The sequence below is a fragment of the Salvia hispanica genome, chromosome 4, assembly GCF_029641045.1.
Source record: "Salvia hispanica isolate PSC_SH4W2 chromosome 4, Shi_PSC_v1, whole genome shotgun sequence".
In the NCBI taxonomy this organism is placed as follows: domain Eukaryota; kingdom Viridiplantae; phylum Streptophyta; class Magnoliopsida; order Lamiales; family Lamiaceae; genus Salvia; species Salvia hispanica.
The window spans coordinates 23,248,669-23,320,757 of NC_142695.1; the positions used below are offsets into that span (position 1 = coordinate 23,248,669).

Below are 72,089 nucleotides of genomic sequence, written 5' to 3' on the forward strand. Positions count from 1 at the left end.
AAAATGTGCATAGTATGAAGTATTTCATGGTTAGAGTGAAGTGTTTGTGATGAAGGGACTGGCAGCGGAAGCGCACACATAAATCAATTACGGATAATTCAGATCTATTTAGCGGATTATTTAGACAAATTCTATTCGCGTAATTATCACATGTATCATGCTCATAACTCAAATAATAACATACTTTAAATTAATTGAAACCTAAAACATGCTTTTCTAAGGTTCAGCCATTATACCTTGATGATTCTCCAAAGAATCGAAGATGGCTAGCGCCTTCTCCACGTGAAGATCTTTTAGTACAAAACCACGGATCTTCTGACTGGTTCCCGAACTGTGAACTGATATCAGGGTGGGCTGATCTCACCAGTGCACTAGGACTTAAATAGAGAAGACAGAAATCCTTCCCACGGAGGAGAAAAATTCGACCTCTACTAGGAGCAGGGGGGCCGAAAATTTGAGAGTAAAAACAAGTGTATTTTTTGTCTCATTTATTCTCCTATTTATAATAAGTCACATATTGGGCCCAGACAGAGATCTATGGAAGGCTTTGGATATGGGCTCCTCCAATTAGCTTTTTACTAATTAAATTAAACTCAATTTAATATAAGCTTAAAATTGGAATATTACGAGCAGCCACTACAGAAGTAATACTGCACTCCCCATCCAAATCCGAAATTACAAGTACTTCGGGTTTCCAATACTTTATATTTATTTCCCGCGCTTAAGATAGAAACATCCATTAATTAATCATTGTCTGCTATGGACTTAATTAATTAATATCTTATTTATTCCAAGAGAGGACTCAGCAAGAAAATCTTATTTATTATTCATAAAGTAATTAAACTCCAACTAGCTAGGTTCCGAATAATAAAACCTTATTTCAAGCTTCTCTTGAGGATGTTATCAAACGAGACTCACCTCGCGCACGATTCAACATAATAGCAATCCTAGCACCGCTAGATATTAATCACCACTACCCAATATACCAGGCTTATTGGGTTGCGAAAAACCCGCACCATTTGGTAAGTCAAAGTAGTGCATAATCAATACCATATGCTCAATGCTAACGTACATTGATTGAGAAATAATTTACGAGACCTCGTCTTTCAGTAGATAGCATAAAGACTGTCTCGCTGTTAGATCCATTCAGTGCTATACCACACCAATGTCATCTTATTTCAGTAAGGCTTAGAAATAATCGGACTGACATTTCAACCTTTCACGATAGGTAGTCTAAGCCTATCTAGGTTGTGAAATTATTCTTTTTCTTTGTTTAGAACTGACCGTGTTACCTTAAAGTGAACGACGCCCACAACCGGTCTACTAAAACAAAAACTTAGACTTTGTTAAGTTACTTATACATTTAAATATGCAATAAACATCCATTAAATGTAAAACATAACAACATTATGACAAAAATAATCTGTTTATTCATTTGGAAAATAAAATAAGAGTTTTAACAGTATTCAATCACTCGAAAGGTGATTTCTAGTATACAAACTCTAACATGTGATGCATGCTTATAGTGATCTGTTTTTTCATCTCAGTGAAGTAAAACGTGCTTAGAGTGAAGTATTCCATGCTTAGAGTGAAGTGTTTGTGTTCCTTGCTTATAGTGCACTATTTGTTCATTTCAGTGAAGTAAAACGTGCTTAGAGTTAAGTATTTCATGGTTAGAGTGAAGTGTTTGTGATGCATGCTTATAGTGCTCTATTTTTTAATCTCAGTGAACTAAAATGTGCATAGTATGAAGTATTTCATGGTTAGAGTAAAGTGTTTGTGATGCATGCTTATAGTGATCTGTTTTTTTCATCTCAGTGAAGTAAAACGTGCTTAGAGTGAAGTATTTCATGCTTAGAGTGAAGTGTTTGTGTTCCTTGCTTATAGTGCACTATTTGTTCATTTCAGTGAAGTAAAACGTGCTTAGAGTTAAGTATTTCATGGTTAGAGTGAAGTGTTTGTGATCCATGCTTATATTGCTCTATTGTTTCATCTCAGTGAACTAAAATGTGCATAGAGTGAAGTATTTCATAATTAGAGTGAAGTGTTTGTGATGCATGCTTTTAGTGATTTATTTTTTCGTCTCAGTGAAGTAAAACATGGCTAGAGTGAAGTATTCAGTGGTTAGAGTGTATAGAGCTTAAAGTGAACTAATAAATGTTAAGAGTGAAGTGTTTTACCTTTGCAGTGAACCAGTTTATGCTTAGAGTGAAGTATACGATATATGTCTTATAGTATTTTGTGTTTTCTGATTTCAGTGAAGTGTATATACCTTAGAGTGAAGTATATGATGATTGTTTCTATGGTGAGCGGGAACAAGATTGGAAATATATTTCCTAAAAGAAGCAGCAAGGGAATACTCCAAAGGCTAAGAGCAAAGAATTGCAGCGCATTAATGTTGTTGGAAGCAAACCATGATTCATTGAATAAGTTGGCGACAACATCAAAACATTATCAAGAATGTAGCAACAACATGAATACAGATGTGGAAAAATGATTGTAAACTACAAGCGTTCATCACCATTTGTATGAAACTGATATGGTTCATAATATGTGTCATTTAGTTCAATATAAAACTCATCCGTTTCAATAAAATTCAATATTATGTTAGACTATTTACTTCACTGCAGAGCATAATTCACTGTAAAGTTATTATACTTCACTATAAATATATAATAGTTCACTATATGCACAATATACTTCACTGTAGTGAAAAAATAGTAAACTATAGGGCATGTTCAATTTACTTCACTATATGCACAATATACTTCACTAAAAATTAAAAAAACAGTATACTATAAGACATGCACAATATACTTCACTTTATACTCAATATACTTCACTATATGCACAATATACTTCACTTTATGTTCAATCTATTTAGTTCACATATGAATACTTGTTAATTATCAAACAAAATATAGTTCACAACTTAAAATTGTGATCTAATAAGTTTTGGTATGAAGTGAACAACTATAGTAGTGAACTAAAACAAGTATGCAGTGAACTGCATGTATGTAAGAAGTGAACTAAAAACAAGTTTGCAACAAAATAAACTCACTTAACATGTTGTTTATAGTGAAGTAAATGTGATGCTTGATATTTCAGTGAATAATATTGTTTATAGTGTACCGATTTTCATTCCAGTGAAGTATAATGAAAGTATAGTGATGTATATAGTGCATATAGTGAAGTAAATATGATGTTTGATATTTGAGTGAAGAATATTTTTTATAGTGCATTGTTTTATCATTTCAGTGACGTATATTAAGTATATAGTGATGTATATTGTGCACATAGTGAAGTATATTCTGCATGCCTTATAGTGTAGTACTATTTTTTTCATTTCACTGAAGCATATTGATCATATAGTGATGCTATGATGTTTATAGTGAAGTAAATATTGTTTGTAGTGAAGTAAATATGATGTTTGATATTTTAGTGAAATAAAGTGAACTAATTTTTTCTTAAAGTACAACATCTTCGATCATCACATAATTCAATTCATGAGATGGTGAAATCAACTCTTGTGATGAAATATTGAATTAGGAAATCATGAAGTCAACAATTGACAATGGTGAAACCATCTTTTGCAATGATATACAGATATAGTAGATCGTGAAATCAACAAGTGAGATGAAGAAATCAGCTCTTGCGGTGAAGATTTCGCAATTGACAATGGAGATTGCTGAGCGTGAGCATAAACGATGAAGATTGCAACAAATCAGCATCTGTCTTGCTATATCTTGTTGAAGCATTGAAATTAGTCGAGGAAGAGGGGGTTATATTGTTGTTGCAACGCAGCGCCACGTCGACGGCGTCGGAGACCTCTTAGTGGCTGGCGGTGATGGATGTGAGGGATAAGAAGTTGTAGGAGGCGGAAGAGGAGCAAGAGAAGGCAAGGGCGCGGGCATGGAGGTCTGCCGGTGCTGTGAGCGGTGGCGGAGCAGAAGAGGGCATCGCCGAGTTTGATTTTGTGTGAGCACTTTTGCGTGAGATTGTGTGGTTCTACCATAAAATTTGGTTTCCAATAATGCCCTTATTCTATCTTTGTCAATTAAATAGGAAAGATTTGTTTCCTTTATTATTAGCCTTTGGATTGACATATTGTGTGGCTGAGATTTATTCTCTAGTTATTTCTTTAAAATTAGTTAAACATTGATCACATCTCTCTCTCTCTCTCTATATATATATAGAGTTGTGATCAATGTCGAACCAATTTTAAAGACCGAACTAGAGACCAAATTTGGGCCATTAGATCTAGTTTTTTTGATGAGATGTGCTGCTGTGAAAATTTTTTCGGCTTCATTACAAGCCCATTTTACTTCATTATATAGGTTTATTACTTCATTCTGTACTTCAAATGCTTCTACACATCCTTCATTCCAATAATTTATTACATTATTTCATGTGTTTATTAAACCATATTAGCGTCATGGCGTTGGTGATAGATATTGTAGAGAGAAAGAACGGCACGCGACGGCGAAACCACATTTACGTACTGGAATGAAGTAAAAACCTACTGGAATGGAGTACAAACCTACTATAATGAAGTAATAACCTACTAGAATGAAGTAATATATTCTGGAACGAAGTTAAATCTTTGTAACATGTTAGTATGACTTATTTACCTTCAGATGAATTAAAATAGGCTCGTGATGAAGGCGAAAATAATTTATAAATTTCTGTATCTTATCCATAAAAAACTAGATCTAAAAGCCCTAATTTGGTAGGGTTCGGTGGTTCGGTCTTTAAGAGTGGATTTGTGGATAATGGAACTCTATATATATATATATATATATATATATATTAATATATACTCCTACTATTTTTTTCGGTTTTTCGGTTTTTTTTTAAATTTCGGTTTTTTCGGTTTTCAATTTTTCGGTTTTCAGTTTTTCGGTTCGGTTCGGTTTCAATTTTAGCCTAAATTCAATTTTTCGGGTTTCGAAAAATCGAAGCGAAACCCGAATGCACACCCCTAGTTAATAATTACATAGGGACATCGACCTGAACGTGATGGATATTATATGACCACTTAAATATAAAGTCACACTTACTTTTGCTTATTTTGGTAATATGACACTCGTTTCATAAAAATGATAGTAATAAATACTTCCTTCGTCCCATATTAAGACTTCTCTGTATTATTCTCTCTCTTACTTTACCATTTTTTCATTTTAACTATTTATGATTTTTATAAAACAAGTGCAGAAAAGTCAACGGGACTGCTAAAGTGGGACAGAGGGAGTATTTCATTAACTAATTCCCTTTACATTTTATTATAAAACTAGTAATTACTCCCTCCGTCCGCGAATAGGAGTCCCATTTTTCCATTTTAGTCCGTCCGCGAATAGGAGTCCCGGTTCACTTTTACCATAAATGGTAATAGCGTCCCACCTTCACCTAACTCATTCCACTCACATTTCATTTAAAACTAATATATACAAGTGAGACACATATTCCACTAACTTTTTTCCACCCACTTTTCTTAACATTTCTTAAAATCCGTGTTGCCAAGGAATGAGACTCCTAATGGCAGATTGAGGGAGTATTAAAGGTAAGATCCACATTCTACTATTTTTTAGAGCATCCACAATGGATGCCCTAGTGGAAGCCCTAGTGAGAGCCCTAGAGGTTGCCACTTCAGCATGCCCTATCTTTCTGCAATGGTGGAGCCCTAGTGCATGCCCTATCTCTTATCCACTTTTCATTTCAATTTTAAATCATCATTTTTTAATTTTGTTTTTAATTACTATAAAATACCAAAATATATTATTTTAAACACCACAAATGCACAAAAAAAAAAAAAAAAAAAAAAATATACATTACTTAATTGAAAAGTGGAACTACATCATACTTAGATAAAAAAAACTACATTAAAACTAAAATACTAAAAAAAAGAAAAAAACAAACTAGTCATCTAAATTCAACCTCTGCGCCAAATTCTTGATCATATTCTTAGTCCTCTGTCGGGCTTCCGAATCGGTTTCTTGACGAAGGCTGTTTTGGGCGTCAAGTATAAACCTATACTCAACCACCTCGCGATAACCTCCGAACTCCTCGATCGCCCTGTCCATGAGCTGAACAGATGGAGGAGGCGCAGCCTGCGGGGGGCCGCTGATCCAGACGCGCCCGCCTTCGCCTTCCTTTTGGCCTAGGCTTTGGCAACCTTGGTACCAATGGGACGTCTAAAAGTAGACGCAGGCGTGCCGGAACTCCCTTCCGGCTCAGCGTTCAGATCCACAGGAGATGGGCCGCTGCTCGTGTAATCGCCAGCGGCGGTGTTCTTCGTCCGCTTCGGAGCCGAGGATCCAACCGGTATCCCTCCGGTGAACTTCCCCTGGTCCTTCATGATCAGCCAAACATTGTACAGCTTGAACTGCCCGACATCCTCTATGCTCTCACCGCTAGCCCTTCCGTCCCTGTTCCTGTTGTAGATATAGCAGAAGTTGTTGATGTGGACCTTGATCCGATCCCAACACTTGCGCAGCTGAACCTTGGTCCGCTTGAACGCCCACTTCGGTTTCACCTCGTTGTAGCGTTCCTCAATGCGATCCCACATCCTGGCCGAAGTCTGGTTGTTGGAGGATATCGAATCCTCCGATACATCGACCCAACAATGAGCCACCTTCAGGTACTCATCCAACTCGTAGCCAGTACGCCCTGTTGCGTACTCCTCGTTTGGCTCGTCGTGTGGGAGTGGGACTGGGACCGATGGCGCCTTTTCTTTCCGTGCCATCTTCTTCCTCCCTTTCTTCGGCGGCGGCCGCACAGGGGCAGGAGGTTGCCCACAACTAGGCTCCATATCCTCAACCCGATACTCCTCAATGCCGAAGAACGGATCGAACTCAGAGTCGGAGACGAAAGTGGATTCTACAGATCCGGGAGTCTCAACCCGGTAGTCTTCGTGGCCGGGCCACCGGGCGCCGCCGCCGCCGCCGCCGCCGCCTCCTCCAAACATCGGTATATCGTCGTCGACATTATTCGGGCTTGGGTATTGACTCAGATCCATTGTTGAAAGTGTGGATATTTAGAGAATATAGAAGAGAAAGTGAAAGGTTTGGTGAAAAGTGAAGAAAATGGAGTATTTATAGTGGTTTAAATTAGGGTTAAATAATTAAAAAAAAAAAAAAAAAAACCGAAAAAATCGGGCTCGTGCTCGGGCGCGCCTCTGCAATGGGCGCCCGATCTCACGCCCAATCGATCGGGCGGGCGATCGGTCGCGACCGAACTCTCGGTCGCGTTCGGGCGTGACCGACGCCTGCAATGGATGCCCGACCACTCCCGAGCTCGGCCGATCGGACGCGCGATCGGGCATCCATTGAGGATGCTCTTACAATTCACTTTCTACTATTACATTTTACTCCCTCAGCTCAAGAAAATAGTCTCATTTTGCCATTTTGAGTTTTCTACAAAAAATAGTCTCATTTCTATATATAGAAACTCTCTCTCTCTCTCATACCTTACCCACTTTTTCTCACCTCTCTCATACTTTACCTACTTTTTCTCCATATATCTCTTACTTTATCTGCTTTTTCTCATTCACTCTTACTTTATCAAATTTATCCGTCCACAAATGGGTCTATATTTTATGGACGGGGGAGTATAAAATTTGTGTCGAGTCAAAGTGTAACGTTTAATATTGCACGCAGTGAGTATTTAATTGATTGAGAAATTTCAACCGACATTTGATTGATTTGTAAAAAGTACTACTTCCGTTATATAATAAGAGTCCACTTTTGTCATTTTAGTCCGACCCACAATAAAAGTCCATTTTTATTTTTACTATAAACTGTAAGTTTTCCACTAACTTATTCCACTCATATTTATTATAAAATTAATAAATAAAAGTGGGACTCTTACTCCACTAACTTTTTCATCTCACTTTTTTATTACATTTCTCAAAATTCATGCCGAGTTAAATGTGGACTCCTATTAAATGGACTCAAATGTGGTAGTAACCAATTACTCCATAAATTATGCAAGAGATTTTGTAAAAAGTAAAACTAATCACTCCATAATAATGTAAGAGAAGGACAAGGAGATATGAATATATTTATAGATTAAAAAAACTTGGTCTGACATGCAATGGCCAATGGCCACTCACTTGTTGTTGAACACTCGTGTTTATCCCGAAGAGTAGGATAGACTGATGATATAGAAAGATAACTCACACTCAAATTATATCCAATTGCAAACGTCACTGCTTACATCATCACATTTCGTCCACGATAGACAATAGCTTATTGACGTACTCCCGTATTATTAAATATGAAACGTTTGTTTTTTAGCATAAAATTTTATATAATATTATTTTGTTAACTAATATAAAGAGAATAAAGTGAGAAAGAAAAATAAAATAGAGATAATAGTATTTATATTTTAGGAAATATTTTATTCTAAATGGAACAACTCTGAAAGAAATACATTATATTAAAAAGGGAGAGTACTTGTTCAATCAAGCTTTTGCTACCTAGATCCAAATGTTTCAAAGACAATGACATAGCACCACGATTAAGACAAACTTCATCAATTGATGCGTTACAGCCACTTACTTGATTTCACGTATAAATAGGGTAAGTCACACACACACATATATATCTTCATCCACATTTACACTATCATATATCAAGCATGGAAACAAGCTGGATATACATCATCTTGCTTCTTATCATTGCTATCAAATATTTCACCAAACAAAAAGGAAAAATCCCACCTAGCCCTAACCTCACACTCCCTCTTGTAGGGCACCTCCACCTCCTCAAGTTCCCTCTCCACCGCACCTATCACAACCTCTCTTTAAAGCTCGGCCCCATCTTCTCCCTCCGCTTCGGCAACCGGCTCATGGTGGTGGTCTCCTCCCCGGCCACTGTTGAGGAGTGTTTCACGAAAAATGACATCGTTCTCGCCAACCGGCCCCAGTTCATCTCGGGCAAGTACATTGGCTACAACTTCAGCTCCGTCGTCCTCGCCCCCTACGGCGACTATTGGCGCAACCTCCGCCGCCTCACCACGGTCGAGATCTTCTCCACCGCCCGCCTCAACGTGTTCCAGTCCATCCGAGCCGATGAGGTCCGCCTCATGCTCCAGAGCCTTGCGCGCCGAGGCTCCTGCGTCGTTGAGATCAGGTGACATGGAACATGTAACTTTTATGTGGCACACAACTTTTTGAAGTCGTAGATGATATATTTAGAAATAAAAAATAGGTCTATAGTTAAATAAAAAAGCGTCTTGACCGTTATTTTCAGACTTTTTATTTTAAAATTGTGTGATATATTTAGAAACAAAAATAGATCCAAAATTGAATAAAAAAGGCGTCCTTAACTCTTTTATAATCACCCCCCAAAACTCCTAAATATTAAAAATTTAACTCAAAACTCATGAATATTTAAAATGATGGATAAAACGCGCCTTTTATATAGTTATAGATTTCGTGTATTGTGTATTAATGTCAGACAGCTGCTGTCGGTGCTGACGTTCAACAACATCATGAGGATGGTGGCGGGGAAGCGGTATTTCGGGGTGGAGGGGGCGGAGGATGACGAGGAGGCGAGGGAGTTCCGGGAGCTTCTGAAGGAGGTTTTCAAGTACGGAGGGGTTGCGAACCCGGGGGATTTCTTGCCGCTGTTGAGATGGATTGATTACATGGATTTTGAGAAGAATTTGAGTAGGATTATGACAAAGCTGGATGCATTTCTGCAGAGATTGATTGAGGAGCATAGAAGCAAGAATGGCGGAAACACCATGATTGACCACATGCTTTCTTTGCAGGAGTCGGAGCCTCAAAACTATACTCATGGAGTCATCAAGTCAATCATACTGGTAACTTCTTTACTTTAAATCAACGTGGCAAGAAAACTTTCACAAAAATCTGATATTTCACATAATCTCTAAAAATGGTCTTATAAATCACCAGTTTTTTAAATTGTGCGGATTTTCCATAGTAAAGTTTCCAACATAAACTTTACCTAGGTAGAATGCCAAAAACCTACGTGTAATAATCAGAGCTATATTCTATCTTGTGAGGAAGATGAGACTGATGATGATATAAACATTCGAGAAGTAGCGTCTGGCAAGCTACATATGCAAAATTTATGCTGGAAACTTTGTTGTGGAAAATCCGCATAATTTATGAGTATTTTTTTGACCAATTTCCCTTTTAGGTGATGCTTCTTGCTGGGACGGACACATCATCAGTAACGATAGAGTGGGCAATGTCTGCTCTCCTAAACAACCCCGACAAAACAGAGAAGGCGAGAGAAGAGATCGATAGAGTAATCGGAAGCGACCGTCTCCTCACCGAGTCAGACTTGCCGAAGCTCCCGTACCTCCAAAACATCATCAATGAGACGTTCCGTTTGTACCCAGCCGCGCCGCTGCTAGTGCCACACGAGGCCGCAGCTGACTGCAAGATCGCCGGCTACGACATCCCGCGTGGCACGATCCTGCAGGTGAACGCATGGGCTATTCACAGGGACCCGCGCGTCTGGGACGACCCCAAGAGCTTCAAACCCGAGCGGTTTGAGGCTGCGGATCCGAGGGCCCCGCAGCTGCTCCCGTTCGGGATGGGGCGGCGGTCGTGCCCCGGGAATGTGTTGGCCCAGCGGATCGTGGGGCTGACGCTGGGATGCCTTGTGCAGTGCTTTTATTGGGAGAGAGTTGATGAGGGATTGGTTGATATGAGGGAAGGGAAAGTAGGGGTGTCGATATCAAAACAAGTGCCTTTGGAAGCTAAGTGTAGAGCACGCCCATTGCTTGGACGCGTTCTTGCGCTATAGGAGTGATCATTTTGTCCCTTTGTCTATGTGCTCTTTGGTGGTTAACAAATAAATGGATGACAGAGTTGAATATTTGTTGCTATTCGAAAATTGTCTCTAGCTCCATAATCCTCTCCCTTTCTCTGGTGGAATTCTTCTATCCGGACGATTTGCATTATTATTTTTAGATGAAGAACATAAGAATAAAGTATTTTTACTTCATATCAATTTCATTTGGTCCTCATCGTGTGAACGTAACTCGTAGGATTTCACATGTAACTAATAGACATCATTAGTAATTGTAAATATTTCCACTTGTACATGATTCATGGTCACATATTTTTTCTCATTTTCAATCATTCACAAATATTAATTACAGTATCTTTTTTTTTTTTTTTTTAAGTTTAGTAGCTCTTTGATGAAGTGAACCAAATTCTTCAAAACGGTATTCCAACTTTCTTTTCTCTATCATGCATACTATATTATTTTTGCCTTAAAACTCATGTCTTTCATCCAACTGAGGATACGGAATTTTAATAATGTAGAGTCTACACCACTATTAATATTGGAGTAAAAGCCAAGGTGGTCCAAAATATTATCTTTTAAATTATTGAGTCCCGAACAAATAAAAACGAAACAAATTTGATCCATTTTTTACGGAACTATTTATTTTTAACAGCGAAACACTAATTAAATGACATTTGACTAGATTAAGAAATGGAGCTTGATTCGTTTATATTCCCTCTGCCCCACTTTAGGAGCCTATGCGCCTGTTATAGCGCTAGCCCCAAAATCTGTGACAACTTATTTCACCATTGTGTGGTTTTCGATCATTTGCTCTTACATTTTTTCAAACCCTTGTCTTGGGCCTCACCGAACTTGGTCGTGGTGTTGAGCAACAACCTCAGCAACGATGCATTCACCGGATGTTGACGTCGGGCTGCGACGCTGCGAGTGATGGCTTGGTCGCCTTTGCCTTCCCCTTCCTCTTGCCCTCTTTTTTGGCCAATGGGGCGACCTTCAAGTTGAAGGCATTGTCCTCGCCCCAATTAAATAATAATAATAAAATTTAGGTCCGGTGGGCACTATTGCCCATTTCTACCGCGTCGCGGAGACCGCCGAGCCCAAGAACGTCGGCTGCGGCACCTTCTCAACGCACTCCTCTGGCCCCAAATACTGCCGCACGTGACCGGTCTGTTTTCGGGTCCCTATTGTGAATACTCTTATAGGAAAACACAACAAGACCAACATAAAAAATAGAAAAATGAATAACAAAAGTGGGAAAACGAAAAAAGTGAAATAACAAGATTGTAGGACCACCCAACAAACGCTAGATTAAAGCATATGGGACTGAATTTCATTCAAACTTTTTGAGCTAAAAGCATGCTACTTTAGATTGTCTTATTATAAATAATTTCTTTAGAAAATAGAAAAATTTTATTTTCTTTTATTTATTTATTTTGTTCTCTTCTAAGTTTTAAGTTACTTTATTTTTTACTTTCTATGTTTTATAATTAACTAACTAAATATCATTTTCTTCGATCTTATTACTATCTATAATCACTTGTTATAAAAGAAATTTAATAACTGTACTATTCTATTCAGCTAGATTCTATATTCACATTTTTTTTATTATTTATAATCATAATTTCTAATAAATCAATTTATAAGTAAAAAATTAGAAATTAATAGTTAAATAATTACATAGGGGCATCGACATGAACGTGATGGATATTATATTATTATATGACCACTTAAATATAAAGTCACTTATGCTTAAATATGGCATATTTCCTATTACCTCGTCCGCTAATTAAGTCACTCATTTTTACTACTTTTGATAATAAACCTATACTCCCTCTACCTCACTTTAACAATTCTGTTGACTTTTTTGCACTCATTTTATAAAAATGATATTTTCTCTGTCCCAACTAAGTTGAGACATATTCAATTTTAGGATGTCCCAACTAAGTTGAGTCATTTCCTTTATTAACAAAATCCAAAACATTTAATTACTCTTACTTTATTCCCTCCGTCCCATGTTAGTAGTGTAGTTGACTTTTATATACTTGTTTATAAAAATGATACTCCCTCCGTCCCGCTTTAGGAGTTCCGGTTGAGTTGAGCACATGTTTTAAGAAAAAAAAGTTTGAATGTGTAATAAATAAATATTGTAGTGGATGTTGGGACTCACTTTTAATTGAGTGTCAAATAAATATATGTTGTACTAGATGTTGGGACCCACTTTTAACACTTTTTTATTAGTTGTAGTGGACGTTGGAACCCACTTTTAACACTTTCTAAGCATTTTTTATTAATTTATCTCAACTGGGACTCCTAAAGCGGGACACTCAAAATTGATCAACCGGGACTCCTAAAATAGTACGGAGGAAGTAATAAATAGTTAAAGTGGAGAAATGATAAAATAAGAGAGAGAATATTATAGAAAAATCTTCTCCACAGGACTACTAAAACCAAAAGGAATATTTCATTGACTCATCCCTATACATTTTATTATAAAATTAATTATTAAAAGTAGAATCTACTATTTTTTTAGAATTCACTTTCTTCTATTATATTTTAATTATATAATTTGTGTCAAAAGTCAAAGTTTAACGTTTTATATTGGACGAAGTGAGTATTTAATAGATTGAGAAATTTCAACCGATATTTGAGTGATTTTGTGAAAAGTAGTACTCCCTTCGTCCTAAGATAAGTGATTTATATTCTTTTTTGGTGTGTCCCACTATAAGTGATCTATTTCTATTTTTAGCAAAAAAGTCATCTCTCTTACTTTATTCTCCATCTACTTTATTCTCTCTTCTCTCCTCTACTTTTCCCTCTCTCATACTTTACTCTCTCCACTTTAACTTATTTAAATACCATTCTTTAAATCTCGTGCCCAAAAGAAGTAGGTCACTTATCTTGGGACGGAGGGAGTAACTAATTACTCCATAAATTATACTCCCTCCGTTCCCTAAAATTCGTCACCATTGGATCCGGCACGAGTTTTAAGAAATGTAATAGAAATTGAGTTGAAAAAGTTAGTGGCAAATGAGTCATACTTTTGTATTAGTTTTAAAATAAAATGTGAGGGGGAATGAGTTAGTGGAATGTGTGGTCTATTATAAAAAATGGTAAAAGTGAAATGTGACAAATTTTTAGGGACGGACGAAAAAGGAAATAAGTGAGCATCTCCAATGGTCGGCTAGCGACCGGCTAGCCGATTCGTCGCACTGGCCGATCGGCTAGCCGAACCATTGGAGTCGGCCAGCGCTAAATCGGCCAAAATATCGGCGTCCGCTGGCCGATCGACCGGCGCTAGCCGATGCGCTGGCCGCCATTGTAGCGTGCCGATCGGCCAGCGCTGATTTTCAATTTTTATTTTTTTTTAAAACCTATATAAATGCGATTTTCTCTCTCTCTAAATTTCTGTACAAGAGCAACATCTAACGATGGACAACAACAACTAGGCCCAATACAAAATTAAGAACTAAAACAGAAATATGTCATACCGTCGGGCCGGGGGCCTCTCCGTGCCCCCGGACCCCCATGGCAAGGGGGCGTCGCCCCCCTTGACCCCCTGACTCGCTGACCGGGCAGCGAGTAGCGGCAAACTATAACAGATTCAAGGCATACTAACATTTTTTTATGTATTTTTTTAATAAATTAGTGAGGAGTAGAGTGGGGCAGTGGCTCGTGTGTGGAAGTCCGGATTTTTTTTTATTATGTAATTTTTTTTTATTTTTAGTTAATGTACTTTTTTTTATTTAAATAAAATTAACGAATTTTTCCCGTATATATGTCGTAAATTTAATTCCGTATTGTGATTTTAATTCCGTAAATGTAGTATTTTTTGAATTATTTTTATTGCGGCTGGCCTATGACTGGCCTAAATCTGATGTGGCAGGTGGATTTTTAGTGCTGCTGATGTGGCAGGGGAGAAACTGCTGGCCGATTTCTGGCCGAAGTACCATTGGAGTCTGGAGATGCTCTAAGAGATTTTGTAAAAAATAAAACCAACCACTCCACTGCAGCAGCCAGCAAGATCTGCTCCACCTGCTGGCTAAACCAATCACTCCATAATTATGTTAGAGAAGGAAAAGGAGATATGGATATATTTATAGATAAAAAAATCTTGGTCTGACATGCAATGGCCAATGGCCACTCACTTGTTGTTGAAGAATCCGGATAGACGGATGATATAGATAACTCAATCTCAAATTATATCCAATTGCACAGGTCATTGCTTAAATCATCACATTTCGTCCAAGTGAGATAGTAGTAGTAGATTGTTAAGGGGGTAAGAGCATCCACAATGGATGCCCGACCGCGCGCCCGATCGGCCGAGATAGTAGTAGTAGATTGTTAAGGGGGTAAGAGCATTCACAATGGATGCCCGATCGCGCGCCCGATCGGCCGAGATCGGGCTCGGGCGCGGTCGGGCATCCATTGCAGCCCTCGGTTGCGCCCGAGCGCGACCGATAGTTCGGTCGCGCTCGATCCCGAGCCCGATCGATCGGGCGCCCATTGCAGAAGCGCGCCCGAGCCCGATCTAAAAAAAAAAATTATAAAAAAATTAATTTTTAATTATAAAAACCGATTTTTAATTCTAAAAAAACCAATTTTTAAATTAAAAAATTATTTTTTAACTTGAAATAAAAAAATTATAATTTCACAACGATCCGTACCGTGAATTAGTGAGCAAGTTTTGCATTACTTGAGTAAACCTTTTATAGATAGGTTTTCAACTCTAACTTTCATTGTGACTTCGATGTGGGACAAATGATAGTTTTATAGATAGGTTTTCAACTCCAAATTTCTTTGTGATTTCGATGTGGGACAATTAGTTTTACACTTAAAAGAGAGTTTTTTTTTGCTTTATGTAAAAATTTGTTTGATTTCATTACATAATCTAGGTTAGCCTAATGGTAAATGTATCTTGTTAAATTATAGAGTTTGTGTGTTCAAGCCCCAAACTCAACATATTTTTTTTTATTACACTTTTCTCATTTTATTTGATTAATGTAAGTGTTTTATTTAAATTTATTGTGTTCTATAAATAATATATTTATATTTTATTATTTTTTATTTGATTAAAATTAAATATGAAATTTACAAATTCTTTTTTTAAAATTAAGTAATGTATGATTTTCATTTAATTTAGTATTTAATTTTTTTATTTATAAAATGTGTTAAAATATAAAAAAAAAATTATTAAAATTGAAATGAGAAATGGATAAGAGATAGGGCATCCACTAGAGCTCTACCAAAAGATAGGGCATGCTGATGTGGCAACCACTAGGGCTCTCTCACTGGAGCTTCCACTAGGGCATCCACTGTGGCTCCAGATGTTTCAAAAGACAATGACGTGACACCACGACTAGGACAAAATTCATCAATTGATTACGTATAAATAGGAATAGTCACACACACACATTTTACTCTATTTCTTAATCCACATTTACACTATCATATCAAGCATGGAAACAAGCTGGATATCTATCCTCTTGCTTCTTTTCATTGCTATCAAATATTTAACCAAACAAAAAGGAAAAATCCCACCTAGCCCTAACCTCACACTCCCTCTTGTAGGGCACCTCCACCTCCTCAAGTTCCCTCTCCACCGCACCTATCACAACCTCTCTTTAAAGCTCGGCCCCATCTTCTCCCTCCGCTTCGGCAACCGGCTCATCGTGGTCGTCTCCTCCCCGGCCACCGTCGAGGACTGCTTCACGAAAAACGACATCGTTCTCGCCAACCGGCCCCGGTTCATCTCGGCCAAGTACGTTGGCTACAACTACACCTCCGTCACCTTCGCCCCGTACGGCGACTACTGGCGCAACCTCCGCCGCCTCACCACGGTCGAGATCTTCTCCACCGCCCGCCTCAACGCGTTCCAGTCCATCCGAGCCGATGAGGTCCAGTTCATGCTCAAAAGTCTCGTGCGCCAAGGCTCTTCCATCGTCGAGATTAGGTGATGTGGAACAAGTATTTTATGTGGCACATAACTTTTTGAAGCGGATGATATATTTAGAAACAAAAAATTGGTCCATAATTGAATAAAAAAGCATCCTTAACCGTTATTTTTCAGGCATTTTAATTCAAATTTTGTGTGATATAGATATATTTAGAAACAGAAAATAGGTCCGTAATTGAATAAAAAGCACCATTAACCCTTTTATAATCATCACCCAATCTCCTAAATATTAAAAATTTAACCCAAAACTCAATATTTAAAATGCTGGCCAAAACTCGCCTTTTATAAGTTATAGATTTTGTGTGTTGTGTATTTATTGTCAGACCACTGCTGTCGGCGCTGACGTTCAACAACATCATGAGGATGGTGGCGGGGAAGTGGTATTTCGGGGTGGAGGGGGTGGAGGACGACGAGGAGGCGAGGGAGTTCCGGGAGGTTCTGAAGGAGGTTTTCAAGTACGGAGGGGTGGCGAACCCGGGGGATTTCCTGCCGCTGCTGAGATGGATTGATTATATGGATGTTGAGAAGAATCTGAGTAGGATTATGACAAAGCTCGATGCGTTTCTGCAGAGATTGATTGAGGAACACAAAAGCAACAATGGCGGAAACACCATGGTTGACCACATGCTTTCTTTGCAGGAGTCGGAGCCTCAAAACTATACTCATTCAGTCATCAAGTCAACCATGCTGGTAACTTCTTTATTTCAAATCAACGTGGCAAGAAAAATCATGAACTTTCACAAAAATCTGACATTTCCCATAACCTTTAAAAATGGTCTTAAAAATCATCAATTTTTCGAATCGTGTGAATTTTCCACACTAAAGTTTCCGGCCTAGGTGGAATGCTAAAAAACCTAGGAAGAACATTTCATCTTGTGAGGAAGATGATGAGACTGATGATAACATCGATGTTCTAAAATTAGTGACCGGCAATGCAAAATTTATGCTAGAAACTTTATTGTGAGAAATGCGCGCAATTCATGGTTTTTCTTGACCAATTTCCCTTTTAGGTGATGCTTCTTGCTGGGACAGACACATCATCAATAACGATAGAGTGGGCAATGTCTGCTCTCCTAAACCACCCCGACAAGATGAAGAAGGCAAGAGAAGAGATCGATAGAGTGATTGGAAGCGATCGTCTCCTCAACGAGTCAGACTTGCCGAAGCTCCCGTACCTCCAAAACATCATCAACGAGACGTTCCGTTTGTACCCAGCCGCGCCGCTGCTATTGCCACACGAGGCCGCAGCCGACTGCAAGATTGCGGGCTACGACATCCCGCGTGGCACGATCGTGCAGGTGAACGCGTGGGCTATTCACAGGGACCCACGTGTATGGGACGAGCCCGAGAGGTTCAGACCTGAGCGGTTTGAGGCTGCGGAGCCGAGGGCCCCGCAGCTGCTCCCGTTCGGGATGGGGCGGCGGTCGTGCCCCGGGAATGTGTTGGCCCTGCGGATGGTGGGGCTGACACTGGGGTGCCTTGTGCAGTGCTTTTATTGGGAGAGAGTTGAGGAAGGATTGATTGATATGAGAGAAGCGAAAGTAGGGGTGACGATATCAAAACAAGTGCCTTTGGAAGCAAAGTGTAGAGCACGCCCATTGCTTGGACGTGTTCTTGCGCTATAGGATTGAGGGATCTTATCTTTTTATCCATTTGGCCATGTGCTTTTAGGTGGTTAATAAATGAAATTACTGTACTCTGCTTTGGATTGTTTGGAATGTACTCATGTCCATAATCCTATCTGGACGATATGCATGGTGCGTGTAGATTTGCATTATTATTTTTCTTTAGTATTGTTATGGAAGATGAGTCCCACCTCGTTAAAGAGAAAAAAGTTTCTAAAATAGAAAAGTGCATATTTTTATGGATCGAACTAAAAAGGAAAGAGTGTATATTCTTGTAGGACAGAAGGAACGTTACTTTTTTAGATGAAGAACAAGATAAAATATTTTTACTTCATATCAATTCCGCTTCTGGAATAGGAATTCTGCCTGCAGCCGAAGAGGGAGAGCTACACGAGCAAGGCGGTTTTCGAGTGCCTGGTGGCTGTTAAACTGGAATTATTATTTACAAAATACTAATCTAGTTAAGTGTCATTTAATTGGCGTTGACTGTTAAAATTAATTCCGTAAAAAATGGACCAAATGGACCAATTACCAAACAATGATGAATTTGAAAAACAAACCTGTTAGGACCGGAAATAGTTTAAACCAAACAATGTGATTTAAAAAGCAAACCTCTTAGGACTGGAAATAGTAAAAACCAAACAATGATGAATTTAAAAAACAAACCTCTTAGGACCGGAAATAAACCAAACAATGATGAATTTAAAAAACATATCTCTTAGGATCGGAAATGGTAAAAACTAAACTTCGTGAAATATAAAAAAAAGTGAGTTGAATATATTTATGGAATATGAGTCGCACTTTATATGTTACACTCCCTCTGTCCCATTTTAAGTAGAGTATTTCTAATTTGGCATATGATTTTATATAATGTTGTTTTGTGAGTAAAGTGGAGAGAATAAAGTAAGAGATATGGAAAAAGTAAAGAGAGATATAATTCTATTTTTAGAAATGTGTCATTTACGGTGGGACAGAGGGAGTAATAAAATGTAAGTGAAATGATTAAGTGCAATGTGAGACCTACTTATCATTTATGGTAAAAAAAAATGAAAGTGAACAATTAATGGGGGCATACGAAAATGGCAAATTAAAGTAGATAATTAATGGGGGATGGAGAGAATATTCTTTTAAGTTTGAATTTTGTATAAGTGATGGGGGTAAATCAATACTCTCTCTGTCCGCGAATATGAGTCCTGTTTTTTTATTTTAGTTCGTCTATGAATAGGAGTCTCGGCTCATTTTTACTATAAATGGTAATAGGATCTCACATTCCACTAACTGATTCTACTCACATTTCATTTAAAACTAATGTATATAAGTGAAACTCATTTTCCACTAACTTTTTCCACTCATTTTTCTTAATATTTCTTAAAACTCGTTTCGCCAAGAAATGTGACTCCTAAGAGCATCCACAATGGATGCCCTGGTGGGCGCCCTAGTGGTTGCCACATCAGCACGCCCCTTCTTTCTGCAATGGTTGCGCCCTAGTGCGAGCCCTATCAATTATTCACTTTTCATTTAATTTTTAATGTCATTATTTTTTTTATATTTTCACATATTATAAATGGAAAAATTAAATACTAAATTAAATGAGAAGCATGCATTACTTAATTTTTCAAAATTTTTTTATAAATTTTATATTTAATTTTAATCAAATAAAAAATAGCAAAATATAAATACACTATTATAGAACACAATAAATTTAAATAAAACACTTACATTAATCGAATAAAATGAGAAAAGTATAATAAAAGGTTAAAATAAAAGTAATATGTTGAGTTTGGGGCTTGAACACACAACCTCTATAATTTTCCAAGATACATTTAACATTATGCTAAACATAGATTGTGTATTGAAATCAAATAAATTTTTATATAAAGCAACAAAAAACTCTCTTTTAAGTGTAAAACTAATTTTCCCACATCGAAATCACAAATAAACTTGGAGTTGAAAACATATCTATAAAACTATCATTTGTCCCACATCGAAGTCACAATGAAAGTTGGAGTTGAAAATCTATCTATAAAAGGTTTACTCAAGTCTCAAGCAATGCAAAACTTGCTCATTTAGTTCTTTCACTAATTCATGGATGCGTCTTTTAGTATGAATCATTCTGAAATTATAGTTTTTATTTCAAGTTAAAAATTGATTTTTTAGAATTAAAAATCAATTTTTATAATTAGAAATTGATTTTTTTATAATTTTTTTTTTCGAGATCCGGCTCGGGCGTCGGGCTGCAATGGATGCCCGATCTCATGCCCGATGGATTGGGCGAGAGATTGTTCGCGACCGAAAGATCGGTCGTCGTCGGGCACGACCGACGTCTGCAATGGATGCCCGACGACGCCCGAGCCCGATCTCGGACGATCGTGAGATCGGGCATCCATTGTGGATGCTCTAAGGTTGTCTCCGGCGGCGCCCCTCCCATTCGCCCCTCCCACGCGCCCTTCCCATGCCACATCAGCACTAGCCCCTCCCATTCCACTGCCACATCACTAGCCCTTCCCACTGCACTAGCCCTTCCCACTCGCCCCTCCCACTCGCCCTTCCCACTGCACTAGCCCTTCCCACTCGCCCCTCCCACTCGCCCTTCCCACAATTAAATTAATTCACAATTAAAATTTAAATTCACGAAAATAAAATGTAAATTCACGGAAATAAAATTCGACACGAATACGAACGGGAAATACGAAAATTACATTAAATTACATAATTTAAAAAAATTACATAATTTAAAAAAAAACATAGTAAATAAAATTTAAAAAAAAAAACAAAAATGTCGGACGTCCGAGTTGGGACGGGCGACCTTCGCCACAGTGGCGCCCGTCCCACTCGCCCGTCGACGGGAGGGGCGAGCTCTTCGCAGGGGCAGTCGGGACGGGCGTCGGCGCCCTTCCCGCACACTATGGCGCCCGTCGGGTCGCCCGTCCCCGACGGGCGAACGGGAAGGGCGCCATAGGAGACAACCTAATAGCAGATGAAGGGAGTATTTGATACTTCATCCTTCCCAATCAAGATGTCCACCTTATATTTTTAGTTTGTCCAACTCATAATGTCAACTTTCTATATTTAGAAACAAATTTAGAAACAAATCATTCTCTCCTCTCTCCTCATTAAAATATTTAATCACATTTTCCACTCTACTTTATCAAATACAATTGCTCCATTTAAAATCTCGCGCCATTCAAAAATGCGTACATCTTGAATGGAATAAAGGTAGTATGATATTTTACACAAAAATAAATTTAAACTTGACGTACACGGTTGAAAATACTCTAGAAATTTGATACTTTTATTGTATAATCATTATTTCCTTAATTGATTTCATAAAATTAATTTCTTTCATATTGAGAAGAGAGGTTCCTTGGACGTCACACCAAGTTTCCAATGTCGCATGCCATTCACGATTCAACGCCAACGATCTCATCACGAAAATTCAAAACGTTGAAAATTCCCTTACCTTGACGATGTTTCCACCCCTTGGCGGCGCAATTGCGTGACCAAACATTACACAAACTCCATAGCATCAATGTAGTATAAATACAACATTTGAAATCACAATAACAAGATAAGTGACATATCAATCATGGAACCAACCTTGCTCTACATTCTCATCTCCCTCCCATTTCTCCTCATTTCTCTAAAACTCTACAATTCAAGAAAAAAACTCCCACCAACTCCATTCCCCACACTTCCCCTACTAGGCCATCTCCCCCTCCTCAAATTCCCCCTCCACCGCACCTTCCTAACCCTCTCCCGAAAACTCGGCCCCGTCTTCTCCCTCCGCCTCGGCACCCGTCTCATGGTGGTCGTCTCCTCCCCGGCCGCGGCCGAGGAATGCTTCACAACAAACGACATCACCCTCGCCAACCGCCCCCGCTTCATCATCGGCAAATACATCGGCTACAACTACACCTCCCTCGTCGGCGCCCCCTACGGTGACTACTGGCGCAACCTCCGCCGCCTCACGGCCACCGAGATCTTCTCCTCCGCGCGCCTCAACGCGTTCCAATCGATCAGAGGCAACGAAGTCAGGCTCATGCTGGAGAAGCTGAGCAGGAAGTCGGGGGAGGGGCGCGTTGAGATCAGGGAGGCTCTGTCTGAGATGGCATTCAATAACATCATGCGGATGGTGGCCGGAAAGAGGTATTTCGGGGTGGACGAGGACGGCGAGGAGGCGGAGGAGTTCAGGGGGCTTATCAAGGAGGTTTTTGGCTACGGCGGTGTGTCGAACTTGGCGGATTTTTTTCCGGTTTTGAGATGGTTTGATTATAAAGGGGTGGAGAGGAATCTGGCTAGGATTTCTGCTAGGATGGATGCCTCTCTTCAAGCGTTGGTTGATGAGCAGAGACGACATGGCGATGGAAACACCATGATTAGTCACCTCCTTGCTATGCAGGATTCGGATCCAGAATATTATACAGAAGAAATCATCAAATGTATTATTGTGGTAAGTATACAAAATGACAATACTCTGTTTATCATATTTAAATTACTAGTATCAAATTTATTAAATTTTGGGTGGTATAGACAAAATTACTATGTCATTTTCAAAATATAACACTTGTTATAGCCATTTAAATTATAATCTATTTTTATAAAAAAAATCCGGAGTAGTAGTTAGTTTATCAGGGATGTGATAAGTTGCTAACTACTTGCTAATTGCTAACTATATCAACAGCCTATGCTATACAAATTAAATTTGTATGTCAAATAAATTTTGTGTGTCAATTAAATTTTGTTGACATACAAATGTTTTCGTGTTGACATGTAGAATAAATGTCAACACAAACATATAAATACTTTCGTTGGTATCTATAACATATGTTGTTGACATAGATAACAATTAGCAATTTAAGATAGTTAGGAACCTAACGGAGTCCAATAATATTATTTCTCTTTTAATTTGACCTTATACGATATTCAATTTTTAGATCTGCAATTGCTTTTTGGGTTAAAATTTTTTGTTATATCATCCATCTTTTGGTCATGATATGAATACTATCTTAACCTTTTGGATTTGGTGCAAATTACAATTGCGTCCCAATCAAAAAAATTCAAAGATCACGTCATATTTTGTTACCGAAAACAAAGATTGGTTTAACAATCAGGATTTTGTTATAGTAGTTCTTAATTTAGGTAATGAACTCTTAATGTGGAAATGACAGATGATGCTGCTTGTGGGGACAGACACATCATCCGTAACGGTAGAGTGGGCAATGTCTGCGCTACTAAACCACCCGGACAAGATGAAGAAGGCAAGAGAAGAGATCGATAGAGTAATCGGAAATGATCGTCTCCTCCAAGAGTCGGATTTACATAACCTCCCTTATCTCCAAAACATTATATCCGAAACATTGCGGTTGTTTCCGGCCGCACCGTTGCTCGTACCCCACGAGGCATCATCAGACTGCAAGATCGCGGGGTACGACGTGCCACGTGGCGCGATCGTGATGGTCAACGCATGGGCCATCCATCGGGACCCATCCGTTTGGGATGACCCGGAGAAGTTCAAGCCAGAGCGGTTCGAAGGCGGGGGAATCGGGGCCCCGAACTTGCTGGCGTTTGGGATGGGCCGGAGGGCGTGCCCGGGTAGCGGGCTGGCCCACCGGGTCGTGGGTTTGGCGTTGGGGAGTTTGATACAATGCTTTGAATGGGAGAGGGTTGATGAAAGGTTGGTGGATTTGAGTGAAGGGAAAGGAGCAAGTATGCCTAAGAATATACCTTTTGAGGCAAAATGTAGAGTTAGTGATGTGGGTCGAAGAGTTATTACTGTTTAAGAGTGAGTTGTTTTTGTAGTTTGGAATGGGACACATTGTTTTTCATTCATTATTTGAATTTCAGAATCACAAATCATGATTTATTTTGTTTCTCCTTAGTTATTATATCTGGTCGACATAGTTTTTAATTTATGTTTTGCTTCATACTCCCTTTTATCTCACAAAAATATGTATTTTTGGTTGGGTTTGAGTTTAATATACGATTGGTAAATAAAAATGAGGTAAAAAAGAAAAAATTTACTTCCTCCGTCCCATAGAAAATAGACCGTGTTTCCTTTTTCCGTCTCCATACAAATAGTCCATATATGTTTATCACAACTTTTTTCTCCTTCTCTTTTTCTTTATCATTTATGGTAGGGGTGTCGAAACGGGTACCCGCGGATACCCAAACCCGATTTTATGGGTACCCGTACCCGAAAACTTCAATATTATACTACCCAATCCCGACCCGTATAGTTAAACGGGTAACCCCATACCCGCATCGAGTATCCCAAACCCGCAGTTGCGGGTACCCAAACCCGCACACATAATTTGAATTGTGTATTATATTATTCAACGGTATTATGCTTTTAGTTTTCGCTTATCATCAATGCTAGTCATCTAATACAATAATTTTATGTACATGTTTGAAATTCTAGAATGAATTTTTGGATTGTTGCTAGTTGCTACACTACGATTTTAGATTTGTATTTTTTTTACTTTATTGTATTTGCATAATTTCCAACTATTAATTACGCAAAAATATGGTGATTTCTCATCTCTTAAATATAATATGATTATGTATGAAATATAATGGAAATTCAAATTTCAAATAAGCAAATATGATAGAAACATCAAGCATGCCTAAATTAAATCACCATTCAAAAGTCTAATATAAAATAAAAAATAATTCACTTTCATCAAAAGTCTAAATATATATAACTTCAACTAAAAGTCTATATATTTTAAATCTTTAATATAAAGTCACTAAACTAATAAAAGTTTCACTTTCACCAATCTTGCAATCCTTCATTTGGCAGCGGATAAACAATCGGAAATAAAGTATATCATCGGGGAGTATATATGGATTTGAAACTAATTAACTAAAATAAAATATTTGAAACCCCTATAAATAAAATAATTCACTTTCATCAAAAGTCTAAATATATATTACTTCAACTAAAAGTCTATATATTTTAAATCTTTAATATAAAGACACTAAACTAATAAAAGTTTCACTTTCACCAATCTTGCAATCCTTCATTTGGCAGCGGATAAATAATTGGAAATAAAGTGTATCATCGGGGAGTATATATAGATTTGAAACTAATTAACTAAAATAAAATATTTGAAACCCCTATAAATAATGGGTATTATCGGGTTCGGGTATACCCATACCCGCAAAAATTTAAAACAAACTACCCGATCCCGCCAAGTTTCCCATTGTCGTCGGGTAGCGGGTCGGGCTGAGGGTTTCCCAATACCCGCTACCCGTTTCGACACCCCTAATTTATGGGCCCCATTAGAGATGTCAACTGGGCCGGGCCGGCCCAGCCCAGCCCAGGCCCGGTGTGGCCCAGAGATATTTAAGCCTAGCCCGGCCCAGGCCCATGTCGGACCGGGCCTGGGTTTTGGTATATAGAATGAGCCCAGCCCAAGCCCGGGCCCAGCTGGTAAGTGGACTGGGCCGGGCCTAGTTTGCTAAATAATTGAATGGATAAATCTATACATATATAAAAGGCGAGTTTTGGGCCGTTTTTGAATATTTGTGAATTTTGAGTATAAATTTAAATATTTGTAAATATAGGGTGTGAAATTAAATATTTAAATAGCCGCTAATAAAATATGGAATAACGGCTGAAATATAAATGACTCCAATATTGAAACCGTTACATTCATATGAATTGAAACGGTTACATTCAAATGAACAAACTAATCAATTACAATATTATTATATTGATAGAACATACGAAATTATAAAGTTGATTACACTGTTAGTCAATAAACATTAATATGATGGTCAAATGATTAATTCAAAAAATTAACCACTAATCAATTACAATATCATAATCAATTGCATAAAAGTAACGGTCATCCTCTCTTATTTGTTCATCTACACTATAAATATGTAGTATGTGCAAGATTATAATCACTTCTTCATTGTCTTATTTTATTTGTTGAAAGCATGGAATTCATCTTCCTTGATAATCTACAACCTAGCAATACTTCGTCACTCATTCGAGTATGATGTCGTGTGTCTATGAATTCATTAAACGTGGAGACAAAACCAATATAATATCCTTAGAATGTATTTTCCATGACAGGATGGTATGAGTGTCACTTCTTACCTTATTACGGCTTGTCTTGCGGAAAGAGGTTTTTTCTCGACCAAACTTATAGTTCGGTTTATTTTATAATTTTCATTGTAATTTCCATTTCATTTATTGTTGTTTTTTTTCTGTGATTACAATAGTTAGAGTACCGCGTGTATAGGGGTGGGTCGATACGATATATCGTATCGAAAACGTTGTATCGTGTATCGTATCGAAAATATCGATATGAAAGAATTTCATATCGTTATCGTATCGAAAGTTTCGATATATCGAATTTCGATATATCGAACTTTCGATATAAAAAAATTTCATATCGTTATCGTATCGATATTTCGATATATCGTATCGAAATTCGATATATCGTTAAATATCGATATATATCGAAAATAAAATATCGATATATCGAAAATTTTCGATATATATCGTATTTTCGATATAAAACGATATATCGCGATATAAGGAAATTCATATCGTTATCGTATCGAAAACTTACGATACGATATCGTATCGTATCGAAAATTATGATATATCGAAAATTCGATAATTTTTTGATATTTTTCAATACGATACGAGCGATATATCATTTTTTTGATATTTTTCCCCAGCCCTACGCGTGTATATGGTTCGAGAATTTTATCCTAATATTTTTTACAATTCTTAGAGATGGAAGAATTGTAACATCCTTAACTCGAAACATGTATAATATTTATCTTCTTCTTAACACAATTTATTACATTTGTATATTTATATTGTCACTGACGCTATAATTATATTAAGTGGTGTCACAGAAAATAATATTTTACTAATAATATTATTGTTGAAATTAGGATTTGACACTTAATTAGTCTAGGATACAACTGATTTTATATTAAAATATAATTATCTTATCTATAGGTGATCATGCTGAGTAAAATAGTATATTATACTATTAAGAACTATATTTTTACAAAAAGAAATTTTGCAGTATTTAAAATTATAAAGTAGTATAAAAAATAGTAGATCGAGTATATATGTTTCATGTTCCAACAAACCATGTTTAAAAGTGCAATAAATAAAGATAAACGTTATAAACGTTCAAAAGAGTTATCATTATTCATTAATATAATAGTGTTAATTCAACCAATTAATATAATGTTTTTTTGTGTAGTTTATCATTTGAATTTTTTTATGGTCATAATTTTGACATTTTCAATATTATGAGTTATCAATTTATTATTTAGTTAAAAGTGTGATTTACATTATTTTTAGTATAGAAATAGGAAGGATTGTTTTTCAAAAGTGTCAACAATTGATATAGTCTCTTCATCGTTGTCCAAATAATTGTGTTTGTTTTTACTCCATTTCAAATATGTTTAATTTTATGTGTTTATGTATAAAATGAATTGAGGAGCATATATTTGTTGAATTGTTATTATATAGTAGTACAATTATTATTTTTTTATTTTTAAATATTATTTAGTTATATTATTTCTTATTTGAGATAAAATATTCCGTCGTGTATCGCACGTGGATTAAAACTAGTAGAATTTATACTCCATTCTGTAGAACTATGAAATCACGAGGGAGGAAGCAGCGACGTGATGTAGGGGAAAAGTTGACTTGATATTTCTCTTATTTCTATTTGTAATAAAAAACAATTATGGAACTAGATATGTTATGGGGTAATATAATTATGGAATCAATCAACTAATTACATTACACGCATAAATTAGTTTTACCCTATAATCCCACTATTCCCACAAAAATAGGAGTTACACATTATAGACTATTATTATGGAACTATTTTAAATAGTAGTAAATCAATTATAACTACTACTATAAATATGCAAATCAACTAAGCATTTATCTACCATTATGTTGTAATTGGAAATTAAATTTGTTATACTTTTAGGTTATGTAACTGAATTAATTGATTGTTTTTGCATAATATTATTAGTAAAATCTATGATTATCTTTAAAATATACAAATATACAATAACATGCAATCTTGTAATAAATTAATAGAAAGGATATGAATATGTAGAGATAATATCTAATTTTTTACCCATATGCATGTACACGTAAGATAATAAGGCATAATACATATTCATACTCCATATATTACATACATATAATCGGAACTAATCTCTACAATTATGCAAATCAAGTGGTAATTAATTCTAAGATATACTATTTTTAAAAGGAAAAAGTAGTTAACAATTAATCTATATAACCATGGAAATCAAATTTGATACTATAAATTTTGATTTAGATTGATTAGTTAATTTATTTAATAATAAATAAATAAAGAATATTTATATTGATATGAAAAAAACAAATATATTCAAAGAATTAAGAATATATAGTATAATATTCAGATGCTGCTGGGCCTGAACCTGGGCCGGGCTTTGAGTGGGCCTGGGGCGGTCCTGGGTTTGTAAAAAGGCCCAATTGGAGCCCGTTTAACATACTAAGCTCAGCCCAAGCCCGCTTCATTTCATTGGTGGGCCGGGCCTGGGCTGGGTCGGCTCGGCCCGTTTGACATCTCTAGGCTCCACTATCCACTATACAATTTCGAATACTTTTTCTAATTCTCTCTTACTTAATGACCTATTTCTATGGGATGGAGGGAGTAATTAAAATATTATTAATAGAGTTTAGGTCCGACTTCAATAGAAAGAAGAGAATTTACAAAATTAGAGAGTGCATACTCTTATGAGATGATTAAAAAGGAAAAAGTGCATACTTATGTGTGAAAGATAGAGTATTATATAATTCAGACAAAACCTTATGACTCATCTTATCGGATTATTAGGTAAAATGTAGTTTAACATATTATGGGTTGTGTCACAAATTTTCAATGTCATGCTTTTAAAAATTTTAATTTATGAAGAATGTTTCGTTTGAATTATCTTTAGATAAGATCGTTTGACGATTGTATGAGTGATGAAATTTTTTATTTTATGAAATTAATATAGAGTATATGATTGATTACGATTGTATAGTGATAAAAAATTTTATTTTATGAAATTAATATATATATATATATATATATATATATATATGATTGATTTATGTTCTGTGTACACGATCGTGATATATGAACTTTCCTTAAACTGCTTCCCATTAAATGAATATAAAATTGTATGATTGAAAATAGATTAATTAATTCTTATGATAGATTGATTAATGAACATTCACTGCTCAAGTTTATAAGGGGCTTCGTCGTGATATGGGCTATAATCACAAGCCTGCCTCACCAAGGCCGTGTGCTGGTTCTGGGGCCGGGCCTTGGATTTGGATCTTGATCCTTTGACATGAACATTAGCTATGTTGGGGCCCAGATTAAGGATCTTTTTTACTACCGTTTATTGGGGCTATGGCCCAACAACTCATTTGAGTCATATACACATAAAGGGTTGTTGAATCTCGTTGTGTTTATTTTATATATTTGTGTTTGATTGAGAGCCATTTACACGTCCAGGAAGACTAGAGAAAACGTACATATCATAAGATTTACCTTATTAGCTATATGTATTAAGGAAAGATTCACCATCTTTTATGAATTCTTTTTAACATTTCTCCTCAATGAGATCATCTTTTTTTTAACTTGTCCAATAGTTCAAGAAAGTTCACTGATACTATTTAAATCAAACACATGTCATGACATGATTATCATAACAGAAAATGGACCGACTTTGATGAAAATGAAATATTTTAGTGTACTCGAGCCTTTTTAAGGTAAAACCTTGAGGTAGATCAATGTTGGCTTCACAAATATGTTTTTATGAAATATTATTTCGGCATGTGTCCACCGAGTATATCAAGTACTCAACCTTACATTTGTTTTAAAAATGCGCAGGTAGAGCAGCGACAGACGTGGTGGGTGTTGAGTGGAGCCTCTAAAGTCTACTCATTATTATTTTGAGGAAAGCGTTGTTTCTTCGTATATGACATCATTATTCCCCGTAACTTGCTTTCGCTTAAGACAATATTTCCGTTTAATCTTATGTTTCATTGACATAGATTACTCAATTATTAGTACTTTTTGAATAATACTCTGACTATAATATGTCGTTTCTTATTTCGATAGTTGTTTGAGTATATTATTTCTTTATTTTTTCTTTTTTTCTCCGCTTCTTTAATCCTCCACTAGTCGCGGTTGTAACAAATCACAAACTCTTTTAGTAATAATGGAGCAAACAATTGATGGAATTTTTTCCAACAACTTTGGATCAATCAAATAAACATAACCAAGAACATCTATATGCAAGTTTATAGCCAAAGCCCATGGTTAAATTTTGAGGTATATTTTCTTTTTTGATAATTTAATAACAAGCCCGTGAGTTTCTCCTGGATGTAATATGATTCTTGTTGATTCAAGAAACATATGTTGCCCAATACGTGTTTTTTAAAATATTTCAACAATTCCAATAATAGTTTAACAAGAAATTATAGAACAATAAAAATGATGGTAAAGTACGTTACAATTTATATTAATGAAACAAGGAAGAGAATCCAAAAGCTACTTTTACTGCCACAAAACCTAATAGCGCCATTAAACTATTAAGTTAAGAATAAAATACAGTATATGGTTTGAATTTAAAGCTATGTTTTAAAAAGACCATAGTCTCGTAGATTCTCTAAAAATGTGTAACTTGCATATAAAGTTTTAATTTTAGTCTACAAGTACGACTTTCGCCGTTTGAGAGTTCTCACTTAAAAAATGATATGGTGATCATGTGTATTGCCACTACACCGTGTGACGCATGTGATAAACTCTAGAGAAAAATTAATCGACTTTTGTTGTGCAAGTTGTGACGCATGTGATGAGCTACATATTATTGAAATTGCGATTTACCGACATTAGAAGAAAAGGGAAAACAGAAATTAGAGTCATATCCATCCAAAAAAATACCACTAGCACGTAAATCATATTGTAAACCCAATTTTTCAACTCCTGATTGGTGGCGTTCTTCTAAAATTAAAATCAAATACGAATGCTAAATATAGAACAGTATATATGACTTACAAGAAATATAACGCACCCCATTGCAAGTAATTACAAATATTGGTCTCAACTTTATATTTAAACATTGATCCATTTGAAAAGTCCGCGCATGATTTTGTCCGCCGATTTTTCTACCATGATTAGTCTTCTCATACGAGCCTAGTACGTATGCATGCCTTGTAGCGGTGTTAATGACCAGTTCAAATGGTACATTAAAATTTAAAATGAACTGGTAAATTAATTCTAATGATATTTTAAAGTTAAGTTCATTTTAAATTTATGAGTAAAATATACTCATAAAAGTTCAAATTATTTTTTAAAATTTTTTGAGTAAAAAAGTTTAGTAGATAGAGAATATTCTTTTGAGTTTGGCGTAAATGATTGAAGTAAAATCACTAATTCATTCGTCCATAAAATAATGTCAACATTTCTATTTTGGTTCGTCCACAAAATAATGTCCACATTTTTTTTGGCAAATAAACCTCACTTTCCACTAATTCATTACACTCACGTTCTATTATAAAACTAATACATAAAGTATGACTCATATTCCATCAACTTTTGCAACTCACTTTCCTTCACATTTTTAAAATTCACACAAGTCAAAATAAGACTTTAAATCATGTGAACGAAGAGAGTAACTAGACCGGTGTAACTATACTATATTGATTCAAGTTTCGCCCGTTGAAACTTGTATTGATAGCAAAACTAGAGCACGTGTCTTGTTCCGATTCAATCTTGCATCATTTGTATTTGATCCTAATCTATTTATCAATTATATACTATTTCCTCCGTTCCATAGTTGTGGAGTTATTTTTCTATTCGGTATATTTCACAATAGACGAGTCATTTTCTTTTCTAATAAAAGTCAATACATTTCTTTCTTATTTACTTTACTATTTCTTACTTTATTCTCTCTTCCTTTACTTAACTCATTTAACTTAACTTTTTCTTAAATCGCATGCCGTAAAGAAACGCCTCTATTAGGAAATACTTTGGTTCAAAATTTACAGTTGTTATTAAGGCAAGACCACAATCATTTAACTAGAGTATTATCTTATCTTTAAACTAATCAAACTAAATTTATTGTTTATACTAAGACGAAATTATCACTCGTTCTTCCACCGTAATAAATATGTTGAATTTTCATGTATTATTAGATCTCTGTCCATGCATTTGAATGAATTAACTAATAATCATACAAATATTACTCCACTAGCAATTTTTTACGTAAAAGTATTGTTTTGTCATTGATTACATAAAAGTATTGTTTTAATTAATCGGTTTAATTGATTAAGTGCTTTAATAAATTATGGGGAAAAGCTAAGCTAAGCTTAATAATTGTAAAGTGCTCATATTTTTCCTTACATTTCATAACCACCAATCCACCATGAAGCTTTTCATCCTTATCTTGTTTGGAATCCAGAATCAAAATTCTTCTTAATTAGTCAATTATTTTGCATTACAAGCCCATCCCATATCTAATAAATGGGGGAAGTTAGAAGCTAAGTAAATATTATCCATTTCCAATTAGTTAGAGGCATTTTAAAAGTAATCCAAAAATAAATCTATATAGGCTTGACTCTATCTAAAGTATACAATATCGAACTAATATGCAGTTGATGATTTTTTAACCAGTGATATTAGAACCGCAGTGGCTTGGGTTAGGCCCAGGATGACTCAAGTTAGAGTTTAGCCCGTAATGTCTCGATGTGTCAACTGTGTTCCCGATGAATTTTCGGTTTCAGGAGAGGTTTGTTGAAATACAAACCCATATATATGAACGAAGTTGAAAACTATATACTATAAGTGTTATCCAACTCCAATTATTTTGCGGCTCAAGATGACTCAAGTTAGTGTTTCGTCCAAGATGACTCAAGTTAGAGTAAGGCCTATAATGTCTAAATGTGTCGATGTATTGCCATGTGGTCTCGGTTTGAGAGAGGTTTGTTGTGTTACAAACTCATATCGGATGAGTGAGAAAAAGTTGGAAGCTATATAAAATGTTGTTCAACTCAATTACTTTGAGGTGGAGTGATCCAAAAGCAAATTCGTGCGGGCTTGGGCTTGGCTAAGCTCAAAGCAGACAATATGAAACTAATGTAAAGCCGACGATCCTAACATCACCCAATATGTGTCCCACTTTGATCGGACATTGATTTTAAGAAATTTAATAGAAAGTGAGTTGAAAAAGTTAGTGAATTGTGGATTTTACCTTTATACTCTACCCATCCCATAAAAGCAGTCTCCTCATTTCATTTTCGTTCGTCCCAAAAAATTAGTCCCTTTGTATATATATTTGGTAAGTTTTTTTTTCTTATGAGGTAAACTCATAATAAATTATACTTTTTCTTTTTATTTTTCTTAAGTTTTGCCAATTTCGTATTAAAACTCGTGTTATCACCAACGTCTTGTTTTCTTTGGTTACATGGAGTATATTAGTACTTCATAATAAAATGGGAATAAAATGAGTTAGTGAAATATAGGGAATGATATAGAACAAAATAAGATTCAAATTAAACTATTTTTTCTCTTCTGCTCTATCTTCCCATTAGAGTTTTACTCATTTTTTTCAACATAATTAAATATACTAATATCTCTTAGTTTATTCAATTACTTGCTACCTCCGTTCCATAGTAATGGAGGCGTTTTTTTTCGACACGAAGATTAAGAAAAAAAATTGTGTTAGGTGAGTCAAGTAAAAGGGTGAATAAAGTGGAAAATGAAAAAAGTAGAGAGATAAAGAGAAAAAAAAGTAAAAAAAAGTAAAGAAGGTGTGGAAAAATGTGTTGACTTTTACTAAAAAGGGAAATGACTATATTACTATGGAACATATCAAAATGCCAAAATGACTCTATTACTATGGATCGGAGTAAATATATTATTTTTTCTGCTTTATTCTTTCACTGTTTATATAATTTATTCTTCTTATTACTTGTTCTCGGAAAAATGTCTCTACTCTCTAACACTAATAAAATAGGGGAAGGATATGTTTCTGGCTATTTACATATTGCAAGTATATATTTGTCCTTCAATTTGACTAAGAATAAACAAGGGGAAAACGTCATACAAAAAAAAAAAAAAAAAAAAAAATCAAAGTAAGGAGTAGTTAAAACAATAAGTAGCATATATACATGAATGAATGCAACTCCAAATACAGTCCAATCAGAAAATGGAATTACCTCTTATCTTCTCCATAACTCTCACTATTCTACTATCAATCTTTGTCATCTACAAACGCCCCCGCCACCGCCACCGCCTCCCGCCGAGCCCCGGCGTGGCTCTCCCAATCATCGGCCACCTCCACCTCCTCAAACAACCCCTCCACCGCACTTTCCACCGCCTCTCCCAATCCACCGGCCCCATCTTCTCCCTCAAGCTCGGCTTCCACCGCGCCGTCGTCGTATCCTCCCCGTCCCTCGTCGACGAATGCTTCACCAAAAACGACGTCGCTTTGGCCAACCGCCCGATCATCATTATCGACAAGTACATCGGCTACAACCACAGCACCATGTCCGGCGCCCCCTACGGCGAGCTCTGGCGCAGCCTCCGCCGCATCGCCGCCCAGGAGATCCTCTCCGGCGGCCGGCTCACCGCGTTTTCCGAAATCCGGCATGATGAGGTGAAATCGATGCTGCTGAGCCTCGTCGAGAAACATACACTTCAACAAAAAAAATCGTTAAGGTCATTTTTTAATTTAATTAAGGACGCTTAATTTGCGTTTCTGTATAACACCAGTCCTTCAAAAACGTCCTTATTGTTGGTATTCCAATTAAAATCAGAGAAAGAAAAAAAAAAAAAAAAACTAAGTTAAATTTTCCTTAATTTAGGAATACTTTAAATTATTGTTATTTTTGAAAATTTTCCAGTGCAAGTAATTGCGCTTATGTCCTTAAAGTAATTGCAAGTAAAAGAGAAGTTTTTTGCAGCGAGAAAGAGAGTCGAGGGTTTTCGGAGGTGGAGCTGAGGCCGATGCTGTCGAAGCTGACGTTTAACAACATGATGACAATGCTGGCGGCGAAGAGGCTGGATGAGGAGAGCGAGGAGGGGCGGAGGTTGCGGCGGATAATCAACGAGGTTTTCGAGATGGCGCAGGCTTCGAATCCGCAGGATTTCTTGCCGTTTCTGCAGTGGATTGACTACGGTGGTTTCACCAAGAAAGTGGCGGCGCTGGCGGAGGAGATGGATGAGTTGTTTCAGGAGCTGGTGGATGAGCACCGCCGCGAGAAGAGGAATAGTATGATCGGACATTTGTTGGAGCTGCAACGATCCGATCTCACTATCAAAGGACTTCTCATGGTAACACTTCTTGGTCAACTCTGTTTTCTTTCTTTATTTTTTTTTTCATGAAATATCTATAAAATAATTAAAATAAAAAGATGTGCTTATATATCCTTTTCAGGAGAAAAAATTGCCTAGTCTAGACATACCATATGGCAATGTGATGTGGTAGGCCCCACCAATATTATTTTGCCAAATGGAAAAATATGGCATACATGGCCAAATGATAATAATGGCATAATATATTGTTTTGAGGTAATTTTTACCATTCCCCATATATTGATTATATACAAGCATACACACACAATGTATATACGCAAGCTCCATCTTTTTTACTTTTAGTCAAGTAAATACGTTTGTTTTTTACTATTTTTATAGTTATTAGATTATATCATTTTTTAAGTTTCATATTCATTATTTTATAATTGTATTTTATAGTTAAGTAGTTATAATAGACTACATAATTATGTCTATTAAAGTTTTATGTTCTTAATTTTATAGTTGGTGTTAAAAAATATAATCTCATTTTAATTGCATAAAGTATGATTATAATCCTTAATTGAATACAGTAATATAGTAGTATTTTAATTTCTTGAAATTCATATTGAATTTTATACTACTACATATTTTGTTAATTGTATAAAATCCATCAGATCATCTTATTATTATTATTATCTTAATTAGTAGTAATATTTTAACATAACACATAATCATTATATAGTTAATGTGTAGTGATAAAATAAAAAAGAACATTAAAATAGTAAATCTATCGTGTACAATGTTAACAAATTTTAAATCATGTATACATCAAAAAAATGAAAAATAATTCTATTAAGTAAATAAATTGAATTTATGTATATATCTCAATATAAAAGAGAATCAATCTAAACTAATAAATTGGTTGTGCAACATTATAATACCATTCATTTTAGTATACACGGTAAAATGAAAATGCATATTATTTGGATAGTTTCCATAATAAATGAGAATGCATATTATTTGGGATAGTTTCCATAATAAATGAGAATGCATTTTTCTTTCCAAAATTTTTATGTTTCCAGCTAGAAATAGAGGCCTTATATATTTCCATTTGGTAAAATAATATTGGTGTGACATACCACATCACATTGTCATGTGGTATACATAGACTATGGAATTTTTTCTCCTTTTTCAGACCCAACCCATTTCATCATGCATTAATGTAAGAGTTGTAAATTGTAGTAATAAATAATATGAGATCTAACGTGAAAAATTGAAAATTCGAATCAAACTTCGTACGTAATACAATAAAAAATAGTACGACTACAGATATTTTGCGTCTGTGGTGCCAAAGGTCTCGATCCATGACTTGTCTCTTAGCTTTAAATATTCTCATTAAAATATCAATGTCATCTAAACGATGTACTGGTCCAAATAGATTAATAAAAAGGTGAATAGGCAACTAAGTAGAATATTTATTTCGTGTAATATTATAAATTAAAAAATTCTAACTCAAAACTGATTGGGGGGCCGTGCTACAAATAGATTGGGTTAGGCGCGAATAAATAGAAAATATTTTAGTTTACATTTTCATGTTTTCATGTAGTACTCCCTCCCTCCATTATTTGTTAAACAAATAGAAGCATTTTTTTAATATAGAGTTTAAGAATAGTATGTTAAATGAATGGTGAAAAAAATAAAAGAATAAAATAAGAAAGATGAAGGAAGATATAAAGTAAAAATGAAACGACTCAATTGAATTTTTCAAAATAGAAAAATGACTCTATTAACATAAAATGGAAGGAGTAATTTTTTGAATTCTCATGTATTTTTTATAATTTCTAAAATAGTAATAACTGGAGGGTTTCTAATTGTTTCTAAGATTTTTTTTATATATACGCAGTTCATAGATATAACCATTGGATAGTTTTATAAGGGAGTATATGAAATCAAAATAATACTAATATAGAAATTTTCTTTGTGTATTAAACAATACTACAATTTTAATTTATTTATTGTAACAGAGCCTACTTTTTGGTGGGACGGATACATCCGCTGTCACTATAGAATGGGCAATGTCTCTACTTCTCAACCATCCTCACATCCTCAAAAAAGCTAGAGAAGAACTTGAAACCAAAATCGGACACCACCGATTGGTAGTTGAAGAAGACCTATCCAACCTGCCTTACCTCCACAACATTATCTTGGAGACCTTCCGGCTCTTCCCGGCGGGGCCATTGCTCGTCCCCCACAGGTCGTCCTCCGACTGCAAAGTCGGGGGATACGACATTCTAAGTGGCACTCTTGTATTCGTCAACGCATGGGCGATACACAGGGACCCCGACTTGTGGGAGGATGCCACTAGCTTCAAGCCCGAGAGGTTCGAAGGGGTGGAAGTCGAAGCGCATAAGCTGATGCCATTTGGGACGGGGCGGAGGGCGTGCCCTGGGGTGGGGCTGGCCCAACGGCTCGTGGGGTTGGCGTTGGCGGCGATGGTGCAATGTTTTGAGTGGGAGAGAGTGGGTGTGGAGGAGGTGGATTTGGGGGAAGGAGATGGGCTAACTATGCCTAAGTTGGAGCCTTTGCGAGCTATGTGTAGGCCGATGGAGATCATGAACAAGTTTGTTGTTGTGGAGGGAACAAAGATATAAGTGCAACTCCAACCTGATGAATGTGCTAACTAAAATGATAATGTATTGTAGTGTTGTTTAAATCATAAATGATATTCTGAGTGGTATGAAATGATATATTTTTGATGAAAATTGAATCCAACACAATAACAACCAGAATAGACAAACAATCGCACAACACCAAGCTCGACTCACCTGCCCCTCACCCCTACAAGACGCATAGTAGGCTCGGGATAGGCTTTTAAGCACATTCGATATCAAAGATCCATCCTAAACCAACTCCTACAGGTTTAATATAGGATTTTCTATTTATTTTTGTTTCCTACCCCGAGTTAAAGAGACGTCGAAGTTAGGACCACTACCGTATTTCGTTACCTAGGCTAACTCCTCCCAAATGACAACAAATACATAAATAGAGCCAAATGCATCAAAACATTCAATATAACTTAGGAATCCATGTTTTCAAATATCCCTAACTTACTAAGAACAACCCAAAAGTTGTAGCCTACCATTTGGAAAGATAACATGATAAAAACCATAACATCTATGATTTGCGGTCAACTCAAGGTGGATTGGAGCTCTTAATCATCAATTCTCATTGAAAAATGGCTCAAGACTTCAAATCTTCTACCAAATCGCACCTCCAACAGTCCAAACTGTTCAATCTTTGATTTTTTTGGTTGGGATGCTCTTGCAGATCAAGAGTCCAACTATTCAAAGAGTGTGCGTCGTGTTTGAGAAAATGTTTGTTCGATTCTATCATCATTCGAGAGGTGTATGATGAGAATCTGGATAAAGAGTTTCGTACTATCCGTGGTATTGTTGATTAGTATCCGTGTTCATCGCTATGGATGCTGAGATTCCTGGAGTTGTGTTCAAAGAAAGGGAAACAACGAAGGAAGACAAATACAACAACTTCTGAAACAATATCGATGTGTTAAAGCTGAGTCTGACGTTGTTTGATGAAAAGGGGAATTTGCCATCCATCAGTGGAAACCATATTTGCTGGCAATTTAAATTTAGAGAGTTTAATCCAGATGAGGACCGTTGTGCACCAACATCAATCCAACTACTACGCGATAGTGGCATTGAGTTTGGGGTATCATGTGTATCCAAATCTTGTTTTTAAGGGTGTCTCCAACGGCGCCCCTCCCGTTCGCCCGTCGGGGGCGGGTGACCTGACGGGTGCCATAGTGGGCGGGAAGGGCGCCCATGCCCGTCCCGTGTGCCCCTGCGATGGCCTCGCACCTCCTGTCGACGTCCTACCTGACGGGCGCTACTGTGGCGTGGGTAGGACGTCCCACTCGGACGTCCCACCGATATTTTTTTTTTTTTAAAAAAAAACTCTATGAATACGACTCGTGTCGAAATTTTAATTCCGTAAATTTTAATTTTAATTGTGAATTTATTAATTTTATTGCGGGAAGTCCTAGTGGGAAGGGCTAGTGCAGTGGGAAGGGCTAGTGATGTGGCAGTGGAATGGGAAGGGCTAGTGCTGACGTGGCATGGGAAGGGCTAGTGGGAAGGGCTAGTGGGAGGGGCGAGTGGAAGGGACGCCACCGGAGACACCCTAACTTTATTTGAATTGGACCGAAGAATCCAAAATATCCAAAAGTTCTCAAAATTCGAAAATTCAAATTAAAATTTGTAATTATTTTGGATATTATGTTAGAACTAGTTAAGGCAAAAATACTATTCCCTCCGTCCCAACTAAGTTAAAATTTGATTAAAAAAAAGAAACTAATTTTAATTTGATAAAATTTGATTAACTCTGGAATACAAATAGATTTAATTTCAATTTTGCGAGGAAAGTCATCGCATCATATCGCATCCTATCCCATCCGTGTTGTATATATGTCACACACTCTCTCCCTCTCCGTTTCTTTTCACGCATCCCATCTCTTTCTCTCTCCCTCTTCGTTTCTTTACACGCATCCCAATTTAAGGTCAATCTCCGAATTTGAATTCACTACCCTATCAAGGGTGAAGTAGGTAGCAAATGTTACAAAGCTAGGTTGGTTGTCAAGGGATTTGAGCAACTACACGATATTAATTATAAAGATGTGTTCACTCCTGTTGTGAAACTAATTAATATTCGTTTAGTATTGAGTATGATTACATTAGATGGATTTAAACACAACATTCCTTCTTGGTGATTTTGAGGATGAGTTGTCTAAAGAAAACTCCAAAACAGTGGTACAAGAAGGTTGATGGATTCATGATGGAGATTGTCTATAAAAGATGCCACTGACCATCGTTATTACTGCAAGAGGTTTGACAAGAACTATCTTACCTTATTATTATATGTTGATGATAAGTTGATTGCCAGAGGTAATGCAAATGAGATGGAAACATACGAAACTAAAAAACCTTTGACGAAAACATAATTCGAATTAAGTTCTAAATCAATTCACAGATGATCATATCACTCAAATTCAGAATGGAAACACAAACAAAACAGAGACTGAAAACTTAAAATAAGTAGAACACAACAATGTTACACCCTCAAGCACAACCATATTTTGGTTCACCAATCCCTCGCTTATTTGGAACATACACATTTTATTTTAGCATCGCAAACCTATATATATAGATGCTGATTTCACTTTATTTATAAGGATAATATATAGTACTAAATTAATCATGATATTGTCAACTTAAAGGATTGTTGAATAAACCCAAAATAAGGTGAGTTTCATCCGAAAATATGAGCCTCGGTTTCCTTAGTGAACTCAACGAAGTAGTTCAAGAGCGCGGTTGAGTGTGGATTATCTGCAATCTATGGTCCATGTTATGAAGTCGACACCTCCTTTGGTCTCAACGTGATAGGTTACAATCATGTTTTTGTATAGCTCAAGATCATCTCCTTCAATCATTTTGAATGTGATTAGCTTTTTCGCCTCATCTACCTCTATAACTTGTTTTGCTCTTTGCTCTTTCCCACCTACATGTACAAGATTTTTAAATTCAGTTATTAGGATAACATTCTATTCATATCAAAATCCTTAAGAAAACATACGTACCAAGTATATCCATTGAATAACAGAGCCACAAGCTCCAAAATCTCCTTGATGAAGTTCACAATCCTGGACTTTGTTAGGTAGAACTTTGGCAAAGTGTTTAGGGTTCTTCGCCATGAGATGATGAAACACGTCTCCTCCGGCCTTGAAAGCCACCTGCGCAACAAGCTTATCCGGTAGCCCAGCCATTATTATACTTGTATTCCAAATGTTACTCTAATTGAATTTAAGATTTTCTAGACTTTATAAAGATGCAGATCACTCTTTTTGATCTTATTATATATAGACCAACAACAACTGATTTTATTTAGAATTTACAATATTAATTATTTGGACTCTGATTGTTCACACATATTTCTGCATGAGAATATCTTGTCATCATTATAATTACTGATTCACAAGTTAAAGTGTGATTCTCCTTCATAATCTTTTTTCGTGATTTTTAAGTTATTATAAGGCCCTAAATACATTGTGTTATAGGGTGATATAGAGTCAATTTTTTTGGTTAGTTATAAGCAACCAAGGGGGTAACGTACAAGGAATAAAAATCTCAAATATAATTCATGTTTACAAGTAAAAGATTATCTTGGGCATTTGTAAATTCAAAATCAAATTAAGCAAGATAAATTAAAGAACATCTACAAGCCATCAACTGCACATCATGGGAAATTGTTAAATTTAAGATATAGCCATCAACTAACTATATTTTGTCCTTAATACTTTGTCATATTCTCCTTTGCGGTACTCATTCTATGAAATATTGTTACACATCTCTAAACTTTGATATCACTAGAAAAACTTTTGCATTATATAAAAAGTGAATTACATTATGCATAAATAAACATTGGATTGGTATCAAAGTAGTACTAAAACTTTAAAAATATCACCAGCACGTATAAAACTTTGATTTAATATCACTAAACAACTTTTGTACTTTTTAAACTTTTTTTAGTCCAAATTACTCTCCAGCCCATAAGCTCTACTTATGAAGAAAGGGAAATTCAAATAAATATTTTATTTAAATATATTTTGAATTTTTTAAATAAATTTCAAAAAAAATAAATTGTCCTTATATTAGGAATGATTTATATTACACAAATTTTATTTTATTCCTCTATAAATTCAGAAAATGAAATTGTGGCAGTTAATCTAATCACAATAGACTAAAATGCCTTTTAAGGGTTGGAGGGTATTTTAAAGAAAAAAAATTAAAAAGTTCAAAATTTCTTTCAGCGATATTAATAAAAGTTTATGAGTGTAGGGTGATATTTTAAACAATTTTCAGAAAAATCTAAGCTTGATTTGTCAGCCCATTTATTTATTTAAATTTATAGAGAAAACAAATATATCAAGTTTTGATCTTTAAAAAAATGTATAATTAAAAATGTTAATAATTTTTAATTTGATATAATTAAACCAATTATTTAAAATAAAACAAACGTGCTAAACGCGCATTAAATAAAAGTGGGGGTTACAGATGGTGCTTATATAAGGTATGAAACATATGATTTTGTTTTTTAATTATTTACTTATATCTCTTCTGAAAAATATTTGCTTAATTGATTTTATGAGTTAGGTTAAATATGTTAACCCGTTTTGCAATTCAAATTTTTTTAGCTTAGTAGTAATGACTTTCTTTACTTATATATATGTTGAGGATTATATATTTAACTAGTATTTACCCCCGTGCTATGCGCGACTTAAAATAAATTCATTTGTTAATTTGACATTGTGAATAAATTTAATAAAATAAATAACAACAATATCACGTAGGTTTAAATATATGTTGAATAATTATAGTATAAAATTAAATAAGCTTGAAATTAAATCAACATGAAAATAACTTTTAGTTACAACATGTATAGATCACTATAAAAAAGAAAAATGTCGTTCTTGACAACATATACTCTTTAACGCTAAAACCCTATTAATATGAAATTGATATAAAATATTTAAGATACAATCAAAAATTTTCGGATGACAATGATATTGCCATAAAAATATAATGAAATTTTTTAAAACCTCTCAAATTTTACCGTACATCATAGAAATGAAAATGCATTTTGAGTTGCGTTAGCGTGCTAACTAATTTACAGTAATAACTAATAACTCTCAATTCTGTGTATTAAAATTTTCAACACAAAGACATAATTATATCAATACAACATGTAAATTTAAATATCAACACAAGGATATAACTTTATCAACACAAGAACATTGATAAAAAAATTTATACCTTTGTGTTGATATTTTTAATATACAAAATTGATATTAGTTTAGTTATTACTCTAAATTAGTTAGTATTTGATCACACAGTATCCAGCTAATAATAACAATTAAAACGAATTAAGTCATTATTTAGTGAAATTAGCCGGTTTAAAAATTTAGCCATTGATTTCAATGGAATAGATTAATTACAAAATTGTAACTGGTCAAATCAGCAGTTTTACATCTTAATGAAACAATTGAAATGACAACAATTTCGCTCATTGTTCTACAAGTAACGTATCAATCTCATGATCTACTTTGCACAAATTTCGGGTAATAAATGCATTAATAGTACTTAATTATCCTAATTTAAATCTAATCGTTCCATTACTATCTTAGTTTCTACAATATGAAATCAAAGACCATTCAATTGAATTTGGCCAATAATTTCACTAAATAGAAACCTGTTAAGCATTTGAATAGATTTATTAGCTATTTTAAAATTATACGGAAAATTTTGTGAAACTAAAAAACTTCATCGTTACTAATTAAAAAAAATTTACATTTTTGAGAAATTTTTATTATTATAATAAAATCACCATGCTCAGGCAGTAACATATTGAACGGAGATGGTGAGCACATGTGTATAGAGGCTTATCCTTTGGTATTGATAATCTTGTCTTAGTATGAGTTAAATGTGTATTAATCATAATTTGATGGTATTAATATTATTACTAAGTTCAAAGTATTTTTATTTTTATTAGTAATAATTTACTTGTTTTTGGCGCATCAATAAATCTGTCTTACTACTACAAAGGAACGAACTAAAAATAATAACTAATAAACAAAATGTATGTAATTAGCAAAGGCTTCTAAAATATTACAAAATTACTGTGAATATGATGAATTATTATTATTGGGCCTAAATAAAATTAGTTGAGATGAGAAAATCAGAGCGGATAATAGGAAAAACCCTAGAAAATCTATACCATACGCATAATATGGATGCAATGAAAAGCCCTAAAATTAGTATTTATTATACAATTACAGGATATTTTTACAATAAACAAAGGTGTAATTTATATATCTCCTATTTCTATTATATCTATAAACCTAATCTTGAGAAGAGTTGAGACTTGAGCACCTCTCTCTATTTTGTTTCACACGCCTCCCTTGAAGCTTTTTCGTTGATTTTTGCTCTGCCTCCTTTATTTACCATCACATCCGCTCTGCTCTTCGACTTTCACCATCTCAGACTATTCCCTCCGTCTCCCTTTACCACTTCTGTAGCACTATCATCAACAAACGCTAGAAGTTTAGGACGATGTGTAGTATACTCGGTTGTCGATAGCCATGTTGTATGGAATGCTACACGTTTGACACATGAGAATCATCGCGGGCAACACTCTTTTTTCCACTACGGTCATGACACTATTGATTAATAGAATTGATATTTATAGAAGATTTGGTAGCTTTTGGTATTTTTCTCCTTTCACACTCCTTCTCTATTGAGTATTAGTGAGCACAATTTAATTTATAATTAATTAAATCAACATTAAATTGTCTCACAAATTTATGTCACGAAAAACTGATAGAGTTTGGATCCATTTGGATTACATTTCAATTATTATTCGATTTAATTAGATTTAATTCCAATGATAATTATATTGTCTCCAATTCATTGATGGAGAAAAACGTTACAGCTTTTCTAATTATTAGAGAAAAGTTCTTTTCTTCTTCTAATTATTAGAGATAAGTTGATTATTCATTTGATGTTCTAAAATGACATTTTTGTGAACTTTTTTAAAATTCCCCTGTCGTCAAATAATTTTGGAACTTTCATTTACAAAATTTATTTGTGAAAAGTATTTATTGAGATTTTATTTTTTTAATACCAATCCTTGATTAAATTTAGTGAGATTAGCCGGTTTAAAATTTTAGCCATTGATTTCAATTGTACATGGGTGAAATTGTAGTCATTGGCTAATTTGAAGATTGAGTGATCGTTACAAATTTTGGGTAATAAATGTATTAATAGTATTTAATTATCCAAATTAACCAAATATTTAGATTTATTCAAAATCTTTTATAAAGTTTATAAATATTCAATTCATGCCTATAATTCTTAAATATTTACATTAAAGGTCAAAACTCGCCTTTTATATATGTATAGATTTGTTAGGAGAATGCAAAATAGTAGTAGCACTTAACAATAAATCAATTGCACATTTAAACTTCTTAATTAAAAGATTCAAACTAAAATACAAATATTATTGGTAAAAATTTTATTTCTCTATAATAAAATGAAGTATAACTTAAGTTCAAAATAAAAAAATACATATATAATAAATTTGAAAAAAGATCTTGCCAAAAAATAACTAAAGATACAATAGTATTATAATATAGTCCCTCAATTTTCTGAAAAATAGAAACTTTGAAAGCGGAAAGTGTTTTAATACAAAATTGATAAAAATAAAAAAATTAAAAAGAAAAAAATGTGTTATTGCAAAATGATCACTTTATAAAGAAAAAAAAAATTCAAATGGAATGTTTCTATTTTAAATATACTGACTAAATAGAAATAATTTCTATTTTTAGGAAATGAAAAGATAGCTTTAGGACATAAATAAGGCATATGATTTAGACATTTAGTAATGTTTACGAAATGACGATGACAAGATATTGGAATGCTGAAATTTGTGGAAACAGTCGGCGCCCAAATTATTTGTAAAGTTCATGTAATCAATAGTTGTTAGGTTAATTAATAATAGAATAAAGACCAAATCATATAGTAAAGTTTAGAATTCAATAATTGCCGGCCTAGTTAATAATGACATAAAAATAATTGTACATAATTGTATAATTAATTATATGTACATAATATTTTTAAATTTTATATTTAATTATATTGATTTTGGTTAGATTGAATTTATAATTTATCAAATTAGTTTTACCAAATAGCCCCTTACTATATTTCAAAGATATATATCATTAAAGGCATTTAAAATCTTTATTCATACAATCTATGAATAATGAAAAATATCATTTATTTGTGAATAAGCTGTATAAAGATCGCCACTGCTAATGTATGATTATGGATTAATGTAAAAAACACATGTATCCATTACTTTATTAAAGATCAAGATTGGAGCATTCAAATAGTCAAATGGGCAGACTATATTTCCAAGAGGATTTCTTCCCAACTTGTTCGCATTTTTAATCCTAAAAGGTAATATTGGTAATTTGTGGGATGAGAATAAAGTTCGTTCAATAACTATGCAACTATCAATTTGTAAAAAAAAATCTTTTACTTAAATGATTGCAAAGGGTTATTATGTAATGTGTTAAAATATTTTAATTAAATAGTTAAAATAAAGAAATTCATTTACAATGTAAAATACTTCAAAATTCTAATTATCTATAAACAAATATAGTACAGGAAGATTGAACTAATATACTAGTCTAATCTATAATTTATTTTGAGAAACAAAGACGTTTCAAGTAGCCATTTAATTTTTTGGTAATAATTAACTATCTCTCTTTTTTCTCCTTTTGTTATCGTCATTTTTAACATTTTATTTTTATCTATATTTTAGTCTATTTTATTATCGATTTCTCTTTTATAATGTACTTTATTTTTTTTATTTTATTATTTATAATTCACTAAACTCTACGTACTTTCTTTGTTATAGGTTACTCCCTCCATTCCCTCATAGTTGAGGCGAAATTTTTCGGCACGGAGTTTAAGAAATGAATGTTGAGTGTGTTAAATAAATAGATAGAAAAGTAAGAAAGAGAAAAAGGTAGAAAGAATAAAGTAAAAAGTGAATAAAGTAGAGAAAATAAAGTAAAAAGTGAATAAAGTAAGAAAGAGGAAAAAGTTACTATAAATGGAAATGACTCAACTATAAGGAAATTTCCCAAAATGAAAAAATGATTCAACTATGAAGGAATGGAGGTAGTAATAGACTATTTTTGTCAATTTGATCCGTTTATAAAAATAGACAGTTCTATCTTAGAGCATTTCCAACAAAAAAAGGTAAATAAAAGAGGTATATCATCTATTTACCATCTCATAAGGTGGAATATATCCTTTCAAAAAGTAACACATTCCATTCCAAAGGAAAATGGCGTATATAAAAAAGTAAATAACTTTTAAAAAATAAAATAATAGTAAAAAACACATTAAAAAGCATAAAATATACTCCCTCCATCCCATAGAAATAGGTCATTTGAGTAAAGTAAGAGAGAAGGGGAGTAGTTGAAATTGTGTAGTGGATAATGAGCCCATGAATAATAAAGTAAAAGAGAAGAGAAAACGGTTACCATAAATAGATATGAATTATTTGTATGGGGTGGACGAAAAAAAAATATGGTCTATTTCTATGGACGGAGAAGTATTAACTCTTAAAATCCTTCTCCTTTGGAGAATGATTTTTCATGAAAAGAAGGTAAATATGATAGTTATAATATTTTACCTCTCTGATGATGGAGAGATAAAAATGCCGCTTCAAAATAGAAAAAAGGTACTCCCTCCGTTCCAAGATAAGTGACCTACTTCTTTTGGGCACGGGATTTAAGGAATGGTATTTAAATAAGTTAAAGTGGAGAGAGTAAAGTATGAGAGAGGAAAAAGTAGAGGAGAGAAGAGAGAATAAAGTAGGTAAAGAATAAAGTAAGAGAGATGACTTTTTGCTAAAAATGGAAATAGGTCACTTATAGTGGGACACCCCAAAAATGAATACAAGTCACTTATCTTGGGACGGAGGGAGTATAATACTTTCTCAAATACTCATCTTCTAGTTGAATAATAATTTTTACTAAAATAATAAATATAATAGTTATATGGGGAGTGATCAATTGCTAACTAATTAGCAATCACAAACTAAGACTAAATCTTAGTGGTTGAAATAATGTCATATTGATTAGAAGATCTAGTGGTTCAAATAATGTCATATTGATTATATTTTAAATTAAGAAAATTAATAAATAAAATTAGAGGGTATTAATGTCAATTCTCTCTCATTAAAATCATCTTAAAACTTTAAATTTACGCAACTCTCTCGATTTAAATTATTTTTTCGCAAAAAATATATCAAATTAAAGATAATTTTATAATGATTCCAACGAGATCTCAGTTGCATATGTTCCGACGACGTTCGGATGATGAAATTTCATATTTTTTATTTTAGTTTTCGTAAATGTTGATAACCAGATTTTTATCAACAAATATATCAAAAAGTCTCAATAAAACCACATAAAAGTCTCAATAAAACCATGTAAAAATCTCAATAAAACCATGTAAAAATCTCAATAAACATGTGTTGATATTTTATTGTACTAGTGTTGATATTCTTATGTCATATTGTTAATATTTGTAATACACTATGTTGATATAAAAAAACATTCACGAAAATTTTCAAATGATAACATAATGACGATATTACCCTTTTGTTGATATTTTGTCTACTATTTATTGAGATTTGTAAGATTTAATCTCATCCACTCATTTTAAAATCTAAAGGTGGAGATTTGATCTTGATTTTGGATTAGGGTGCTAGAAGTATTAGAACTTGACCCATAATTATATAACATTATTTCTTTATTTACCTCAACCGTTGTAGATGCTCTCAGTTGTAATAAATTATACTCCCTCCGTCCCACTTAAGATGACACGTTTTCCTTTTTAGTTTGTCCCAACTAAGATGATACATTTCCTTTTTTAGTAACTTTCTCTCTCCAATTAATACACTCAACCACTTTTTCTCACTCCTATTAAAATATCCATATTTCTTTATCTTTCTACTTTAATACTTACATCCACCTTTTCTCTCTCCAATTAAATACTTTAACTTATAACTCCTAAAATCCCGTGCCGGCTAAGCAATGTGTCATCTTAATCGGGACGGAGGGAGTAGTATAAGATCTAACGCGAAAATTCTAAGAATCAAATTTCTGTGATACAATAAAAAAATGTACGAGTACAGATATTTTGCTAAACGTCTCGATCTATGACTTGTCCCTTGGCATTAGATATTCTCATTAAAATATCAATTTTATCTAAACGATGTACTGGTTCGTTCAAATGGATTTAATATAAAAGTGAATAGGCAAGTTGTAGAATATTTATTTCGAGTAATATTTCAAAGTGAAGATTACTAATTCAAAACTGACCGGGGCATCGTGTTACAAATAGATTGCGTTAGGCTCGATTATATAAAAGTTATTTTAGTTTATATTTTCATGTATTTTACTAAATTCTCATGTATTTTTTTTATAATTTCTAAATAGTAATACTTGAGGGTTTCAAAATGTTTGCAAGATTCTTTTTAAATATGTAGTTCATAGATATAATCTTTGGATAGTTTTATAAGGATGGGGATAGTAATCAAATCCAAACATCAAATATTTATACAAACTCCAAACTATGATCTGAACCATTAAAAAATCTCATTTGGAGTTTGGAGTTTGTACCATATTTAGAATTTACATTTTGTTACAATTATATAAGGTTATAGGCAGTATATGAAATCAAAATAATGTACAAATTTCTTGTATGAAATCTCATATTATTCGTCTGCCTGTGTATCAAACAATGCAATTTTAATTTTAAAGTTATTTATTGTATTACAGCCAACTATTTGGTGGGACAGATACATCCGCTATCACTATAGAATGGGCAATGTCTCTTCTTCTCAACCTTCCCCACATCCTTAAAAAGGTCAGAGAAGAACTTGAAACAAAAATCGGACACGACCGATTAGTAGTTGAAGAAGACCTATCCAACTTGCCCTACCTCCACAACATTATCTTAGAGACCTTCCGGCTCTTATCGTCCTCCGACTGCAGAGTCGGGGGATACGACATCCCAAGTGGCACTCTCGTATTCGTGAACGCCCGGGCTACCTACTTGTGGGAGGACGCCACTAGCTTCAAGGGGGCGGAAGTCGAAGCGCAGAGGCTGATGCCATTTGGAACGATGCGGAGGTTGTGCCCCGGGGTGGGGCGGGCACTGGCGGCGATGGTGCAATGCTTTGAGTGGGAGAGAGTGGGTTTGGTGGAGGTGGATTTGGGGGAAGGGGATGGGCTACCTATGCCTAAGTTGGTGCCTTTACGAGCTATGTGTAGGCCAATGGAGATCATGAACAAGTTTCTTGCTGTCAATGGGATAAAGAAAGATATAGGTGCAACTCAAACATGATGAATATTCTAGACTAAAAATCATACAGTACTGTATTGCACTGTTGTTTTATTGTTGTCTAAATCACAAATAATATTTTGAGTGTTAAGAAATGACATAATTTCGAATGAAAAATAAAATGTTGTTACAATGTTGTTTGCTTATTGTTTAAATCAAACTATATATTGTCAGTTTTATATAACTTATTTGTTGGACAAATTATTAATGAATCCAACACAATAACAACAAGATAGACAAACTATTGTACAACATGGAGCTCGACACACATGCCCCTCACCCCTACAAGACGCACAGTAGGCTCGAGATAGACATCTAAGCACATTCAATACCAAAATTCTAGATCAATTCCTACAGGTTTAATATATAATTTTCTATTAATGTTTGCTTCCTATCCCGAGTTAAACCATATTTTGTTACCTAGGAACATAAATAGAGCCAAATGCATCAAAACATTCAATATAACTTAGGAATCCATGTTTCAAAATATCCCTAACTTACTATGAACAATCCAAAATTTGTAGCCTACCATTTGGAAAGATAACATGATAAAAACCATAAAATCTACCATTTGGGGTCCACTCAAGGTGGATTGGAGCTCTTGATCTTCAATTCTCCTCGAAAAATGGCTCAAGACTTCAAATCTTTTCCAAATTGCACCTCCAGCTGTCCAAACTCTTTTGGGAGTAATGCCCTAGCTATTTAAATAGTTAGGGCTTGAAAATAGGCCTGGACGCATTTTTCCTGATTTAGCACTTTTTTGCTCAGAAAAAACACGCTACCTGCGCGTTTTTTAACTTGCGACATACTCAAATCTCCTGGTCAGGTGTTATCGTTTAAAAAACGACAGAGTCGCGCGTTTTTTTCTCTACAATGTGTACTCTTTGTAAAACAGACATATCTTCTTCTACCGAACTCCGATTCACCGTCACCTCTGCCACCAAGCCACCTCCAATCATCGACCGCGCACCTGCAGGTTAGTGAATTGAAGTTTCCATTTCACGCCACACACCATAACTTATTTACAAAAGGCTTCAACTTCAATTTCCTCATGATGCTCAGGAGTAGGGCTGTCAAATCGGGTATCCGCGGATACCCGAACCGAAAATTTCGGATACCCGAACCCGAAAAACCCAAAATCACGTACCTGATACCCGATCCGAAATTCTAATTGGATACCCGGATACCCGACTCGGGTATCCAGTCCCGATTTTAATGTACTAGGATTGCTTATTGTTTGAGAGATTCATCTGCTCAAGTTTAGTTTGATTATTGGATGAGAGTTGGTGTTCTCCGACTGTTACTAGAGAGCATAATATTTTGCAGTTCAAAAAGGATAAGCTGAGGCAGCTAGATTGAGGTATTAGGAATGCTGTCATTGAAGAAGTTTTCTCCCAGCTTGACTCTCACAAAGCTCATCATACACACTGCCTAAATCATGTGGAATGGACTATGGAGCCAAAAAGAAATTCTTCTAAGAAATAAGGATCCTGAACTGCCCAGATTCACAAAATCAGGCTGAGAGGGAGAGGGGGGAGGCACTGCTACACTGCAATGGGCGGCGGCAGCGTCAGGGAAACGGCAGTGGACAGAGAGAACGCCGAGAGGTAGAGGGAAAGTGAGAGGGGCAATGCGTAAATAATTTTAGTCAGCTTGGGTTTGGAGAATTGGAACCGCTGAACTCGATTCATATGTCATTTAATTGAATAAATAAATTATAAAATTAAAAATATATATAAAAAATTTAAAAAATCGGGTAATTCGGGTATACCCGATAATCCTTAAATCTTATACCCGAATCCGATCCCGATACCCGAAAAATCGGATATCGGGTATCCAATTACCCGATTTTTCGGGTTTGGATATTGGGTATCCAATATCCGATATCCATTTTGACAGCCCTACTCAGGAGTATGGGGAACGGCTCCAATCCGACTTCAATATCTCTAAGTTGAATTTGCCGCTTCACGCCAGTACTCACGTTGATGCGCCTGACCATTTCTACTAGAACTACTTCGAACAAGGCTTTGATGCTGATACCCTTTCCTTCAGAGTACTCAATGGTAAAATTCATTATGTGTAATTGTTGATTTCCTGCTCCAACTGGATTCATACATTGCAGATTAGGTTATTACTTTGAATCTTCTATACGTAATTACGATCTCTTTTTTTAGCAATTTAACTAGCAGATTAGGTTATCACTTTGAATCTACTAGACGTAATCATGATCTTTGTTTTTAGCAATTTAACCAGCAGATTAGTCTCTCTCAAATCGATTTACTGATTTATGCTTAAATGGAAACCCGTGTCATTCTCAATTAATCTATTTTTATGGAATACATGGAGTACATCATTAGCCATACATTCAATTGACTAGGTGTTCGAATATCGTAAAGTGCAACTTTTTGATATTCATTTAATTGAGAGATGAACAGCTGCAAACCTTATTTACGCGACTTGTGGGCGACTACTTTCCATATCACCCATATTCCTAATTTCTAGTTATTTTTGTTTAGTAAATTGACAACGGTTCTTTTCTCCTTATCTATTTATACCGTAACAGTGTTTTAGATTTTATTTTATTTATATTTTCGAATCCCTTAGATTTTATTTTATTTATATTTTCGAATCCCCACTATTTTTTTGGTTTTATTTACCAATATGTTGTACATTTATCTCTGCAGATCTCCAATACAACATCCGCTATTCTTTGTACAATAAAGTTATTGCATCTTGGTTTGTATCTTCTTAATACTGACAAGTACTATAATTTTATTTTTTCGAGTGAACTACGCAAATGATCCCTAAATTATGCGTTTTGCACGTAAACGGTACATGAATTTTAAAAATATCATGGACAGTTCCTGAGGTGTAATCACATTTACGGTACCTTTTCACTATTCATCGCAATTTTGCACAAAAAATGCTCACCAAGGCATGAAGGACATTTTTGGACATCCATATTTAGGTACTGAATATATATTTTCTCTATCTCTCTGGGATTAGTTATGATTTTTTTCTTATAGTTTGAATACCTACAATGATATTTTTCACTTTGCTTTTTCAATCACTTTATGTTAAATCCTCTTTCTCTTTCTCTTAACTATTATAAAACAAAAAATTAAATAGAAAATACTACAAAATTTTTAAATATATTATTATAAATATTAAAATTGCAAATTTAACATCAAAATAATTTGTAACTAAATTTAATATTTATTGTGATTTGATTATTTTTTTTATAATAAAAATTAAATTTTTTAACTTTTAATTTGTAATATTAAAAAATAATTGAACCACAATCAAAATTAAATTTAGCTACAAAAAATTTTAAAATAATAAAATTTTATAATTAATTTATTTAGGAATTTAACAGTAGTATTTTCTTATTTAAATTTTTTACTTTCTAAATTTTTAGAGAAAGAAAGAGAAAGAGGATCTGAACAAAGTGAAATGAAAAATATCATTTCAGGTACTCAAACTATAAGAAAATATCATATCCAATACTCAAGAGAGATAGAGAAAATACCATATCCGGTACCTAGATATGAAAGTCCAAAAATGCGCTCAATGCCTTGGGGGCATTTTTGGTGTAAAATTGTGATGGATAGTGAAAAGGTAACATAAATGTGATTATACCTTAGTTAAGAGACTACTCATGATATTTTTAAAGTTCAGGTACCGTTCGTATGCAAAACGCATAATTCAGGGACCATTTGCATAATTCACTCTATTTATTCCAATAACTTGCTTCTCTTTTTGAATTTTTTTCCAACGTCAATTTGAAGAAAACGTTAAAGACACAAGGAGTTCTATATGGGTAAAATTATACTTCCTCTAATTCACATTTATCAGGACTGCATCGAAAATGTGATGTATATTGTGTAGTGAAACATTAAATAGTGATTTATAGTTTTTTTTCTTTATACGTTTAAAATATTTTTTTTTTGGTAAAAAAGCGGGCAAAGTCCCAATGGAGGGATCTCGTGAAGGGGTTGGCAGCGGAAGCGTTCACATAAATCGATTACATAATAATCCTGATCTATTTATCATATTATTTAGACAGATTCTATTCGCGCAATTATCACATGTATCATGCTCATAACTCAAATAAATCATGCTTTAAATTAATTAAAACCTAAAACATGCTTTTCTACGGATTAGCTATTGTACCTTGATGATTCTCCAAAGAATCGAAGATAGCTAGCGTCTTTTTTACGTGAAGATCTTGAGTACTAAACCATGGATCTTCTGTTTGGTTCCCGGACTGTAAACTGATATCAGGGTGGGCTGATCTCACCAGTATACTAGGACTTAAATAAAGAAGACGGAAAACCTTCCCCACGGAGGAGAGGAAAAATCGTTCTTCTGCAGAGAAGAGAGAGGGACGAAAATATTTGGAAGAAAATAAGTGTCTTTTCTGTCTCCTTTATTCTCTTATTTATATTAAGTCACATATTGGGCCCAGACAGGGATCTATGGAAGATTTTGGATATGGGCTCCTCCAATTAGCTTTTTAGTAATTAAATTGATCCCCAATTTAATATAAGATTATAATTGGAATATTACGAGCAGCCACTACAGAAGTAATATTGCACTCCCCATCCAAATCAGAAATTATAAGTAATCCGGGTTTCCATTGCTTGATATTTATTTTCCGCGCTTAAGATAGAAACATCCATTAATTAATTATTGTCTGCTATGGACTTAATTAATTAATATCTTATTAATTACAAGAGTGGACTCAGCAAGAAATTCTTATTGATTATTCATAGAGTAATCAAACTCCAACTAGCTAGGTTCCGAATAATAAAACCTTATTTCAAGCTCCTCTTGAGGATGTTATCAAACGAGACTCACCTCGCGCATGATTCAACATAATAGCAATCCTAGCACCGCTAGATATTGATTACCACTACCCAATATACCAGGCTTATTGGGTTGCGAAAAACTCGTCCCATTTGGTAAGTCAAAGTAGTGCATAATCAATACCATATGCTCAATGCTAACGTACATTGATTAAGAAACAATAATTTACGAGACCTCGTCTTTCAGTAGATAGCATAAAGACATGTCTCGCTGTTAGATCCAATTCAGTGCTATACCACACCAACGTCATCTTATTTCAGTAAGGCTTAGAAATAATTGAACTGGCATTGCAACATTTCACGATAGGTAGTCTAAGCCTATCTAGGTTGTGAAATTATTCTTTTTCTTTGTTCAGAACTGACCGTGTTACCTTAAAGTGAACGACGCCCACAACCGGTCTACTAACATCTCGAGCTATAGAGCTACACCTAATCTGTCATGCAGCATTTATCCATAGAGTTTTGACTGAAGGACCTCAAGCTCATGAACACCACTATGATAAGAATAAGCATAATGCGATAAAGGCTTAGACTTTGTAAGTGTCATTGACATCACTCATAGTTTTCAAGTGAAATCTGTTTAATTATAGCACACTTAAAAATAACAAAGTGTACATAAAAATATCCAATATTATAGTACATAATGTGTGTGTACCTAGAAATTCAACTTCAACTATACTGTGCCCAAAAATTGCTAATAAGAAAACAAGCTTCAAAATTATTTTCACTAGCTATGGGCATCAATCTTTTCCATGTGGATAGTCATTATTGTGGTGATGATTATCGGCTACAGATCTTAAATTTTAACATATGAGTAAAAATATTAAAATTAAATATATTGCTTGCTAAAACAACTAGGAGTATAATACATAAATCATAAAAATTATGGAATAAAAATATACTTAATTTTAAATTTGCGCATCCCTTCCGAGTCGTCTCTCTTTTTTCTCTCTCCCTCTCTGTTTCTTTTCACGCATCCATCTCTTTCTCTCTTCCTCTTCGTTTCTTTACCGCGTCCCTATTCAAATTCAGTCGCTAAATTTCTGCGTTTCACTGAATAGCGAGGTAACTTTCCTTATCAATTGTTTAACTCCGATTAGTTTTTTAGGAAAATTTTTTTATTTATTTTTGGTTGGGATGTTCTGGCATATCAAGAATCAAATTATTCAGAGAGCCCACATCGTGTTTGACAGAATGTCTGTGCTGCAAAGGAGTGATTCCATTCTCATTCGAGAGGTGTACAACGAGAATCTGGAGGAAGAGTTCCGCGCGATAAATTTATAATGGCATTTCCTAGAGTAATTTCTCTGTACTGTCAAGTTTAGATAAATTTATAATGGCATTTCCTAGAGTAATTTCCTAGAATGGCTTTTGTCTATAAATGTCTTCTCTACTATTTTTGTATATATGCTTTAGAGTTCTATGTTCAAGGATAGATTGATTCCATGAGAAGAATTGATCATCTATAAATACATGTATAATGGCATTTCCTAGAGTAATTTCTCTGTACTGTCAAGTTTAGATAAATTTATAATGGCATTTCCTAGAGTAATTTCCTAGCTTTTGTCTATAAATGTCTTCTCTACTATTTTTTGTATATATGCTTTAGAGTTCTATGTTCTGGGAGTGTTATATTACTAACTCAATACTTAATTGCTAAGTACAATTAAATAATAGCCATTAGATATTCAAATTAAGAGTATCCCCATTCGTGCTCTTAGTTAAGAGCACGAAGGTGGGTCCGGACCCACTTTTACTCCTTATCCGTAGCTAAGAGCACAACACCTACATCCGTGCTCTTAGCTAAGGACAAGCTCAAGGGTCCCACCATTCTATTATTCAATTTAAATACTCCAATTATTAAAAACATTTCTACATTATAAAAATACATTAAAAAATAAAAATTACATAATTAAAATCCTAAAAAATAAAAAAATACATAATTAAAATCCTACAAATTAAAAATTTTACACACGTGGAAGACTAGTCCTCTAACCCCAATTGCCTCTTGAGACCCCGGATCATTTGCTCATATGTTGCAAGTTGATCTGGAGTCATCTGAGATGTATCGTCCATATAGAGTTGACTCAAGATGGCCCACAACGTGTTGTTCGGGGGTGGAGGAGGCACAAAGGGAGCGGGGGCGGATGGAGTCGAGGCGCGAGGGCGGGGGCGGTTGGCCGCTGCCTTCTTCCTTCCTTGCGGGCGGGAACTGCTGGGGCCAGTCGGGGCTACCCAAGGTAGCTCCGGCAAGCTGGGTAGCCATATCATCGGAGGCGCCATCGGATAGGGCCACCGACCTGGACCGTTTGCTGGAGGAGCTGGAGGAGGATGCTACTATGCCGCCCCTATACTTCGGATGTAGGCGCCCCTCCTGCCAACAATCGAGGTACTTGAACGGTTTGAACTCCTCCCGTTGGTATGCCGCCAAGGCGGCAATGATGATGTCGAGCTCGTTCATGCCGCTCCCCGCCGACCGCTCTTCCTGGAGGTAAATCCCCTGGAACTTCCCGATTGCCTCGTTGCATCTGTAGACGCAATTGCGAACCATACTATCATTGCGATAGATGGTTCCCGCTTGCCAAGTTTCATTGTAGAGACGAGTGATGCGCCACCAATATGTATCCCTGGTTTGGTTCGTGCCGACGTCCGGATCTTCGGAGACTGCCAAGTATGCTTTGAACATCGCCATCATCTCACCCGAAGTGTATGGGGTGCGGGTGCCACGAACAGGAAGAGTAGGAGTAGGAACAGAAGTAGGAGTAGTAGTAGAGCTGCTGCTCCCTCTCGATCCGAGTTCGGGTGCCCACCCGAACCCGAGGGCGTTTAGGTCATGCACCGGGTAAGGACGGTAGCCACCCGGAGCTTGCGAACCTTGGGTTTGAGGAGGGGCCGTAAATTGGGTTTCCGGACTATATCCGGCCTCGGAGTCGAACCAATCGTGGTTCCAACCGCGATTGCCGGAGGGGTGATCGCCGGAGTCGGACATTGCTTAGTGTGGTGGGAATTTAGATGAGAGAGTATGAGGAAAAAAGATGAGAGAATGTAGATGAATGATGATAGAATAGATGAGAATGTGATTTTTTTGTGTTGAAGTGGGGGTATTTATAGATGAAAATGTGAATTTTGGGGAAAAAAATTTGAAAAATAAATTAAAAGTGGGTAGAAAACGGATATAATTTTTTGGGAAGTGGAAAAATATTTTTTTTATTTAAAAACATTTTTTTTAAATAAATTTTGAATTTTTTTTTTAAAAAAATGAATTTGCCAACGGCTATGCCGTTGGCCAATCAGAGCGTGCCACGTAGGGCTGCTCAGCGACACGGACGGACGAGCTCCAGCGACGGACGGACGAGCACCGTCCTTCTCACCGCTGCGGATGCTCTAAGGGCCTAGATCATCAGTCTCGGAATGTCATTAAGATCAACAAAAAACGTTAATAAGTGTATTAAGGTCAATTTACAACAAATTAGTTGTAACTAACTTTTGAAAAATATCTCATAACTTTAAAACGCATATAACTTTCTTGATTTAAATTATTTTTTCGTACAACATATATCAAGTTAAAGATAATTTCATAAGGATTCTAACGAGATCTCACTTGCATATGTTCCGATGTCAAAATTTGAAAAAAAAAATTTAAAAATTTTCAATTTTTTCGTACAACAACAAATGTCAACATAGTATATATAATATGTCAATATAATACATGTAGAATGTCAATATAAGCCATGTGTTAACATTCTCAAAGCATTGTGTTGACATTCTCAAAGCATTGTGTTAATATTTTCGAAACATTATATTAACATTTTCATCCAAAACCCTAATTTGGTAGTTTTTTTTTTTATTTTTTCGATTTAATTAATAAAAACAAAAATTACACATGGCAAATTATAGACCACAAGTTTTCTAAAATCATATGGTCTTAAATTAATTGTAGTAGCAATTAAATGATGAGTTAGCATTTGATCACTTCCATTTATCACGAATTTATGTGATTCATTGTTTTTTTAAGTTTATGTCTTTCTCTATGTTTTGTATTTATGATTTATGATATCGCATAATAGTATTAGATACTCCATATATTACTCAAATTATATAACAAATCTACTCCATTTATATATATTATGCCTTTTGCAGAAAACTGTATGAAGACAGCACACAACGGAAGGAGGAGGAAAATTTGTGAGAAGCTGAGAAGAGAAGAAGGCATCAATACCTCTAAATCTATGCAAATGGAGGTTTGATTTTTAAGTTTACAAAAAGAGAGGTCGAAAAGAGAAGAGTAAAGGAAATGGAGAAAAGAGGAATAGAGGGGGAAGAAGTTAAGCGAGCAGCTAAAGCAACAAGAAAGCAATTTCCTGAAGGGTAATACTACGCAACCACATCATGGCTGGCCATAAAACGGCATTTTAGTAAATTTAGGTAATAGATATTAATAATTCAAATATCTCATTTAATGCTCTAATAACCTTACACTATTACCCTTTCTTTTCAATTGTTGTTATTTTCTTTAATTTAACTTCTCTAACCAGATTGTATCATTTCTTTTCTAGATTAATTTTTTCAAAATTATTTTATACTGGTTTTATAATTTATGATTAAAATTTTATTTTTTTGAAAAAAAAATGTTTAATGTAATATGATACTAAAGTTGAAGTCAATAATAATTTATAAGTTGTAATACTATATATTATCATATTATATTCTATAATCAATTCTACTAAAGTTGAAATCAATAATTTATAAGTTTTAATACTATCATATAGTCTATAAAATTATTTATATTATAATACCTTCGATTATATTAAAAATATAGAGTGTATTTTAATATAGTTTCATACATCATTATACTACTAATTATTGTTTTGAATATTATAGTAGCGTTTACATAATTATTTTAAACACCGTATGATAATTAGTTTCCAACTTAAATTTTATTATAATAATTATAGATTAAAATCTTCAAATAGAATAATTTTTTTGAAAAAAACATGAAATTTCTCATTGCATTAGTATATTAATGTATAGCATATAATATACTATTAGAGATATTATCAATTGCTGATAGGAGTCCCATTAGTATATTAATGTATAGCATATAATCCTATTATCTCTGTCCACGAATAAAAGTCTCGTTTTTTTCATTTTTGTCCGTCTGCGAATAGGAGTTCCGATTTACTTTTATCATAAATGATAATAGGATCCCACCTTCCACTAACTAATTCCACTCACATTTTATTTAGAACTAATATATACAAGTGGGACCTCTATTCCACTAACTTTATTACATCCACTTTTCTTAACATTTCTTAAAATGCATGCCTCCCATAAATGGGACCTCTATGGTTTTGGATTAGAATATCAATATTATGCATATCAATATGATGTCTTGAATATGTAAACACAATTTTGAATTGATTATGTTGACATACTATGATAGCTACATTGATATAAAACTGGATGTAAAAAATACGAAAAATTGAAGATTTTTTTTTTTTCAAATTTTGATATGAGAACATATGCAAGTGAGATCTTGTTAGAATCCTTATAAAATTATCTTTAATTTGACATATATTGTGTGCAAAAATAATTTAAATTGAGATAGTTATATGCATTTAAAATGTTGTGATATTTTTTAAAAGTTAGTTATAACTAATTTGATATTAATCATTAATAACATTGTTGATGGTTTTTTGTAATAATGTATTGATATTCCACTTATAATCTTGGCATTTGATTTAAAGATCTAAATTCTAATACATATTATTTAGTTTTAGTTAGCAATTTAAATATGGATTAGCAATATAACACATCCCTTATACTAATATAAATAAAAAATAAATGTCAGTATCAAATATAACATTATACATAATATTTTTAAAAAGTAATATATTTTCCAACTATAAGGTTTGATATGATCTAATAATAGTAGTAATTAATATTATGATTGTTAACATGGATTACAATATGTGCTATATAATATTAAGAGCAATTATTGCTTTATACTCCACATAACTTAATACTATTAGTTACTACTAACATATGTACTACAATATTAGTCACATAACTTAGTAGGTTTTCGGATGGTTTGCAGCGGTTTAGGTTCGGTTTCGCTATTTTTTTTCTCAATTTTTTTTGCCATGTAGTTTAAAATATATAGTATAAAATAAATTGGAATAAGGAAATGGATAGTTTAAATTTAATTAAGACGAGTAAGGTGAAAATGATATCAAATTTACAATTTACATATACAAATTACAATGTGACAAAATTCACAAGCATTACAATGTGATATAATTTACAAACAGATTACAAAGTGATATAATTTACAATTGTCGTACTCATCTAAACATAAACAAATAGATACATGAAATGGGAAAAAAAGAAAAAATTGAAAAGGGGTTGAGCTCAACTTAAACTTTCAAAGCCAGCTGAAGAGTTGATTTTCTGCTTGCTGTATCCTATCAATTTCTAATTACACACTTCCTAGATCCAGTAAATCAACTAGATCACAAGGTCTAGAGACTCACAAGACTGGAAGTCTGGTCGTTGGTACGCAAGCAAACCTTCAAAACCCTCAACCACAGATACTAAACTAGCACAGGGAAGTAGGGATCGATCCCACAGAGATGGACTCGTATAGTACATGCATAGAGATTTGGAAACTATTTTTGGGTTGGCTGCTGCCACGCATATTTTGGGTTGAGGAATTTAACTAAGTGAATTTGGAAATAAAGTATGCTATGCTAACTGCTAGATCTAGGCAAAAAATGAATTATGTATAAGAACTAAATCAAATCAACTACTAGATCTGGGACTTCTACGAACATCTCTAGACCAAGGAGATTAAAACAAGTGGGGACCAAACTCTGAAAAAGGTAAGTACGGACAGAATCGAATCTGCAGCCTAACTAACTAAAGCATCAACTGAAAATGACTTCATCTTCTTCAACGAACACAAATAAATGCAGAGATCAAGAAAAACAAACTCAGATGTAGATTGGAAACATAATTTTAACGGTAAACGAAACAACGACGGAAATCACACTACTAGACGAAGCAAACCAAGCAGAACAAAATCCCCATAATCTCATGCACAAATTTCACCTCCCCTGTTCAGATCCACACTTCGGATGCTAAATCCACTCCGGATCCAAGCATCAGAACAAAAATCCAACCGAACACAACTTCAATACCACGATTCTCGAATCTCCTAAAATATTCAGCAACAAATTCAAGAGAACATCTCAAATAAACAAACCAAAATAGCAAGCATCATAATAATCAACACGAAATCTAACTTCATCAAAGCAAATCAAATGTAAATAGAACGGATAAACTGATTCAGCAACAAAACAACAAGCTCGACTTCCAAACGTGAAGTTCGAGACTGAACTGAGTACCAAACAGAAATTTTAAAAGAACAATTGTTTCTTCGCCCTCAAGGGACGGTGATGCACTGATACGAGACTCCTGAAAACGAAAACCACCCCAAATTTCCCATATCCCTAGTGTGTGTGCTAAGAGCGTGACTGTGTGTGGAGTGTAACCGATCTGCCATTCTTGTTGCGCACTCCTTTATTTATAAGCTTCGAGGTGGGGCCCAGCGAGGTATTGATTGACTTGATTGCCCTCAGCTTTTGGCTTCCTTCCTCTAGCTTTTCCTCGTGATTCCGTTCCTGCTCCTCGCTAGATATCCTCCTCCAGCATCTCCTGGATCTAGCGCTACACACACACCTGGCTTAACAAAACTTGTTAGATCCAGCAGAAATGTGATGTTTTTCACTACATAACCAATGCATGAAATTAGCCTTATCAAACTGCTCACACTTAAACCATACTTGTCCTCAAGTATAAAGACAAGAAGAAAAGAAGAATAAGGCGAATTTCAAGCATGGTTATCCCCTTGACCGACTCTACAGACTCTAGACAAAACTCCTACACCTAGACACAACTGAGGCAAAGCTAGACACTAAAACAAAGAGTACATAATCACATAGGATGAAAACATATAAACACATATGCATGAACTGGTTTCAACTTTTAGACAACCGTCCCCACAAGATTAAGGTCAATCCAACAGGCTGCACTCCTCCAAATAGGCCTTTTTCTCCCCTCTACCTAGCCAACCTGTCAGCTCGTCAAGATAGCCTGTTACTTCCCCAATTGTTAGATTCACTCGATCGCTCATTCCTTACCAGGGATGTTAGGACCGATTCTCTCTTAAGTTATTGCCAAACCACTGAAACCTCGGGTTATGAGAATTCCTCCTTCTATCCTCCGTCACTATCCCCCTTTTTTTCTTTTTTTTTCTTTCTGGACTTCGTCCAGCTTATACCTCCTTGATTTCCTGGACTTCGTCCAGCTTATACCTCCTTGATTTCCTGGACTTCGTCCAGCTTATACCTCCTTGATTTTTTCTCTCTTTTTATTTCCTCCTCTGGACTTCGTCCAGCTTATACCTCCAGATTTTATGATTATATATTTTCTCCTTTCCCCCTTTTTTATTTATATTTTTTTTTTTTTTTCTTCTCTTTTCCTTCAGCATTCAGTGGCAGACTTTTGACATATGTTAGCTCTAAGTGTTATCACAGGCTTATAACTCACCTCTAGAGTAGGGCTTCACAACTGAGCAAGTAAAGGCATTTACTATCGTTCTCGCTTCATTCAGATTGGTTCGGCTTACTAAAGAATCAGGCTTCTAAGTTGGAATACCTCCTATTTTCAATTGCTCTCCCTAAGGGAATCTGCCGTATTATATCCACTAGTTCATGCGACACACCCCTAGACCTACGACTCCTCAAAGCATAATAACACTGCATTGATTCCTCTCCCCCTCCCACTTCACTCAAGCTTGTCCTCAAGCCATCGTCGTGAAGGGGGGAAAACAGAGAATTCAATGCAGAATTAAACAACAATTTCACTTCTCACACTTAGACCGAGCAACGGGCTAAGTGGGAGAAGAATAAACCAACAGAAAACATAGAACTTCTCACACTTAGACCAAGCATTGGGCTAAGTGGGAGAAGATAGCATAAAACACAGCAACGCATGGAAATAAAACACAGAAAAAGAAACACAAAAACTAAAATTTACTTGGTCTGGGGAAATTGCTCATTTCTGGGGCTGGCTCCCGCGAGAGCCAGACGATGGTGGAACACTGGGGCGGTTTGTTTTCACTTTCTTCTTCGCTGGTTGCTCCAGCTCTTCCTTTCCTTCTGCAGCTTGATCGAGTCCTGGTTTCCTCATTAGCATTTTCGTCCTCGGTGGATTTGGAACTTTCTCGGGAATAGTCGGGGTGGTCAACTGCTGGAATGGCTTGATCGAGGGACTGCTGTGGATGATCTTCTGTGCCTCGCCACTTGACCCAGGAGTCGACTTCGACTGGGTCAAGGGAAGCGTCTGATGCAGCCATTTCAACATCCGCGTAGATATCTCCACAGCTTCCGCCACTCTTTCACTTTGTTTGGCACATTTCGTGGCCAAATCTGCTACGTTGCTGCTCAGAACTTTTACTTCTTCCCGACTCCCATTGAGTTCCTTCCGTATTCCCCCGAGTTCCTTCATCATCTCCTTTTTCATCAGTTGCATTTCCTTTTTCATGTCCTGCACCTCCTTCCTAAGCTCTTCCACCTCTTCACTTGGCATGGCCTCCTCAGCTTCCTCCGGCTCCGCCTTCGCTTTATCTCCCAGCGAATAGAAGTAAGTCTTGTTGCCTTGAGTTTGCAACAAGCCCTTGTTGAAGAAGTAGTCTACGCTGAAAACCTCTGGGCGGTCGCACATCACTATGGGCACTTGGGGCATCTCATCTCGCCTCGAGATTCCCCCTGTCTGTTGACATCTTTCGCAGCATTGACAGTATTCAAAGGCATCCTTGTTCAATGTAGGCCAGTAGAATCCACTGTCTAAAACTTTCCTTGCGGTTCTCCTTGGTCCGAAATGCCCTCCACACGCCAAGGAGTGACAATGATGGAGTACATCTCTTTGTTCCCATTCAGGAATGCAGCGTCGAATTATCTGATCTGCGCACATCTTCCAAAGATAAGGATCATCCCAGAAGTAATATTTGGCTTCGCTTTTAAGCTTCATCTTCTGGGCCCGGGAAGCTTCCTCTGAACTTGGCACCTCTCCCGTGACCAAGTAATTTGCCAGGTCGGCGTACCATGGTTCTGCGTTACGTACGCGCTTTCCTCGATCAGATTCTCCTGGACCTGTTAAAACTAAGACAGATTCCCAGCTTATCGGTCTAGGTGGTTCGTCCATATAGTACAAATGCTCTTCGGGAAAAACATCGGGAATAGCCTCGTCCGTATCTCCTTGATGAATTCTACTCAAGTGGTCAGCCACTCGATTCTCTGTTCCTCTTTTGTCTCTTACTTCCCAATCAAACTCCTTTGACCCAAGAAGATAAGGGCGGAATTTTTCGAACGAGTAGACGACAGCCAACATTTCCTTCTCCGTAGTATCGTAATTCTTCTGAGCTTGATTTAGTGTCTTGGACGCATAGAAAATTACGTAGTTTTTCCCATCTATCTTCTGCCCTAGGACGGCTCCCACAGCGAAATCGCTCGCGTCGCACATTATCTCAAAAGGGTGATTCCAGTCCGGTGCCCTGATAATTGGTGCGGACACTAGTCTCTCCTTGAGCAATTGAAATGCCCTCTTGCATCCCTCATCAAACTCGAACTCCACATCGTTGTGCAGCAAATGAGTGAGTGGTTGCGCAATTTTTGCAAAGTCCTTGATAAACCTTCGATAAAACCCTGCGTGACCGAGGAATCCTCTAACTTCCTTTTGATTTGTAGGGTAAGGTAGCTTTGCAATCACTTCCACCTTTGCCTTGTCCACTTGTATTCCTCTTTCAGAGACCACATGACCTAAAACAATCCCCTCAGTTACCATGAAGTGACATTTTTCAAAATTCAGAACTAGATGTTTCTCTTGACATCTTTGCAGCACTAGGTCAAGGCTGGCTAAACAAGTGTCAAATGAGCCTCCATATACAGTGAAATCATCCATGAATATCTCGATGCACACCTCTAGTAGATCCGAAAAAATACTCATCATACAACGTTGGAATGTCCCTGGTGCATTACATAGACCAAATGGCATCCTTCGGTAGGCATAAGTTCCAAAAGGGCATGTAAATGTGGTCTTTTCCTGGTCCTCTGGGTTCACGAAAATCTGGAAATAACCGCTATATCCGTCGAGGAAACAGAAATACTGTTTGCCAGCCAGCCTCTCTAGCATCTGGTCAATGAATGGTAAAGGAAAATGATCCTTTTTGGTGGCTTCATTTAGTTTCCTATAGTCGATGCACATCCTCCATCCAGTGACCAGTCGAGTAGGCACCAACTCGTTCTTGTCATTCTTCACCACTTGTATTCCAGATTTCTTCGGTACCATGTGAACCGGACTGACCCACTCGCTATCTGGAATAGAGTATATGATTCCAAGGGACAGTAGTTTCAGAACTTCCTTGAGCACTTCCTCCCTCATGTTTGGATTCAGTTTCCTTTGTGGATCACGCCGAGCCTTTGCCCCTTCCTCTAGTCTGATGTGGTGCATGCAAAGATCAGGGCTAATTCCAACTAGGTCAGAAAGTGTCCACCCTATGGCCTTCTTGTTCCTCCTTATTACTTCCAGCAGCGCACTCTCTTGGTCTTCAGTCAAGCGGCTGTTAATTATCACTGGACAAGTTTCTCCTTCCTCCAGGTATGCATACTTTAAATTTTCAGGCAAAGTTTTCAACTCCTTCTTCGGTGTGATGGCTTCCTGAGGTAAAGGGTTCTCCGCCTTACTTCTTGGCGCCATTTCCTCTAGATTCGCTCCCTCGTCTGGGCTCTTCTCCTGAACAGATCTGGCTGATTGGAATGATAGTGGCTGGTGGCAGAATGCCATGATCGCTTCATTGATCTGATCATCTGTCAAGTCCTGTGTGAAAAAAGTTTCACACCATCCTGTCACCTCCTTTTCTACAGTCTGGCTCAGCTCCGAATTGTCAAACTGTTCCTGCATTAGTTCAGTCTCAAGATATTCTTGGACTAGGGGGTTAATTACATCTACAACATGCAAGTTTTCAACATCAAGCGGTTTTTTCATAGCTTCTTCAATGTTGAAGGTGTATTTCTCCCCATGATAGTCCAGGCATATGGTTCCATCAAACACATCAATAACAGTCTTCGCGGTGCGAAGGAAGGGTCTCCCCAGTAACACCCCACTAGACTCAGCAGATTCATTACCCCTCATTTTTATCACATGAAAATCAGCTGGGTATAGGAAATCATGCACTCTGACTATGACATTTTCCAATACTCCCTCAGGCGATATGCATGTTCTATCGGCCAACTGAATCACTACTTTAGTATCGACCAAACTGACTCCCACCAATTTTTTATATATTGACAGCGGTAGGACATTTATCGAAGCACCTAGATCACACATGGCATGCTCAATTTTAATATCACCTATAGAAATAGGAAGAGTGAATATACCTGGATCTGTACACTTTGACGGCATCCTCCTCTTTTGTATCACGGCGGATACATTTTCTCCTATAACAATCTTCCCATCAGGTTTGGTTTTTCCTGCTATGAATTCCTTGATGAACTTGCTGAAGGTGGGTATTTTCAGAGCCTGCAAAAAGGGTAGGTTAATCTCCAGCTTACTAAATATTTCCACAAGGTCCTCAGTATCATCTTTCTTTTTCTTGGCTTCTCCTCGATATGGGAATGGTTTGGGTCGCTTTACTGCATTCGTGGAACTCCCTGCTGGGGCTGCACCTGTCTCCCTGCTTCCCTCTTTAAGTTCCAACTCAGGTTCTGGATCAAGGAAAAATGGGTCACTTAGTCGAGGCATCGATCCCCTTAAATCTCCCTCCTGGAGGTCATCCTGTATAGGAATTTCTCTGAGTCCAGGATCATCTCCTCGAGACTTCTGATTCCCCTTTTCTCCGTTCATCTGTGAGGGTGTCTCCTCGTTTATCACTTGCTTCGGTCCTTCATAGCCTTTCCCCGATCTCAAGGTAATTTGACTAATATTTGCTCGGTCTGGTGGTTTGACAGTGGCAGGCAATTTCCCTTCATTTCCCCGCATTTCGTTCAGCGACGTGGCCAACTGGGACATCTGCTTTGCCAGCATGTCCATGGCAGACTTCTGCTCCTGCTGGGCATCTTGAATTTTGTGCACCACGTCATTGTTAGCCTGCATGTTATTCTGCATGTGTTGTTGGGAATTTACCAGATCATGCACCATGTCATCAAGATTCCGCTGTGGTCGGAAACCTTGAATTGAACTGGGATTAAATCCTTGATTTTGATTGGTTCCAACCACCTGGTTCTGGCGAAAATTTCCCTGACCTCCTTGATTATTGTTGTACTGGGTTGCTGGACCTGGGTGACTCTGTTGGAAATTTTGATTGTTTCCTGAATTGTTCCTCTGATGCGGTGGCACATAAGAATTCCCTTGGTTGCTCTGGTTCCTGTTGTTCCAGTTATGCTGATCCCCTTGGTTACGGAAATTCCAGTTGTTCAGCCCCTCTTGCTGCTTCCCTGCCCAGTTAGAATTATGCTGTGGTCCTTCCTGATTCCGGCTGGGCCATGTCTGCTGGTTCTCCGCTGGACCTGGGTGTTGTGACTGTGGTTGTTGGTTCCCTTCAGCCCATCTGAAACAAGGATTGTCCCTCCATGGTGCCTCCTTAATCTTCCACTGGTTCCAGTTGGTATTTTGATTACTTTGATTCCAATTCCCCATTGCATTCACTTGAGCTTGGAAATCTCCATCGGGTGAGGGATTATTGTAAAATTGAAGCTGATGTTCCTCTTGACCTGGGTTTTTTTCCTTATCAGTCGACCCAGGGGTATTTTTCTTTTCAATGGCATTTAGCAGTGCCTTCTCCAGTCGATCTATTCTGTCTCTAACCTCTTCTCCTTCTCGTTCCTTAACTGTGTTCGCGGAGCTTCTCCTCATGATAGCACGCGGGCAGTCATACGCCTTCTTCGCGTCGATTAATCTTCCCAGAATCTCGCGTGCCTCGCTTGCCTTATTCTTGGTGAAATTCCCCCCGCTCGAGGAATTCATTAAGTCCTTGGACTCAGGATTTGCCCCTTCGTAGAATAGATAAAATGTTTCAGCCTCCGTCATCCTGTGATTTGGGCAAGCGTCAAGCAGGCCTTTAAACCGAGACCAATATTGGCTTAAAGATTCATCGTAGTCCTGCTTACACTCTTGAATTTCTTTTTTCAAAGCGTTTGTCTTATTGGACGGAAAGAAATAGTCCAGGAACTCCAATTTGAAATCCCTCCATGTGGTGATCGAGTCAGGTGGAAGCCTCAGCAACCAAGTGTTTGCCTCTCCTTTCAATGCAAATGGAATCGCTCGCAGGCGATAGTCCTCCTCGGTAGTTTCGTTAGGCCTTTTCTGGATGCTACATAGCTTACTAAACTCGTTCAAAAACTCATAAGGACACTCATTCCTCCGTCCAGAGAATGTAGGTAAAACGCCCAGCACATTCGTCTTGATCTCAATAGACCGCTGACGTTGATTTGACACTATGGCATGAGCTGGCTCTCCGTCGAGATGTGCAGTTAGCGAACCAATCTCTGGGTCTAGGTCCACTAAGTTTGCCATTACAGACTCCTCTTCCTCCCTTTCCGAATGCTCAGTTTCTGACGACGACCGTGAATCCTCTTTCCCCGATGAATTCCACTCTTCTTCACTCCCTGATTCAAACGGAAATGGATCTACAGTTGACAACCCCGATCTGGTAGTTATGGCGGATGTTGATTCCTTAACTTGCCACTTCAACTGCACGTTCCTTGACCAAGATGGGTTGCTCCAGATTCCTGACCTTGAGCCCTTGCTCATAAACTGCCAAAAGCGAAATTCAAAAGATTAAAACTATTTACACCAAATCTCTAAACACATAAACAAACTACGCCATCCATCCCCGGCAACGGCGCCATTTGAAGAGTTGATTTTCTGCTTGCTGTATCCTATCAATTTCTAATTACACACTTCCTAGATCCAGTAAATCAACTAGATCACAAGGTCTAGAGACTCACAAGACTGGAAGTCTGGTCGTTGGTACGCAAGCAAACCTTCAAAACCCTCAACCACAGATACTAAACTAGCACAGGGAAGTAGGGATCGATCCCACAGAGATGGACTCGTATAGTACATGCATAGAGATTTGGAAACTATTTTTGGGTTGGCTGCTGCCACGCATATTTTGGGTTGAGGAATTTAACTAAGTGAATTTGGAAATAAAGTATGCTATGCTAACTGCTAGATCTAGGCAAAAAATGAATTATGTATAAGAACTAAATCAAATCAACTACTAGATCTGGGACTTCTACGAACATCTCTAGACCAAGGAGATTAAAACAAGTGGGGACCAAACTCTGAAAAAGGTAAGTACGGACAGAATCGAATCTGCAGCCTAACTAACTAAAGCATCAACTGAAAATGACTTCATCTTCTTCAACGAACACAAATAAATGCAGAGATCAAGAAAAACAAACTCAGATGTAGATTGGAAACATAATTTTAACGGTAAACGAAACAACGACGGAAATCACACTACTAGACGAAGCAAACCAAGCAGAACAAAATCCCCATAATCTCATGCACAAATTTCACCTCCCCTGTTCAGATCCACACTTCGGATGCTAAATCCACTCCGGATCCAAGCATCAGAACAAAAATCCAACCGAACACAACTTCAATACCACGATTCTCGAATCTCCTAAAATATTCAGCAACAAATTCAAGAGAACATCTCAAATAAACAAACCAAAATAGCAAGCATCATAATAATCAACACGAAATCTAACTTCATCAAAGCAAATCAAATGTAAATAGAACGGATAAACTGATTCAGCAACAAAACAACAAGCTCGACTTCCAAACGTGAAGTTCGAGACTGAACTGAGTACCAAACAGAAATTTTAAAAGAACAATTGTTTCTTCGCCCTCAAGGGACGGTGATGCACTGATACGAGACTCCTGAAAACGAAAACCACCCCAAATTTCCCATATCCCTAGTGTGTGTGCTAAGAGCGTGACTGTGTGTGGAGTGTAACCGATCTGCCATTCTTGTTGCGCACTCCTTTATTTATAAGCTTCGAGGTGGGGCCCAGCGAGGTATTGATTGACTTGATTGCCCTCAGCTTTTGGCTTCCTTCCTCTAGCTTTTCCTCGTGATTCCGTTCCTGCTCCTCGCTAGATATCCTCCTCCAGCATCTCCTGGATCTAGCGCTACACACACACCTGGCTTAACAAAACTTGTTAGATCCAGCAGAAATGTGATGTTTTTCACTACATAACCAATGCATGAAATTAGCCTTATCACCAGCCTTTTCAAATTTAAGTTGAATTGCCTACATATCCACAATTTATTGAGGAATCAAAGCCCTCATAGTTCTCTTACCTCGCTTACCTTCTTGGTCGGCCGTG

The 72,089-nt window shown here is 35.9% G+C and overlaps 5 protein-coding genes and 2 pseudogenes across 5 annotated transcripts; 5 read left to right on the forward strand and 2 right to left on the reverse strand.

Annotated features, from left to right (window-relative positions):
* Positions 1-6,157: 6,157 nt before the first annotated feature.
* LOC148927499 (uncharacterized) lies at positions 6,158-6,808 on the reverse strand. Its single transcript, XM_089056617.1, has one exon. The coding sequence runs from the start codon at positions 6,806-6,808 to the stop codon at positions 6,158-6,160; it is 651 nt and encodes a 216-aa protein (XP_088912743.1).
* Positions 6,809-8,599: 1,791 nt separating this feature from the next.
* On the forward strand, positions 8,600-10,982 carry LOC125194410 (cytochrome P450 81Q32-like). Its single transcript, XM_048092604.2, has 3 exons — positions 8,600-9,131; positions 9,459-9,825; positions 10,167-10,982. The coding sequence occupies exons 1-3, from the start codon at positions 8,638-8,640 to the stop codon at positions 10,779-10,781; spliced, it is 1,476 nt and encodes a 491-aa protein (XP_047948561.1). The 5' UTR covers positions 8,600-8,637; the 3' UTR covers positions 10,782-10,982.
* Positions 10,983-16,200: 5,218 nt separating this feature from the next.
* Positions 16,201-18,495, forward strand: LOC125194405 (cytochrome P450 81Q32-like). Its single transcript, XM_048092596.2, has 3 exons — positions 16,201-16,737; positions 17,064-17,430; positions 17,751-18,495. The coding sequence occupies exons 1-3, from the start codon at positions 16,244-16,246 to the stop codon at positions 18,363-18,365; spliced, it is 1,476 nt and encodes a 491-aa protein (XP_047948553.1). The 5' UTR covers positions 16,201-16,243; the 3' UTR covers positions 18,366-18,495.
* A 3,426-nt stretch (positions 18,496-21,921) lies between these two features.
* Positions 21,922-24,237, forward strand: LOC125194406 (cytochrome P450 81Q32-like). The gene is made up of 2 exons (XM_048092597.2): positions 21,922-22,815; positions 23,534-24,237. Exons 1-2 carry the CDS (start codon positions 21,952-21,954, stop codon positions 24,143-24,145), a joined length of 1,476 nt encoding a protein of 491 aa, XP_047948554.1. The 5' UTR covers positions 21,922-21,951; the 3' UTR covers positions 24,146-24,237.
* A 10,285-nt stretch (positions 24,238-34,522) lies between these two features.
* On the forward strand, positions 34,523-38,469 carry LOC125196623 (cytochrome P450 81Q32-like). Its single transcript, XM_048095216.2, has 3 exons — positions 34,523-35,131; positions 35,377-35,746; positions 37,732-38,469. The coding sequence occupies exons 1-3, from the start codon at positions 34,590-34,592 to the stop codon at positions 38,356-38,358; spliced, it is 1,539 nt and encodes a 512-aa protein (XP_047951173.1). The 5' UTR covers positions 34,523-34,589; the 3' UTR covers positions 38,359-38,469.
* A 2,289-nt stretch (positions 38,470-40,758) lies between these two features.
* Positions 40,759-41,577, reverse strand: LOC148927500 (MLP-like protein 31; annotated as a pseudogene).
* Positions 41,578-50,247: 8,670 nt separating this feature from the next.
* LOC125194868 (cytochrome P450 81Q32 pseudogene) lies at positions 50,248-50,766 on the forward strand (annotated as a pseudogene).
* The last annotated feature ends 21,323 nt before the right edge of the window (positions 50,767-72,089 follow it).

Excerpts from the sequence above, each read along its gene's own strand:
- LOC148927499 (XM_089056617.1), bottom strand. The coding sequence starts at position 6,808 with ATGGAGCCTAGTTGTGGGCAACCTCCTGCCCCTGTGCGGCCGCCGCCG.
- LOC125194410 (XM_048092604.2), top strand. The coding sequence starts at position 8,638 with ATGGAAACAAGCTGGATATACATCATCTTGCTTCTTATCATTGCTATC. Across the intron at positions 9,132-9,458 it reads TCCTGCGTCGTTGAGATCAG|ACAGCTGCTGTCGGTGCTGA; the intron begins GTGACATGGAAC and ends TATTAATGTCAG. Across the intron at positions 9,826-10,166 it reads TCATCAAGTCAATCATACTG|GTGATGCTTCTTGCTGGGAC; the intron begins GTAACTTCTTTA and ends TTTCCCTTTTAG.
- LOC125194405 (XM_048092596.2), top strand. The coding sequence starts at position 16,244 with ATGGAAACAAGCTGGATATCTATCCTCTTGCTTCTTTTCATTGCTATC. Across the intron at positions 16,738-17,063 it reads TCTTCCATCGTCGAGATTAG|ACCACTGCTGTCGGCGCTGA; the intron begins GTGATGTGGAAC and ends ATTTATTGTCAG. Across the intron at positions 17,431-17,750 it reads TCATCAAGTCAACCATGCTG|GTGATGCTTCTTGCTGGGAC; the intron begins GTAACTTCTTTA and ends TTTCCCTTTTAG.
- LOC125194406 (XM_048092597.2), top strand. The coding sequence starts at position 21,952 with ATGGAACCAACCTTGCTCTACATTCTCATCTCCCTCCCATTTCTCCTC. Across the intron at positions 22,816-23,533 it reads TCATCAAATGTATTATTGTG|ATGATGCTGCTTGTGGGGAC; the intron begins GTAAGTATACAA and ends TGGAAATGACAG.
- LOC125196623 (XM_048095216.2), top strand. The coding sequence starts at position 34,590 with ATGCAACTCCAAATACAGTCCAATCAGAAAATGGAATTACCTCTTATC. Across the intron at positions 35,132-35,376 it reads CAACAAAAAAAATCGTTAAG|CGAGAAAGAGAGTCGAGGGT; the intron begins GTCATTTTTTAA and ends AGTTTTTTGCAG. Across the intron at positions 35,747-37,731 it reads CTATCAAAGGACTTCTCATG|AGCCTACTTTTTGGTGGGAC; the intron begins GTAACACTTCTT and ends TTATTGTAACAG.